The sequence below is a fragment of the Musca autumnalis genome, unplaced genomic scaffold, assembly GCF_047663935.1.
Source record: "Musca autumnalis isolate F117 unplaced genomic scaffold, ASM4766393v1 scaffold_3, whole genome shotgun sequence".
NCBI lineage: Eukaryota > Metazoa > Arthropoda > Insecta > Diptera > Muscidae > Musca > Musca autumnalis.
Genome location: NW_027411866.1, coordinates 125187938 through 125260026, shown reverse-complemented (window position 1 = coordinate 125260026; position 72089 = coordinate 125187938). Strand labels below are relative to the sequence as shown.

At 35.1% G+C, this 72089-nt stretch overlaps 1 long non-coding RNA gene across 1 annotated transcript; it reads right to left on the bottom strand.

Annotated features, from left to right (window-relative positions):
* Positions 1-21439: 21439 nt before the first annotated feature.
* On the bottom strand, positions 21440-47634 carry LOC141400044 (uncharacterized). Its single transcript, XR_012412065.1, has 3 exons — positions 47452-47634; positions 22505-22685; positions 21440-22350 (listed from the first exon to the last, which is right to left on the bottom strand). It is a non-coding gene; the product is annotated as an uncharacterized lncRNA (long non-coding RNA).
* Positions 47635-72089: the final 24455 nt, after the last annotated feature.

Sequence of the window (72089 nt, the reverse complement as noted above, 5' to 3'; positions counted from 1 at the left end):
ATATTTCTAATAGACATCAGCTGAGAGTTTGTTAGTTCTGCGTACCTATCCCCGTTTGTTCTCCTCGGGTTTCTATAAGGATTTTGGAAGATTCTGTCGAAAGAGATTTCTAAAAATATCTTCATATGGTTGGATAAGGAACATCTGAAGTATACTTTCCAGTTGCTGATGACGGAGTCATCTAGATGGGTGAAAGTTAGATCAATGACCTCCTCTCTATTTCTGATTTTAAATGTTGGATCACTACCCTTGTTACATCTTCGCAAATTTTATGACAAAATAAAATGGAATATTGACTCACATCTGCTGTTGGTGTACCCCATTATTATTACAACCCTATTGAAAATGGTGGGCACTTGCGTCGCATCCCAGGACAGCGTTACACACAGCCTTCAATACGTCCAGCATATTCCGGACACCCATGGCCTTTCCCGCTATAACCGCGCACATGTCTCCATTTCTGTATTTAGATAGAAAGATTAAATATAAGCTCTTCATACATACTACTCGATCCCTGCCCTATAGGAATTTAGATGGCTGCACCATTCCTAGTTTAGTTGAGCCAAAACTACTCTGGTTTGTCTTGGTGGAGCGTCAACTCCACAGCTACGATAGATGGGGCATGTTCTTCGAGGACTGCATTCAGACTATGGTTGTTTGTGGCATCTGCGACTGCATCTGTGTGAATACTAATTAAACCTGCTTGTTGATCTAGGGGTTCTCCCTTTTAACGTTGGACATCTCTTCTTGGTCATGAAGATCCCCGCTGACATGCCTCCATGTTGTCTCTAAATGTAAATGGATCAATGAAGACATGAGGAAGCACCCTTTGGTAGTTCTCAGGGCTGCATTCTGAAAGGTTTGAATATTGACTTGATGACCTTGTTCCTACATCTGAGCTTATCGCTGATAACTGACGTATGCGTTGACGACGTGAACATGCAGTCGAATGTGACTCCGGTCGGGAATTCATTCATGACAGTCAACTCAGTGTTCACCTCTACAGTACATGTGATGAATTGAGTGGTCGTATATTTAGTGACGGCTGGCTATTTCCATATTCCTCGCGTAGAAAATGGTGGTAAGATGAGTCAAATAGGAGTTCAGCCTTTCACAGAAGACATTAGGGAAGGTAACTGACTTCACGATTGCACAATCATCCGCATACGTTGCGATTTCAATGCCGTCTGGCGGGGTGGAATATCGGGGAGGAAGAGGTTAAACAGTTCCGGAGATATCACCGCACCAAGGGAAACTCTCTGTTTCACTCTACGGGGCTTGGACTTCTTATTCCAGAATTCCACGTACGAATGGCGTCCACACATATTATTGATTATCCAACGTTTCAAACTTAGCCGGAGGGTTGTCTGCTCAATGTCCTCAAACAGGAGTGCTTGACAGTATCAAAGGCTTTTAATAAGTCGAGCGCCACCATCACTGTTCTGTCGCACGGCTTGCTCTTGTTGAGTATGTGACTAATATGCGTGGAGATGGCGTGCAGTGTTGTGCTGCTTACGGAATCAATGATGATGAAGGGTCTTTGCTACGGGCGACAAAAGCGAAATCGCCCTGCACGAATCACCTTCCTGGCATCCTTGCCTGGCTTCAGTAGCGGGGCCACGCTGTCCCTTTTACAGACTTCGATAATGATGTGTATGGCTAGCGACACGTTGAGAACTTTAGTGGGATACTACACTCCCAGCGCATCCAGCTGTTTTAGCATTACCACGGAGATTCCATCAGGGCCCAATGTTTTGACATTCGCAACATCATCCATTGTAAATTGTGGTGGTTCATCCTCGGCTGAAAGATATCTAATGAGACGTCGTACTCTTCTCTTCGCCCTGTCACTCTCGGGAGATTCAATCAGGGCCCAATGTTTTCGAGGATTTAGTGCTCCCGCTGACATTCGCAACATCATCCATTGTAAATTGTGGTGGTTCAACCACGGCTGAAAGATATCTAATGAGACGTGGTACTCTTCTCTTCGCCATGTCACTCTCAGGATGCTCGACAAATTGTCGATTGAAATAACTTGCGCACCTCTTTGGATCAGTCAGCGTAACGTCGCCAAACGTGACTGAGGTCCTATCTTCCTTGTTTCCAGGGTTCGAGAGTGACTTAACCGTTGCCCACAATACGCTTTTTCCGGTTTCAATGCTGATGTAACCAAGTGTCAGCACTCTGACTCTGGGTCACTGGGATTGACTTGATGAAGCTCATCGCTTACATTTGCTAAATCAGTCGCCTCGGCTGAGAAGTTTGACTCGCTTTGGGTATTCGACCAGCAAGTATATGGCGAGCGGATGCAGCCGTGATTATGTCCTGGAACAACCTTTCTGCTATTCGAACATCAGAAGCGTTGTCCGAATGTATTGAGCGGTGATTAATGAACTCTCTGAAACTCGACCAATTAGTTTCCTCATGATTGATGAAAGTGCGGCGTTCAGAGGTGATGATGGAGACAATTATGGGGAGATGGTCTGACCCAAGAGATACGAAGGTTTACCAGGTTTGTCAGTACAGGTGACACAATGTTATGTCTGGCGAACTTGACATTCTCCGCTGATTCTGATAGGAGAGTCCTCATTGACGGCACAAAACATAGAGATATCATACTGCGCAACCAGCACTATACCCCTCTGGTGGTTTCCTAGCACCGAATGCCAAAACTCATGATGTTGTTGGGCCTTTAATGTTTAACCTATAACCTGGACTATAGCTATTTATCGGTGGTATGTATACGTTCAGAAACTCTACCTCTGCAGGGCCACACCTGGCTGCAACCAGGCCTGACTGAGCCAGTCTCAAGCGAGATACGTCTGTATTGAACAGACTGCTGCAATAGGAAAACTATTCCTAACTATAACAATGCTGTAAGCTGCAGTTGTTGTTGAACATGATTTATTGCACCGTGATTTTCTTCCGACTCATGAAATCCACTATTTCCTCGATCTTACCTCGGAGTCCAATGTAATTAAATTGCACACAGAATGCATTTTCAGGGTTTGGAACAGCAACGGGGGGAGATTAGAGCTGTGTGTGTGCGGCTGCTGTCGGGCGGAATGCGGGGGAGTCGCGTATTCTAATGACGACGACTCACTGGGGGCTGTGCTCACGTAGCATGCAGCTACATAGGCCCTGTAATAGTTCCTCGCATGGACGGCATCCTCGTCATCTATTGCTTCTCACCGAAGTTTGAGTGTGGTGGATGTGACAAACTAAGCACATATAAATTGGTCCTGGGATTTCCTCCGTCCCGGACAAAAGGAATCCGGAACAGGCGTTCCGGGATATATTGATCTCAACACAGAAAAACGATACAAGTACAAACATGTGTACATTGAGGTTGCAGCCGCTGGCCAGAACACGGGTGCTGTGTGGTTCCGGGTCAATCCGGAATCGAAGAACGCGCCGCCGTGACATTGCTACGTTGACGGGGAATATCGACGTACATATATGCATACTCTGATCGGTAGAATCGAGATACAATGATTGAGTTGGCTAGGCCATGCCATAAGAATGAGTAAAAATAAACCCACTAGAAAGGCGTAAAGTTATGGGCCGCATGGCGGTACACGCAGAACAGAAAGGCCAAGGCTTCGATGGAGTAATCAAGTGGAAGACGAAATAAAATCACAATATTCAAAATTCGAAAATTACAACAAATCGAGCACATGATTTTAATGACAATATTTTTTACCATGTGCAGCAGCGATTGTTATGTACTGGGAGAATTTATCCTCGCAGGTTTAACTTTAGCAAAATGATGCCATTGAAATATATTTATCAATATAAATAGCCTTGTAATCAATTTAGTGAAATAATGTAGGTTACCTTTGACATAATACACCCTTTGTTATTGTGTTGATAATGAAGTTTTATATCAAAAAATACATGTACAGTAGCCCAAGAGACTGTGTCTCATTGTACAACCAAACAGTAATCCTTAGATTTATTCCCAATTGGAAGCTGAGTCAAAAACTATGTACGTATATTTCAAATTTTTCAACTCCATGAAAAAAACGTCAGATTTTGGTTATTCTTGTTAATGCAACGTGTCCGGGCAACTGACACATGTTTCACTAATTAAACAAACGGTATTAGTGACAATTTACAATCACAACAATTCCTGGCGTTTGGTTGTTGGCAGGCTGCAACATATAGCGCGTGCCATTCATTGCTTAGTGCTCAGCAGGCAATTTCGATTTTCGAAACAGATACCAGCAAGCGAACAGCTCGCAATGGGCCCACGCTTTTGCCATTTGTTATAGAAACGTTGGTTTTCTCTAACATGAAACGTAAATCAAAAACATACATTCGTACGTATACGTACATATACGTATGTACGTGCAGAGAGACAGACACTCTAATGTGAAAAATTGGTGAAAACGGGCGTAGAATATACATAGCACTGCGAAAAACCAGTAGTAGCTGCTGGTACACAACAAATCACAATCAATACTGCAAATTACGTACACATGCGCATTGTGACAATGACAAAGCAGGAAAAAAACAGATAGACAGTCAAAGCCTAAAATAGTCAGTCAGTTAACGTAAACGCTAACAACATTGACATGAAAAATCTCTGTATACTTCGACGAGAATAAGAGCGAACAGTGGCGGAATTTATTTCCCTGTTTTTATTTTCTAAAATATACCATCAAAAGTCATGATTATCCAAGTCAAAATTCGTGAAAAATGAAGGGACGAAAATGTTCACAAGGGACGTTGCAAAATGGTTCAGAAATCGAGTTTCCTGTTGTTATCGTCACAGATTGTTAATTTCAATATGGGATTCGGTAGTAAGCATATCGAATCTAAGCAAACCAACAAATGAGGTAAAATAGTGGAAGGTGTGGGTGGACCGTGCTCCTAAAGACGAGAATTTTTCTCAATTTTGGAAAATACGTAATTTTTTAACATTACTGCATTAAGAAGTAGCTATTTATCCTAAACTATAATAGATATTGTGTTCATTGTTTTTTGTTAGTTAGGTAAATTTACTTTTTGCAGAATGATGTTTAGCCCATATAACCTTTTTACACAAATTGAAAATTTTTAAATATATGAGTTTGTATATGAACGATATGAGTTTTATTAAAAACCAAGGAGTATTTTTTTATTTTTGAACAAATTTTAATTTGTTTGGAAAATAATTTATGAAAAAAAAAATTAAAAAAGAACTTACAAAATATTTGTTTTTATACCCTCCACCATAGTATGGAGGGTATATTAAGTTTGTCATTCCGTTTGTAACACATCGAACTAATCATTTGCGACCCTATAAAGTATATATATTCTTCATCAGGATAAAATTCTAAGACGATCTAGCCATGTCCGTCTGTTGTAATCACTCTAGCGTCCGCAATAATTGAGATAGAGTGCTGAAATTTTGCAGCCGAGGGTCTTTTTTCCATAGGCAGGTCAATTTCGAAGATGGGCTATATCGGTCCACTCTTTGCTATAGCCCCCATATAACGGTACCTCCGGATTTGAGGTATTTTGACGTTCTTCGCCACATTTGCGGACCAAATTAGCTATAATTTGGCACATAGGGTTCCTAGTGATAAACAAACTTATATCCCAAAGGAAATGGGCATAGGCCCATGTTTTGGTATAGCCCCCATATATCGGTACCTCCCGATTTTCGGTATTTTGAGAATTTTAGCTACAATTTTTAACCGAACTAGTTGTAATTTGCCATTTGAGGTTCTCAGTGGTCGCATAAAATCTCCACCAAACATCGTCAACATAGGTCCATGTTTTTTTTTCGGTATTTTGAGAATTTTAGCAACAATTTGTGACCGAACAATCTGCAATTTGACATTTGAGGTTCTCAGTGGTCATGAAACATCTCCACCAAACATCGTCAACATAGGTCCATGTTTTGGTATGGCTCCCTTATAACCGTACTTCCCGATTTTCGGTATTTTGAGCATTTTAGTTACAATTTTGAACCGAATTAGCTGTAATTTGACATTTGAGGTTCTCAGTGGTCATGAAACATCGTCAACATAGGTCCATGTTTTGGTATAGCCCCCATATATCGGTACCTCCCGATTTTCGGTATTTTGAGAATTTTAGCTACAACTTTTTAACCGAACTAGCTGTAATTTGCCATTTAAGGTTCTCAGTGGTCATGAAACATCTCCACTAAACATCGTCAACATAGGTCCATGTTTTGGTATAGCCCCCATATAACCGTACCTCCCGATTTTCGGTATTTTGAAAATTTTAGCTGCAAATTTTAACCGAACTATCTGTAATTTGACATTTAAAGTTCTCAGTGGTCATAAAACATCTCAAAAAGAACATCGTCCACATAGGTCCATGTTTTGGTATAGCCCCCATATAACGGTATCTCCCGATGTTCGGTATTTTGAGAATTTTAACTTCAATTTTTAACCGAACTAGCTGTAATGATCGGTATTTTGAGAATTTTAGCTACAATTTTGTCTATTCAAAAATAATCGTCAATATAGATCCATGTTTTGGAATATCCCCCATATAACAGTACCTCCCGATTTTCGGTATTTTGAGAATTTTAGCTGCAATTTTTAACCGAACTAGCTGTAATTTGACATTTAAAGTTCTCAGTGGTCATAAAACATCTCAAAAGGAACATCGTCCACATTGGTCCATGTTTGGTATAACCCCCATATAACGGTCTCTCCCGATTTTCGGTATTTTGAGAATTTTAGCTGCAATTTTTGACCGTACTAGCTGTAATGATCGGTATTTTGAGAATTTTAGCTACAATTTTGTCTATTTAAAAATAATCGTCAATATAGAGCCATGTTTTGGTATATCCCCCATATAACAGTCCCTCCCGATTTTCGGGAATTTTCAGTGGTCACGAAATTTCTTCACTAAAATTCGTCAACATGGGTCCATTTTTGAGGGTCTACATTGTTTTGATGAAACTACCCTCAATTTGACTCTTGAAGTTCCCTGCAGCTATAAAGATAGGTTGACTCTTTGATATAGCTCCGTTGGTGGTACCTTTCACCTAGCTGAACAAATTTTTTTATATTAGATTAGATAACACTATTCAACAAAATGGAGGTGAAAGTCAGGGGCACGGAAAATTCCTCTTGGAGAAAAAAGACCTTGGTGAGTATATTATGAACCCCGAAGGACAGATCCGCGGTGAGTCGAACTTCCGCGATATGGCGTGATGAAATTTTTGTTAGAGACCCTGCGGGCCATCAGGAATTAGCGTTATATCTTTGTTCACTGTTTCTTAAGTGCTCTACAAAAACAACAAACAAAGATATAATGCTAATTCATGATGGCTTACAGGGTCTCTTGCAAAAACTTCATCACGCCATAACGCGGAAGTTCGACTCACGGCGCATCTGTCCTTCGGGGTTTTTCTGTCACCAAGGGCTTTCATCTCCAAAGGAATTATCTCTGCCCCAACATTTGTGTTCACAGTGTAATTTAAGCAATAGTGGGAGGCAGTAGGATTCTATCCATTGTCGAAAAGTTGTTCCACCTTAAATTGTGAATGGGCCCTAATTATACCATTTTATTTAAGACTATTTTATGGTGGAGGGTATAAAAAGTTCGGCCCGGCCGAACTTAACGACTTTTTACTTGTTATTTTTTTTGTATTTTTATGGTTTGTTTATTGGTGTTTGACATTTTTTTTAAATATATAGAATGATACAATAATACAAACATTAACATATTTCGACGAAAAATTAATTTTTCAAATCATTTTTAATGCTACCTGTCGAACAAAAAAAAAATTAAAATATTTCTATCCCTTCAAAAGTTACAGGGTTTTGACCTGGAAAAAAAAGATTGTGAACCATGGTGCATCGTATGAATGACGAGCTGTATCGACTATAAAACGACATTAGTATAGTTAAACGTATAGAGATACTACGTTGGCAAGGTCATGTCTTAAGAATGAGCGATGTTGAACCAGCTAGAAGGGCGTATATACGGGCTTCCTGGCGGTCGACGCAGAACTGGACAGCCAAAGCTTCGATGGAGTCAGTTATCGAGTGATAGATGAAATCACAAACACGATATTCCAAATTAAAAAAAAAAATGGACTGCAAACAGATACAAATGAAAATCTTTTCATAGTTCGCCTTATAGGTAACTGTTATGTATAGGCCTAACTAAGTAATGGTTTTATTTTTCTGCACAAGAAGAGAACAAACGTAAGCAACCTCAAATACAAACAAAATGAGCCACTCTGTTTTTGTCTTCGCAAGAGGTGTGTAAAACAAGACCTGAGCACCCAGCATCAGACGCCGTGCAGGACGATATATTTAATTTTTATTACCTCCAACAACACATAAACCCATTATTATAAGTCTTCTTTTGTTATAGTTAGGATTTACCGAAAAGATTTATGGCGTTCCGGTTAACTTAAAGTTAAAAGTGATGATTGAATTTCAAGGAGGAGCTTCAAGTCATTAACTTTCAATGTGAAATTATATTTTTAATGCTTCCTAATTAGTTTATTTTGCATTTTCAAATCCATGAGATAGTAAAAAAACACATGTAATAATGGCACATAGACTATTACACACTTATTGTCAGTTTTTTTTTTTTTTGTAAAAATTATTCCAGAGACTATTTAAGATCTCATTTATTTGAGAACTAAACAAGTAAGAACCCTCCACCACGAGTTGTATTGAAGTAAAATGGAACAATAAGTTTCCTTTCGTTTATGAAGAAGACCAAATACCAAATTTCAACAATTTCGGTAAAACAATGTGGCTAACCTTACCGTTCTATGGGGGCTATATCAAAACGTCAATCTAAAAACCAATTTCTGGCGGAAAGTTTTTAGACTCAAAAAAGAAAATGTGCCTAAACCTTCAAAATAAAGAAAATCGAGAGGTACGCCTTTATCTAGGAAGACGTGGACCTTTACTGATAATTCTCTTCTGGAATATTTTATAACCTCATGGAAGACTAAATAACAAATTTCAGTCTTTAGGTGGGATATTGACGTCACAACCTCCAGACTTACGAAAATCGGGAGGTACTGTTCTATGGGGGCTTCATCGAATCGTGGACCTATACCGGCGAATTTCAGTCTGAAAGGCTTTTACCTCCAAAGTAGACTAAATACCAAATTTCAGCCATTGCGGTGGGTTATTGCGGCCACAACCTTCAAAATACCGAAAACCGAGAGGTACCGTTCTATGGGGGCTTTACGAAAGCGTGGACCTCTACCGCCAAATTTGGGGGAGAAAGTTGAATACCCCCATCAAAGACTAAATACCAAATTTCAGGCATTGCGGTGGGTTATTGTGGCCACAACATTCAAACTATTGAAAATCGGGAAGTACCGTTCTACGGGGACTATACGAAAGCGTGGAACACCACCGATAAATTTGGGGGATAAAGTTGAATACCCCGATCAAAGAGTAAATACCAAATTTCAGCCATTGCGGTGGGCTATTGCGGCCACAACCTTCAAAATACCGAAAATCTAGAGGTACCGTTCTATGGGGGCTATACGAAAGCGTGGAACTCTACCGCCAAATTTAGGGGAGAAAGTTGATTACCCCCATCAAAGACTAAATACCAAATTTCAGGCATTGCGGTGGGTTATTGTGGCCACAACCTTCAAACCATGGAAAATCGGGAAGTACCGTTCCATGGAGGCTATATGAAGGCGTGGATCTACACGAACAAATTTAGTGAGGAAATTTGAATACCCGCAACGAAGACAACATGCCCAATGTCAACAATTTCGGAGGAGTATTGAGGCCACAGACTTAATAAAGCCGAAAATAGGCAGGTACCGTTCTAAGGGGGATATATGGAGGCGAGTACCTATACCGACAAATTGCATATGGAAATTGTTATACCCAAAATGAAGATTAAATAACAAATTTCAACCAATTCGCTGGAATATTGTGGCCACAACCTTCGAAATTCCTGAAATCGAGAGGTACCGTTCTATGGCGGCTTTATGAAGGCGAGGACCTATACCGACAAATTTCTGGGGTAAAGTTTTGTACACCCAACGAAGACTATTTTCCAAATTTCAGCCATTTTGGTGGGATAATGGGCTAAAACCTTCAAAATACCTAACATCGGGTGGTACCGTTCTATGAGGGCTATATCAAAACGTAAACAGATATAGCCCATTTACAATACCAAACATCCTAGGAGTAATAGAAACTTCTTTAACAAATTACATATATATCTTGATTTCAACAGACGGACGGTCGGAAGACAGACATTGAGACATGAGGATTATTTTCGTAGAGCACTTCGACCTTCTAACTCGCTTCCTTCTATGTCCTTTTCGTCCTTTATTTTAAGAGCAGCTATAAAGGTACCACAGAAAGACGTTTTTCAGCTTCGAAATGTTCTGCAAAAATTTCGTTCAAAAAATTTTAGTTACGGCTCTCATTGAAAACATATCGATTTTGTCGCGAACCGTCCTGTCCTTGGGGTTCTTAATATACTCACCAAGGTCTTTCTTTCCCAAGAGGAATTTTCCGTGCCCCAGACTTTCACCTCCATTTTGTTGCACAGTGTTTTTCTCCTAATACTTCCCCACTGTTTCAAATTTACAATAAAAAGTCACTTAAGTCCCAATTTACATTGGGCGAGTTTACTTGCGGCAATTGTCATTTTGTAGGAGAGAGAGGTGAGGCATATGGTAACCCTGCCTCTCAGCACCATCTCTCACCTACAAACTGACAATTGCCGCAAGTAAACTCGCCTAATGTAAATTGGGACTAACTGTTATTTTTCTACAAAAAGTTTGTCCAAATTACTTACAACTTGCAACACACGCACATGACAATGTCAATAACACCAAAAGAAAAGCTAAGCTAGAAACACTACTGTCACCTACATCGGTATGTATGTGTAAGTTTGTACTGAATGAAAGTTTGTCTGTTACGTGTTTGTTTGTGCAACCGTACCACAGTAAAATGTGGCGCTTATTCGCACAAAAGCATACTAGCTCCATTTTTTTTTTTTGTCGTTTACATTTTACCTCACCTATGTCCATTTCTATAGAACAGGAACCCACTTGTTTCAACTGTCATGTTTTCTGTCCGAACGCTAGAGTACCACACATAGATAGGATATACGCACGTTCATGTAGTACGTTGGCGTGGAAGAATGAAAATGATCAATGACTTTTCTTGGTCATCGTTTAGCATGAACGAATTGGCAAGCGAACCAACCAACAATCATGTCTAAGACACAAAACGGTAGACACTGAGAAACGATCGATAGCCAAAATATGTAGCCAAAGTTAAATCGACTTTCCTCATTTGGAGCATCTTTACGATGGCAAGTGGTAACCGCTACTTTGTCCATGATCTTCTTAACACAAATTTACATGGGAAAGATAAACTAAACTCACCGTATGTGTGGTAGAACTGTGGTTTTATTGAGTTTCTTTAAAAATTGGGTATTTCATTTATATTCGTTTTGTACTCGATGTAAGAATCAAAACTTTTTCTGAGGGAAACCCCAGAGCAGAGGAGACCATGAAGATAGGGTTTTATAATTTGATATAGACGTTTCTTTTATTCCTAGGATGTTTGGTATTGAAAATGGACTATATGGCTCCCATAGACCTGTACCTCCCAAATTTCGGTATTTTGAAGGTCGTGAAGGTCCCACCGAAATGCCTGAAATTTGGTGCTTAGTATTTGTTGGTGGTATTAAACTTTCTGTCAGAAATGTATAGCTACCATCCCTGCAAACATTTGGAAGACTGTTAAACGATTTTTTGATCAGATTATTCTTCTGCGCTTCTTTCCGGCGATCTTTTAGCGAATTTTTATATAAAATTCACCCACGCGAGTAATTTGCCATTTGTAGACGTTTCTCTACAATTATTTTTTTTATTATCGATCGCTACAACGAATCTTCTGCTATGCATCTCGGCGATCTTTCCGCGACTTTGTATTATGTTTCACTTGTTGTTAGTGCAATTTGAGATGGTGATCGGATGATGTTTAGAGGGTTAAATGGACCACAACTTTTGTGTGAAAATTTTTAATATACCGGTAATATCTTTATTCCTGGACCACACATTCCGCCCACATAAATAATATTTTGAAGGACAACTCTTGCCCTTTCAATTAATGCCAATTATGTTGATTTATGTGGTCAGATAACAGAGTTACAGCCTAATATATCCAGTGTTTTGCTTGTAATGTAATCAAAAGCATACTAGAGGTCGCAATTATAGATCAATCAATAGTCACGAAATTTTGCACGAGGTAGGGGTCTAGGTCGAAGAAGATGCCTACAATTTTTGATGATGATCTGATATTATTTAGCGGGTGCAATGGACCATTACTTTTGTATGCTAAATAAAAACATTTTATTTTTGGTCCATATTTGAAGCCCTGGAGGCCATATACCGGCAAAGTCGCCTATATATGAAAAATTAACTACCGACCTTTCCTCTGATGAAAATTGCAATAATATGTGTGCTTGGTAACGGACCTACTACCTAAGATATAATGAGTTTTGTGAAGAGAACCACATCTTCCTCCCATGCTACAAATTGTCTCTATTATGACAGACAAATTCCCAGCTCTTACAAATTGCGTGGAACCCTATCATATTACCTGTCCAATTGTCCAAAATTTAAAGATGTAGCAGAAATTGCTAAACAACGCCAATTTTCAAATTTATGAATATTTCTTAAAATGTACTGTATATAATTGTTCCACAAACATCCCAGTAGGGACAAGTTAGCCTTCTCTCATATTAATGAGAGCACCCCGATTAATATCAGCTCAATGATATGTAGACAGCGGAATTTAATGCAACACCTATTTTTGTAAAATTTGCATATTTTTGGCTTCTAATTAAATTCCAATCGAAATATATCACATATGCAAAAATATGCGAAATGTATAAATTATGCATATGCAAATATTATTTTTGCATAAGGAAAATTTCTGCATTTCACATATTTTCGTATGCTACATATATTTCAATAATATCTTCTAAAATGTTTATGTGCAAATTTTTCTGTTTGAAATTCACTTCAGACAAGTCAATAAAATAGAGAAATCTGTAACCAGAGCCACAATCTTCAAAATGTCGAAAATGGGGAGCTTTCGTTGTATGGGAGCTATATGAACGCCTAGATCTATACCGACAAATTTCAGATGGAAAGTTTAATACCCCCAATGAAGACTTAATACCAAATTTTAACCAATTCAGAGGGATATTGAGACCATAACCTTCAAAGTACAGAAAATCGGTAGGTTCCGGTTATGGGAGCTATATGAAGACGTGGACATACAACGACAAAATTCAGGTGGAACGTTTTTTTACCTCCAACGAAGACTGAATACAAAATGTCAACCATTTCAGTTTGATATTGAGGCCACAACCTTCAAAATACCAGATGTCGGGAGGTACGGTTCTATGGGAGCTATATGAAGACCTGGACCTATACCGGTACAATTGTTTGCACACCCGCCTTGCAGGCTGAAGGTCGGGCGTTCGATTCCCGGCCAGCAAACATCAAATTTCCAACGATGGCAAAATACGCCTCAGTAAAGTTGGCGACATTTTCTGAGTATTTCAACCATGTACAACTTCTCTACAGGTGGTGTTTTAAGACATGCCTTTCGGACTCGGCGATAAACAGTAGGCCCCATACTATTGCTTAATGTGATAAGGTTGCAGACTCCAAAAATTTATTTCTTACAATGAGCTTATTTGTCCAAAAGAAACTATGCTTTGCTGAAAGCTAACTCGCAGGGTTGTGGTGTAGAGTATCGTATTGTCGGCCCTGTCCGACTATAGCCTTTGCTTACTTGTTTTTTCTTTATATTTTCTTCTTCTTAAGATCTTCCTTATGATTCGTCAGCATATCTTGGTCGCGATTCGCATTGCATCAACACTCACTTTAGGTTGGTGATACGCGGATAATTTTTAGGCGATATCGCCTGCGCCAAATTAATCGTCCAGGAGAATCGCGAATTATACTTAGGCGATAGAAAATGTTTGTAGGGATAGGATAGGGTCCCCCGATTTTCGGTAGTTTGAAGATTTTAGTAGCAATAGCGAACCGAAATGGCTAACATTTTGTATTTAGTTTTTTTTTTTTTTTTGGATACAAAATTGTCCTCAAGAAATTCGTCAAGACAAGTCCACGTTTTGATATATGTAGCTCCCATAGAACGGTACGGCCCGATTTTCGCTGTTTGAAAGCTTTTAGCCTCACTTTCACGCCCAAAATTGCTGAAATTTTGAATTTAGTCTCAGGTCAGTACACGCAGAAAAATCTATGTTAGAAATATGTTTGGATCCAAACAAATATTTGTTTGGGACTGATTGCAAACAAATACATGTTTGGATCCAAACATAATTTGTTGTGTCCAAATATTAATATGTTCACTTGCTCACTTGTTTCATCTTGTCTTTTGTGAGAAATCATCCTTGTCTTTTATTGAAGGACCTGTTGGACTCCGTCGGATATCCTACCGATTACACTGTGACGCCAAATGGAAATCAAGGTTTAGGGTGAAAAATTCTTTTTGGGAATGAAAGCCAGTAATTAAGTAACTCAAAGGAAAAGTAATTAAGTAACTCAAAGGAAATGTTCCGCCGAGAATTTTATATAGGTTCCAAAAATTGAAATTGTCACGTTTTCATTGTCCTTTAGCAGTTTTACCTGTTCCGGATGGTTATTATGATTATGATTTTTTACATCCTCATATCCATGTATCATATGTCACGCACGGCAACCCCTACTTAAAATCCATGTATGGCATCCCTAGCACCCTTCGCCCTTTTCTAATGTTCGATGCTGTAAGCGAAGGAGAGAAGAAGAAGTTAGTCTGTAAAAGTCCGTCGAGAGATTCGGTAACCATCGCACACAAGATGCTCAAGCACCACGGTCGTCGTTAAATAAACTATTTACTTTTGTGTTTTTAATATTCTTAATTTGTTTTTTTAATATTCAATAAATATTATTTCTTTTTAAACTGTAACAAAAGTCTTTTCGTGAGGAAGGCCTACAAACATTCGACATCCAGACTGTCTTTGACATTTATTTTCAGAAGTGGCATAGTCTTGCATGACGTATTTTTTTTTTGCAAGAAAAGAATTCGCCTCGTAAAGAAATCATTATGTGTTCGTATGTGTGTTGTATGTAAAAAAAAACTCCTCGTGTGTGCTGTGCGAAAAGAAAGAAAACGAAAAAGAGATCTAGAACATTCGGACGTTACAAAAAGTAAATGATCATCACCATACAGAAGAAGTTGGTGACGAATGTGTTTATGATGGTTAGACGTTTCAAACCAGCGAGAACATCATAGGTTTGATCAAACAGACTCGACGATGCATGTTATGTGTTATATGTTGTTAGTGTAAATGTTTTTTTTGTATCGACGTCAACGCAACAACGACGGTTATGTTGCAGTTTTTTGTGCAAAAAATAATAAGCTCGGTAAATAAGAAATAGAAAGACGAAATAAGAAAAAGACGTAAAAAAAATTCTGTGACGAGGGCAGAATAAAAATTATAAGAAATACGACATAAACGAAAGTGAAAATGATTAAAATAAACGATTTAAGAGTTGAACAATTAAAAGACCTTTTAAAAGAACGAGAATTACCGCATACGGGATTAAAAGCTGAATTGGCTCAACGTTTAACCGAAGCAGTAAAAAGTGACGAAATATTTCTTTCTGCTGGAAGTTCGGAATATAATTCTGCAACATCTGACGTAATGGCTGACGATAGTGCCAAGATGTTGCAAAATCAAATGGAAATGTTAACAAATATGATGAAACAATTAATTTCAGTTGTTCAAACGAATGTGACAAATCAAAGTAATGTAAATAAGAATGAGTGTCAATCGACACAATCGTTGAATAATGTTGTTCAAGTTCAAAACAGTACGGTCGAAAACTCTAATGACAATATTCGTGATGTTGCCTCTTTATTACCGGAATTTAACCCATTAGCTGATACCTCACTAAACGCGAAACAGTTTATAAATCGCATAGAAATGTTAAAAGCAGCCTATAAGTGGTCAGATAAGACAATATTATTTGTGGTACAACAAAAGCTGTTAGGTTCGGCTAAACTGTGGATTGACTCACAGGAAATCTTTGTGTCGTGGGAACAGTTTAAGAACAAATTTTTGATAGATTTTCCTTGTGATGAAAATGCGGCAAGTGTGCATATTAAACTATCAAATTCGTATAGGCTTGCAAACGAAACTCCACAAGAATATTTTTATAAAATGATGGCTATCGGAAACAGAGGAAGTCTGCGGGAAGAAGACATAGCTCATCATATAATTAACGGTATAAACGACAACGATTTGAGAAAAGTGATTTCTAAGAACTACCAAAAATTAAATGATTTGTTGCGAGACATAAATATGTACTGTGAATATAATGGTGTTAAAAACGAACACACATACAATCGGAATAGAAACACAGATGTAAACGCGAAATTCAAAAACGAACATAGAAACACAACGAATTACCAAAGTAATAAGGAAAACAAACCGAAAATAGAAAAACCGAGTGCTCGTGATATTGAATGTTATAACTGTCGTCAGAAAGGGCACATTTCAATCAAATGTCCCGAAGCCCAAAGAAAAGAGAGATGTGTTCATTGCAACAAAACAAATCATAAGAGCGAAAATTGTTATAGAAAACGACAAAACGAAGCAAAATTGAATGTGAATAAAATAACGGACAAAAACCAAAATGAGAACGTTGTTAAAATAATTAAAGTCAACGGTAAAGAACATTCTTCGTTTATTGATTCGGGTAGTCCAATAACTTTGATTCGTGCATCTCTGATTGAAAATATGGACAATGTAGAAAAGTGCTTTAGGCCTTTAACCGGTTTTGCGGGAGGAAAATATGTGTGTACCGCGAAAGTAAATACATCACTAGATATCGATGGTCGCGTTCTAAATTCGGATCTTTTTGTTGTAAAAGATGAACTCTTACCCGAAGATATTTTGCTCGGACGAGATATATTGTGCCGCGAAGGAAATAAATTCGTAATTAAAGGTGATGAATGCTGGTTGGAAGCCGATGATAAAATCAACATAAGTGATGAGGTAAAGCCAGACGAATTATCAGAGCTGAAAACGATAATCTCCAGTAACCGTAAGTGTTTTGCTTTCAATATTTCCGAATTGGGTAGATGTACCATAGCAAAGATGACGATACAGCTAAAAACGGACGAGCCAATAAATCTGAAACCATATCGTATACCCTTCGCAAAACGAGCTATTGTATCTGACATTGTAAACGATTTGTTAAAATGCGAAATTATTCGACCATCAAATTCTCCGTACGCCTCTCCAGTTGTTTTGGTGGAGAAAAAGAATGGCGAAAGTAGACTATGCGTGGACTACCGGCTTTTAAATAGTAATACAGTAAAGAAGCCATATCCTATGCCCATTTTGGAAGAACAATTTGCTCAGCTAGCCGGAAATAAGATATTCACTACACTCGATATGAAAATGGGTTATCATCAACTGGAAATTGACGAATCTTCGAAAAAGTATACCGCATTTGTAACGACGGACGGTCACTACGAATACAATCGCATGCCATTTGGATTGGTTAATGCTCCAGCGTGTTTCCAAAGGATGATTGACCAGATTAAAAAGGAAATGAATAGAGGGGAAATGTTAGCGTATTTAGACGATCTTATACTTCCAAGTAAAACGATAGCTGAAAATCTGAAATTAGTCGACAAATTTTTGAAGATATTGGGAAAATATGGATTGACATTGCGACTCGATAAATGTAGTTTCCTGCAGAGAGAAATAAATTACCTAGGGCACATCGTAAATGGTGACGGCATTAGGCCAGGAGAACAAAAGATAAGAGCCATCAAAAATTTTAAAGAGCCTACTAATGTGACCGAAGTAAGACGATTCCTGGGACTTACAGGATTTTTCCGTAAATTTGTACCGGATTATTCAATGATTTCGAAACCTCTCACATTATTGGCGCATAAAGCTGAAAGGAACAAATTTAGATGGGAAAAATCACAACGAACGGCGTTTGAAACCTTGAAGGAAAAGTTGATTAACGCGCCAGTGTTGGTATTATATGATCCGAATGCAACTCATGAATTACATACAGACGCAAGTTCAATAGGCTTAGCCGGAATCTTACTTCAATCAACGGATGATAAGCAGTTTCAACCCGTCTTCTATTTTAGTCGACATTGTACGGAAGATGAACAACTATATCATAGTTATGAACTCGAAGTGTTAGCAGTCGTTGAATCGTTAGAGCGTTTTAGAGTATATTTGCTAGGAAAACATTTCCGACTTGTAACAGATTGTTCAGCAGTAGCAAAAGTACGCGAAAAGAAGGAGCTGAAATCAAGAATTGCGAGATGGTGGATGAAACTATTGGAATTTGATTTTGAAGCCGTACATCGGAAAGGCAGCCGTTTAGCTCATGTAGATGCTTTAAGCAGGTCACCAGATGAACCATCGAAGGACGTGGAACCAGCCGGATTTGTTTTTATGGTCGACGAAGACGTTAATGATTGGGTTTTGACAATGCAATTGCAAGATACGAGAATAAATCATATCATGGCCGTTTTAGCAGGAAAATTGACATCGCCGGAAAAGAATCAGTTGCGGGCCGACTATGAAATATGTAATCATCGATTGTATCGTAAAGTGGGTACAGAATTGCGGTTCGTTGTCCCAAAAGCAGTAAGATGGAGAATAGTTAAATATTTCCATGACGAATTAGGACATTTTGCAACCGAGAAGACGATCCAGCGTATTCAAAAGCTATTTTGGTTCCCTAAAATGAGGAAGTACGTAAAGGAATATATACAGTCATGCATAACCTGTTGTTATAACCGTAATCAAGGAGGAAAACCGGAAGGACGTATGCATTTTGAGCCGCCAGAGCCGATACCGTTTTATACGATCCACATAGACCACTTAGGACCTTTCGTACGTTCTAAAAGAGGAAATACTCATATTTTGGCAATATCAGACGCGTTTTCTAAATTTTTAATTGTAAAGGCCGTTAAAAGTACAAAAACCGCTCCCGTGATAAACGTTTTAAATGAGATGACTGGATATTTTGGAACTCCTAAGAAAATTATAAGCGATAGAGGGACAGCGTTCACCTCAAAAGTTTTTGAAGGTTATTGCAGCGAACATAATATTCAACATATAAAAAATGCTGTACGTACTCCACGCGCAAACGGCCAAGTGGAAAGGGCAAACGCTATTATACTGAATTACCTGAGAACGACAACAGATGATCCGAAAAATTGGGACACTAAATTAAACGAATTTCAATGGATATCAAATTCCCAATCAAACTCAACAACCGGTTTTACCCCGAACGAATTAGTCTTCAACTTTGAAATAAACGACGTAGTCCAAAATCATTTAGTTAATGCTATTCAAAACGACGTAGATAAAAATGATGACGAAGTATCACCCGAAGAAAAACGAATTATCGCTCAGGAGAACATTGCAAAGCAACGAGAGAAATGGAAAGTCCGATTTGATAGTAAACACTCTACTCCACGTAAATATGCCGAAAATGATATTGTAGTAATCCAAAATGAACCAGGAGCCACAGGCGAATCACGAAAACTTGAACCAAAGTATAAAGGACCGTATATAATATCAAAAGTACTACCGAATGATCGATACTTAATTGAAGATATACCTGGACTCCTGACGACGACGAGAAAGTTTTGTTCTGTCTACGCCTCCGAAAAACTCAAGCCTTGGTGTAGATTGTATCCAGAAATTGATGCTACAGACAGCGACGACGAAACTCAAATCGAGGACGATTTGCTGTCAGGATTGGCCGAGTTGTCACGCACGGCAACCCCTACTTAAAATCCATGTATGGCATCCCTAGCACCCTTCGCCCTTTTCTAATGTTCGATGCTGTAAGCGAAGGAGAGAAGAAGAAGTTAGTCTGTAAAAGTCCGTCGAGAGATTCGGTAACCATCGCACACAAGATGCTCAAGCACCACGGTCGTCGTTAAATAAACTATTTACTTTTGTGTTTTTAATATTCTTAATTTGTTTTTTTAATATTCAATAAATATTATTTCTTTTTAAACTGTAACAAAAGTCTTTTCGTGAGGAAGGCCTACAAACATTCGACATCCAGACTGTCTTTGACACATATTTTGAAGAGCTTTTACATAAGATTAGATAAAGTGTTTTTCTAAGATGATTACATAAAAATCTAGTAAGGGCATCAAAATCTAGAAAATCGTCGATCGAGTTTATTTTTCAATTTTTTTTGCCCGCTTTTTGATCAGAAACGTCAGTTTTTATACCCTCCACCATAGTATATTAAGTTTGTCATTCCGTTTGTAACTTCTCGATCAGCGTGCAATTCTACATCGATATAGCCATGTCCGTCCGTCTGTGGAAATCACTCTAGCGTCCGAACGGATTGGCGTAGGTGGATGAAATTTTGGAAAAATCTATTATTTGTACGTAGGACTTTTGGTATTGAAAGCGGGCTATGAATGTATTAGTCCCATTTGACAACAGAATCGGTTGTAACTTTGTATTTTGTGTTTCCAGAGGCTAAGAAATATTTCTACCATAAAATGTTTATATAGGTCCATGTTTTGATATAGCCCCCATAGGACGATATCTCCCGATTTTCGGTATTTTGAATATTTTGGCCTCATTATCACACCGAGATGGCTGAAATTTGGTATTTAGTCCTCGTTGGGGGTATAGAACTTTCCCCCAGAAATTTGTAGGTATAGGTCCACGCCATCATATAGCCCCCACAGAACGGTTCCTTCCGATTTTCGGTATTTTGAAGCTTGTGGCCACATTAATCCACCGAAATGGCTGAAATTTGTGGTGGAGGGTATAAAAAGTTCGGCCCGACCGAACTTAACGCTTTTCCTACTTGTTTTTAACTAAAAATTTAAATTTTGACTTTTTCCGTCCATCATTTGAGTAAAATCTAAAACTTATTACAAAATTGATCGATATGGGACTAGATTTGTATGACCTTGATAAGCCCACAAAATATATCACAAACGTTTTATTAGTTTTCGAGCTGGAGTTGGCACCACAAAACGTTTTAATAAAAGCAGGTTTTCCTATACGGCGAAAGTTTTGAATATTCATTCAAAAAAGAAACCAGTATTTATTGCTTTATGAATTAGTTTAATACAATGTAAAAATCTGAACATTGGAAACAATTTTTGAACACTATTCATAAATTGAATGCATTTGTTTTTTCTGTGTACTTATTTAGTATTCTAACAGCTATACCTAACTCTCAGCGCGACGTACAAAAATATACGCTCGACGTATTTCGGTAGTTCTCATAAGAATACATGTGTTCTACTTTTTTCTCCACACATGGGCCTAAAGGGGAGAATAATACTTACACTGAAAGACTTGTATCGGTTATGGAAACAAATGAGAATACACTTAAGAATTTTATTTTCTTTTTGACAATTTATTTATCTTCTTTTTGCAAGTTTTTAGTTTGAAGTAAAATTTGAACATCATTTTAGTAGACTTAACAACAGCCAAATCTCTTAGGTGCACGTCAAATAAATCCTCATAAAGTCCATATCTACATTAGGCAATTTTCGTTGCGGCAATTGTCATATTGATGGAGAGAGAGAGAGCTGAGAAATATGGCACATATGGCATAGGAGGTAACCCGGCAATATCGTTTAATGGCACATCGGTAACTTATTGAGCAGTGTTTTGTGTGTGAATACTTTTCTTAGATTTATAAAAATGCCTACTGATTCAGCCTTGTTGAGATTAAATTATGCTACATTAGTTATGGAAAGAAATTGTAATCATCTACACTGCCTGTGTAACAAGGTCTTGCAAAGGTCGTGGAATTTTGTGTTTTGCCAAATTCTTCTACAGCTGCATGTACACTGTTTAGCATTTTGCATAAAGATTTCTTTCTAATATTCAGTTTGATTTCTTCACAAAGTAACTGAATGTACGCCTTACCTCCATCACCAACTTGAAAGCTAACAGTACCTTCACCTGTACAATACGAAATAAAATTAATATCGGGAAATACGTCGTCCTCTTCTGAATCAGGAACCAGGCATCTCGGTGCATAATCATTCATATCTCCACGACAAGCCTGTACAACTAACCACTTAAGTTTCCTATCCAACTGCTCTATTTTGAATAGAGGATACAGTAATAACCTTTTGACGTCATTTACTTCATTACATTCAAGGACTCCATTAGGGCTATTCGCTGTATCCCGTTCGGAGCTGAGTTTAATTTGACCATCCGCTGTGCCATGACAAAGACAGAAAACAGTAACAAATCTCGCTTCATTAAATTTTTCCAACCATTCTGGGTTTTCAACTGTCGAAAAGATATCGTAAAAAGATAGAAATGCATAGTAAAAATAAAATTAAAAAACAGGTTTTCGCCAATCAAGATCGTAATGTTATGGATGGAGGATACATAAGTGAACCCATCATAGATCAAAATGTCTATTAATTTAGCGACTACTTACATTCTTTGTACATTTTTTCTATTGTGGGACGGTCTTTATTAATCAACGGTACGAACTCAACTTCGAAATGTTCTGAAAAGGCACCGTTTATTGCTCTGATATCTTCTTCTAAACCATCTCGATTTTTATCAAAGCCAACGATAATGATAATACATTTTTTATATGACATTGCTGCTGTTACCTGAAAAAAATTGTAGAAATAATATATATCATACAACAACAAAATATCGCTAGTCTGAAGAAGGTATAACACCATTGAGACATCGATGTACCCTCAAATAAGTAAAATCTTATTGAGAATATATAAACCAATATTGATCATTTCCTTAGGGGAGCTCTTCTACCCATTCAGAATCCGAAATACCAAGTTACAGTTACTACAGTGAACTAATCCTTTAAAATTCACATCTTTAAAAGACTTCACACCTGGACCTATTCTCACAAATTTCAAGGGGAAAGTTTAATATCCCCATTGAAGATAAAAAAAAACAAGTTTCAGCCATTTCGGTGGGATATTGAGGCCCCAACCTTCAAAATATCGAAAATCGGGAGGTACTATGGGGGCTATGAGGGTTATATCTACACGTGGATCTATACTGACAAATTTCAGACCGAAATTTTTATACCCCCAACGAAGACTAAATACCAAATTTCAGCCATTTAGTTGGTATATTGAGGCCACAACCTTCAAAATACCAATATCGGGAGGTACCGTTCTTTGGGGCTATATGAAGACTTGGTGCACTACCGAAAAATTTAAGGTGAAAAGTTTTATACCGCCAATTAAGATTAAATACCAAATTTCAGCTGTTTCGGTGAAATATTCACTGCATATTGAGGCAACAATCTTCAAAATACCGTAAATTGGGAGGTGCCGTTCTATGAGGGATATTTCAACACGTGGACCTAAACTGTTTAATATCAGGTGGAGAGTTTTATACCCACAAGGACAAATTTCTAACTTGCTCACCCTCTTCGGATCAGTCAGCGTAACGTCTGCAAAAGTGAATGAGGTCCTATCTTTCTTTTTTCTAGGGTCAAGAGTGACTTAAATGTTACCCACAATTCACCTATTCCGGCTCCAATGTTGCAACTCTTCAGATGATTTAACCACTTGTTCCGATCATGCTCACCGACCAAACAAGCAGTATCAGCTTCCTGACTATGGGGTTGGCTCGACGAAGCTCAGCGCGCTCATTTGCTAATCCCGTCGCCTCTGCCGGGAAGTTTGGTCTCACTTCGGCTATTCGACTAGCAGGTATATGGCGAGCGGCTGTAGCAGTGATGATGTCTCGAAACGTCCGTTCTGTTAACCGAACATCAGAAGGGTTGGCCATATCTCTGAAGCAGTGATTAGTTAACTCTCTGAAACCAGGCCAATTAGCTTTCCCACGATTGATGATTGTGCGGCGTTCAGAGGTGATGAAGTCGGACTATGGAGACAATTATGGGGCGCAGTAAAGATCCACCCATGGCGCAATATGCAAGGTGGAACACTAAGGCCAGCTGTTTTCACCCAATTTGTCAAATTCATCGTTATCGTGAATTATTATAATTTTGAGAACTTGAAGAACTTTTAATCAAACTAATCTTCTTGTTGTTGTTTCTGTTTCACCACGTATATTGCATTATGATCTGATACAAGAGAAACATGGGGTTGCCAGATGACATCAATTTTCAGACCAAGTGACACGATGGTTATATCTGGCGAACTTTACACTCCCCGCTAATTCTGGTAAGGGCGCCCTCATTAACAGTGCAAAACGTAGAGCTATCTATCTGCTCGGTCAGCGCTATAGCCTGGAGAACAGCTATTTATTGGCTGGAAGTATACGTTCAGCAACGCTACCTCGGCAGTTCCACACCTGACTGCTAGGCCCAAACATTCCATGTATGGGTAATTAGGACCAGGCTCAAGCGAGATATGTCTGTATGGAACAGACTGGTGCAATAGGAAAGCTAATCCCCCCACATCCACTTCTGGTGCGATCCTTCCTCAGTACGTTGTAAGCTGCAGTTGTTGTTTAGCTTGGTTTAAAAAACCGGTACCTCCCGATTTTGGGTATTTTTAAGGTTTTAGCTAAATTTTGGCATTTATATTTCGTTGTGGCTTCAAAACAGAAAATGTTCAGTAAAGATCCACCCTTTGCTATTAAGTCTTCTTGGGTGGGTAAAGATCGGCGGCTTCATATGAGACGCTCAGCACCAAAACGGCCTAACCCACATATTAAAAAAACAAAGTGACTATAAAGATCTATCCGGAACCCTTTAAAAATATTAAAAACTCTCCATTGCATTGTGTAACACTAGGCTATATTACCTGCTAGAGCTATGCAATATGGAGTTTTTTAGTATTTCTCTCAAAAGGTTCGTGTTAGATCTTCATAGTCACTTTGATTTTAACATGAAGTTTAGGCCGTTTTGGCGCTGAGCGGCTCATATCACTCCCATATAATGGTACCCCCCGATTTTCGGAATTATGAAAGCTTTAGCCACCGAAATGAAAAGTTTGATGTTTGGTCTTCGCTAGGGGTACATACGCGTATAAGTGTACCACCATATTATGTTTTTTTGGAGATTTTAGTCAAATTTTTCTACCGAATAGGTTCTTAATTGGAATTCTGTGTTCTCAGAAAATAGATAACTTACTCGCAAAAAAGCATCCATATGTTTGTAATTTTTTTTTAATATGATAATTTTTATGAAAACAGAGCTATAAATTTATTTTTTATATTTCTTTATATTATTTGCTCTGTTCCAGAACTGCAAGCATCTAGTCATTTCTCTAATTTGTTTTCGATTACTTAAAGGAAGATTTGTTGTCGTATTAAAACAAGAGCATTAATTTATTGGATAGAGAATATTTAAGAATACATATTTAACATAAAACCAAAATATATTTTAATTTGTTCTATCATTTAAGGGTAGATGGGCTTTAGAGCCAAGACAAAATTCATATTCGAACACCTTAAGGCACTATATTTTTTCTGTGTTTGAAGGATTTTTCTAGTCATTTTTTTATTTTTTTTAAATTTTCTATAACAAATGTGCTACTTTTCAGATAAAAATCATTATTGTGGAGTTTTTGGAAAAGATAATAACCACATTTCATTACTTACCTAAAAAATCACTACTACTCCGACAACATTACGACTTTAATTTATTTTTAACTAGCAAAATGCCCGCTACTTCGTATGCGGAAAATGAAGAATATACAAATAAACAATACTTAATATGAAAAAAAAAATTATGTATCAACACCTATTTTAAATGATTTTTAATTTAATTTAATATTGTTCGTACACCTTTAGTTCCAATTTCTAAAAAAGAAAACCTTGTCGCATACAACGGTGCGGGTAGTTGTATCCACTTTTTCCAACCGAAGTAGTTGTAATTTCGGAATTTGTGATATCAAAATGTATTTCCGCATTTCCAACAACAGCTCAATACCTTGGCTCTCAGTGACCTCCATACCTAATTTCGCATATAAAAAATCTCATTATCTAAAAACTAACACTGAACCTAAACAAAAATGCAAAATTCCAGCTATATCACTTTATGCAACAACAAAACGGTACCAAATTTAGTACTAATAATAGGTAATAGTTTCAAAACTTACATCCCTATTTAAAAAACTACAGTATGCAAAGTTCATATTCGTACAAACTTCAAAAATGAATAAAATCGTTATTAATTCCATATTTTATATGCAAATATGATACAATTGATGGGGATTACTACAACGAAAAAAGATTTAAAAATAAGAAAATAACTTTTTAATTTATTCCGTCATTTAGGTATAGATGGCGCCTGTGTGGGTGGCAAAGTTCGTATTCGTACACCTAGAAGCACTATATATTTGTGGTATTTAAGGATTTTTAAAGCAAAATACCACCAATTTTTGTTGTTCTCTTCTTTTAGAATGCCTCTGCTGTAGAAAAATGTAAAAATACCGATAACTTAATTAAACATTTTGCATTAATAAAAAGTCGGACGAACATCCGAAATACTTAAGAAAGATGTCATAGAAACGATTAATTATGACAATTTTTTCTCGAATTTTCAACGGAAATAGCTAGCAGGAGTCCTTCTGCAATAAATTCAAGGTCTTATATGAAAATAAATGTTGTCAGCGTTCGGAAATGCAACCAAACGTAATCCGGGTTAAGGCAACGCAAAGACATGTTTTGGTTTCTACGTCGTAAAAATCGCAATTTCTGTCTTATATTTGGCGGAAAATGTATTGAAGTTTTAGACTAGGGTTTCGAAAATTATTTTATATCGAAAGCTGTGAGAAATTATGAGGAACAATTAAACTGTAGAAGTCTTTATACTGTCTCCGTTCGACTGAAATTTTACGCTTACTATCACGAGGGTTATGATTGATAAAATTGGAAAAACAATGATATGTATTTGTAGAAAATTATATTTCTTTACCAAACGCTCCTACATGAATGCAGAAATGTCAAAAGATTTAAGTAAATTTGCCAAGAAAGAACGTGGGGTAACCTATTGAAGAAATTCATTATTTTCGGGGAAATTTTCGCCTTTAACTATCTATTTTTTCTCGTAATTTCCGATATGTCTTGACATAACAAGATTTTCAAAACCCTATTCTTATACTTCAATACATTTTATACCAAATATAAAACAGAACAGAACGACATAGAAACCAAAAATGACTTTACGTTACCTTAGACGGGATTACATTTCGTTGCATTTACGAACGCTGACAACATTTATTTTCCTAGAAGACCTCAAATATTATTGCAAAAGGACTGCTATTAGCTGTTTTCGTCCAAAATTCAAGAATAAAATACCGTAGTTAATCGCATCTATCACATTTTTCTTAAGTATTTCGGATTTTCGTCCGACTTTTTATTCATGCAAAATATTTCATTAAATTATCATTATTTTTACATTTTTCTACAGCAAAGGCACTCTATAAGAAGAAAACAACAAAAATTGGTGGTATTTTGCTTTGAAAATCCTTAAATACCACAAATATATAGTGCTTCTAGGTGTACGAATACGAACTTTGCCACCCACACATGCGACATCTATACCTAAATGATGGAATAACTTAAAAATTTGTTTTGTTATTTTTAAATCCTTCTTTGTTATAGTAATCCCCATCAATAGCATCATATTTTCATATAAAATATGGAATTAATAACGATTTTATTCATTTTTGAGGTTTGTACGAATATGAACTTTGCATACTGTATATCGCAACAGCGATACCTATTTAATGATCCTTATCTCCATTCTATACCCCAACCGCTATCCTAATGCCGAATTTCACAATTTCAGTTCTACCTTTTATGGTACGTATATCCACAATGACATCCATATCTCAAACCTACACACCAACAGCAACTATAGTACCAAATTTCTGAATTCCGTATACAAAATTTAGTACCATTTAGTACTTTTCATACGAAAGTACAAATTTCAATGACTAACTCAATCCTCCACTCCGGTAGTAATCTTAGTTCTATATTTCAGGACTTTAGCTCGATGCGTTAACCAAATCCAAATTTTATCACGTTAAGTATAATTTAGTACTTTTGGTACACATAAGAACGAATTTCAAAGGTTACTTAAATCCTCCACTCCAACAGTAATCTTAATTCCAAGTTTCAGTACCATTTAGTACTTTTTTGTTACCTAATATTAGATATTTCCAATATCATTTCAGCCATCAACGATCCTCATACCAAATTTCAGAATTTGTACGCATTAAAAACTACTTATATGATCGTTCATCGTACCAAATTTAGTACTTTTCATACACGTGGGTATAACCTCAAAAAATTACTTTCTTATATCAACCATTTGTACCAACCGCGATTCTCATTTCCAGCTATATCAGTTCCCCCAAACTAAATTATAGTACTTTTCAAATACATAAGAACGAATTTCCGAAACCTCCTCCTAAAATTCCAAAACTTCCTGCTAACCGCTTTACACAATAACAAATTATATCAAATTCTATACCACTTACTACCTTTTATAGTATGCATTTCCAAAACCATCTCCATATCTTAACCCCACATACCAACAGTGACTCTAAAAACAAAGTTTAAAATTCCACCCGTGCCTACACCCGATACAACATTTAGACATCTTTAGTACTCTTCGTAAATATACAAATGTTACACACCAATACTCACCCTAACTCAAAAAATACAGATTCCATCTCCGTCCCCACACCCAACAACAAATTGAGTACCATTTAGTAATTTTCGTAAACTTATCGTACGTATTTTGGAAACCACATGTCTCAACCCTACACTGACAATTATACAAAATAACAACATTAATATTGATTTCACATTTCAGAATTCAAGCAGTATCTGTTCGTCCATTATCAAATTGTACGAAACATAGTTCCATTTAGTATTCTTCGTACCCATAAGTAAGATTTTCCAAAAGTACCTCAATTCTTCACTTTTACAGTAACTTTAATTCCAAATTTCAGAACTCCAGCTCTCTCCGTTCAACCATATCTAAATTGTACGAAATTTAATACTTATCATAACGATAAGTACGAATTTTACAAAACTCCCTCAATCCTACAACTCAACAGTAATCTTAATTCCAAATTTCATCATTTCATCCAAATCCAAAGTGTACCAAATTCAGTACCATTTAGTACTTTTTTACCCATAAGTATGAATTTCCAAAACTTCCTCAATCCTACAGTCCAACAGTAATCTTAATTCCAAATTTCAGGATTCCAGCTCTATCCGTTCACCCAAATCGAAATAGTATGAAATTAAGTACCATTTAAACCTTTCCGTACCCATAAGTACTAATTTCCAAAACTACTTTAATCCCACACTCCAACATTAATCTTAATTCCAAATTTCAGGATTCCAGCTCTATTCGTTCACCAAATACAAATTGTACCAAATTTAGTACCATTTTTTTCTTTCAGTACCCATAAGTACGAATTTCCAAAACTACCTCAATCCTATACTCCAACAGTAATGTTAATTCCAAATTTCAAGATTCCAGTTCTATCCGTTCACCCAAATACAAATTGTAACAAATTTAGTACTATTTTGTACTTTTCGTACCCATAATCACTAATTTCCAAATCTTCTTCAATCCCACACTCCAACTGTAAACTTATCTCCAAATTTCAGGTTTCCAGACCTATACGTTCAATCAATTCCAAATTGTACCAAATTTAGTACTTTTCGTACACATATGTACAAATTTCTTAACCTATCCCATATCTCAATCCTACACTGCAACAGTAATCTTAATCCCAAATTTCTGTTCACCAGCTATTTCCGTTAACTTAAATCCAAGTTATACTAAATACAGTACCAATTAGTACTTTTCGTTCACATCATTTACGAATCTCCAAACCTATCTCAATCCTACACTCCAACAGTAATCTTAATTCTATCCGTTCACCCAAATCAAAGTTGTACTAAATTTAGCACCATTTAGTACTTTTCGTAGACAAAGTACGAATTTCCAAAACTACCCCCATATCTCAATGCTATACTCCGTCTTAATTCCAAATTGCAGGTTTCCAGCTCTATCCTTTCACCCAAATCCAAATTGTACTAAATTTAGTATCATTTAGTACTTTTCGTACACTTGAGTACGAATTTCCTAAGCCACTTCCTTTTATAAACACCACTTCCCAATCTTCATTTACATACCAAATTCCAAATTTCCAGCTAAATCCCTTCAAAATATACAACTTGTTCTAAATTTTGTAACTTTTAGTACCCATAAGTACGAATTTCCAAAACAACATCAATCCTACACTTCAACAGTAATCTTAATTCCAAATGTCAGGATTCCAGCTCTATGCTTTCACCCAAATCGAAATTGTACGAAATTTAGTACCATTTAAAACTTTCCGTACCCATAAGTACTAATTTCTAAAACCACTTCAATCCTACACTCCAACAGTAATCTTAATGCCAAATTTCAGGATTCCAGCTCTATTCGTCCACCAAATACAAATTGTACCAAATTTAGTACTATTTAGTACTTTTCGTACCCATAATTACGAATTTCCAAATCTTCTTCAATCCCACACTCCAACTGTAACCTTAACTCCAAATTTCAGGTTTCCAGACCTATCCGTTCAATCAATTACAAATTCTACCAAATTTAGTACCATTTAGTACTCTTCGTACACATAAGTACAAATTTCCAAAACTACCCCATATCTCAATCCTACACTGCAACAGTAATCTTAATCCTAAATTTCAGGTTTCCAGCTATTTCCGTTAACCCAAATCCAAGTAGTACTAAATACAGTACCTTTTAGTACTTTTCGTTCACATAATTTACGAATTTCCAAACCTATCTCAATCCTACACGCCAACGGTAATCTTAATTCCAAATTTCAGTTTTCGAATTCTATCCGTTCACCCAAATCCAAGTTGTACTAAATTTAGTACCATTTAGTACTTTTCGTACACATAAGTACGAATTTCCAAAACTACCCCCATATCTCAATCCTATACTCCGTCAGTAATCTTAATTCCAAATTTCAGGTTTCCAGCTCTATCCTTTCACCCCAATCCAAATTGTACTAAATTTAGTACCATTTAGTACTTTTCGTACACATGAGTACGAATATCCTAAACCATTTTCTTTTATAACACCACTTCCCAACCTTCATTTACATACCAAATTCCAAGTTTCTAACTAAATCCGTTCATAATATACAACTGGTACTAAATTTTGTAACTTTTAGTACTTTTTGTACACTTAGTGGTGGAATTTCGAAAAACCCTTTGGTACATCTTTCTAACGCTCCATCAGTTATGCTCATTCCAAATTTCAGAATTCTAGCTTTTCCCGTTTGCCTAATACAAAGGGTACCATATTTAGTACCTTTTTGTACTTTTTGTACCCTTCTAGGTCGAATTTCCAAAAACCCAGCCTTATCTCACCCCTACACACCAACAGCAACCCACAGTCAAAATTTCAGCTTTCTAGCTTCAGCGGTTTCGTCTGGGCGATGATATGCCAGTCAGTCACTCACTCACTCACTCAGTCATCACTAAGCTCTTTTATATATATAGATAAGGACGACGTATTTTGTCATTGAACAACTAAGATTAGCTATTTTTAGCACTATCCATCCAAATTGGCCATTGCTGTTCATTTCTTGAACAATATTGCTTAGTTTTGTAAAAAATACTACCTTTTTTTATTCAATTCAATTCTTAAAAAATATCCAACGTTAAATTTACTAAATTTTAAGTTGCTGAGGCCTCGCAAGGATATTCAAGTACAAAAAGTCGCATTTTACATAGAAAAAAAATCCTTAAAAAAAATCAAAAATGCAGTGCCTTATACCCTAGACAGACAGCAGCGTTAATTTGCATTAACTACCTTAATTCATGCATTATCCACATTCCTAATGCACAAAATCAAACTGAATTTAAAAAGCATTTAGGTATTTCAATATGGCAATACCGTAAAAGAGAACCTATATGAGGGAAAGGTGCTCTGAGACCACTGTTGGGCAGAAATGCTCGGCCTCATACACAAAAGCATTGATGGGCAGAAATGCTCTCCCTCACACACAAAAGTGTAAAAAATACATGAGTCTCTCGCAATTTGCCCATCAGTGCACAAAAGTGTAAAAAATACATGAGTCTCTCGCAATTTGCCCACCATTGTCTGAGACACAAGAAAAACAAAATATTACAGTGCAAACATGGCACAATTACCAGGTAGATGCATCAGCCTACAACTACAACAATAACCAGTTCAGTACTGTGAAATGTTAAAAATGATTTCCAAAAATAAAGCAATTCATACAATTTCTTCAATAAAATTTTGTTAGGCAGTTATTAATAAATAGTTATATAGTTTAATAAATAGTTATATATAAATATTAAAAATTCAAAAATTTTCTTTTAAATTGTTGTTTTCTAATTTTCTGTTTCCAATTACAACAACTTTTTTGACAGCTCACAGTACATGGTTGTGTATGATTGTGCCCTGGGGCAAACAACAAAACGGCAATCAGCTGTTTCGTAAATGCAGAAACTGTCGTCTGTCAGGTTAAAATTAAATCAGAATTCGGCATTGTGCAGTGCATTGTTTTTCAATTAGTGAGTGGAGAGAGAAACTCTCTTTGCTTGCTCGGGAGTAAAGACGTGCCGAATTCTGAATTAAATACAGTTCTTAATGCAAATTAACGCTGCCGTCTGTCTAAGTCTTAGACTCTAAGTCAGCCATCGGCACACAACAAAAAGAATTTGAGCAAACATTGTTGTCAGTGAATGGTTTTTCAATTAGTGAGTGGAGAGAGAAACTCTTTTGCTTGCTCACGAGTAAAGAGCAGCAGAATGCTGGTCTCGGCCAACTGTTCTGAGGCAAAAATCGCTACAGCTACATAAGCACCATAGGTTTGTAGCGATGTTTACCTTGAAACAGTCGGCATTCCTGCTTAAACATTGTTTTTTTACGTTAAAAATCACCACATGTAGCGGGAAAAACACCAACTTGGCACCCCTGGGTCTAGGGTAGGGATGCACTAAACAATATATGCGACTGTAGTGGTAAGAGTACCAAATTTACTCTCCCATTGAGCACAAAATTTAAACATGTTATTTTTAATAGATTTTCGTTATTTGTTTGATATGGTCATATTAAAGATGTCATTTTAAAAAACAAACAATAAATTACAAGTGTTAATTCTAATCTACAAACACTATTTAAGTAAAATATAAAGAAAACAGTTCGTACGTCCGTGCTTGTGTACATTCGTTGATGTCTCACCAACGACTGAGCGAAGAGAATAAAAAAACAAACGAAATGAAATTTACGCTAGAGCAGGGCTGCTCATTTCTTCACGGTAGCGTAAATTGAGTGTAAGCTTCAGTCGTTGTTTGGCCTGCAACCATAGATGGGCAAAATGAAATTGAGAGTATGAGTGAGAGAGAGATTGAAAATGCACTGAAAGAAATTAAGTGCAAGCATTTTGTGGTCGCTGTTTTAATGATCTGTAAACATGTACATAATATTGTATGCTTTGTGCATTTAAAAATTAAATAAGAACATAATATTATTGTTTCAAACACATGTTTATATTGTATAGGAAAAATTAAAAAAAAAAATTAAACAATTATATTTTTTTTTCATCATAATATCATTTTTCCATAACATTATGCTTATTTAATTTATGATAATATGCGCAAAATGTTATTTTTTAAAACGTGTAACACTTTTTATAAAATAACAAAAATTTATTATGTTGTTATATACATTTTTAACAACATAATTAATTTCCTGAAAAATAATTGTAGATTTCGTTGTGTGTACACAAGAAAATCTCGCGCACACCCCATACGTGTGTTCATTCTTGGGCTTCTCAGCAGCAACTGATTCGAAGAGCGTAAGAATGCGAGAGGGTTGACAATCAACGCTAGCGTATATGAAAGCCCACCATTGCCTGCAACGGAAAACACATTTTCAATGTGAGCATCCCTGCGCTAGAGTACTGTTTTGTGCATCCCTAGTTAACAATCAACGCTGACGTGTGTGAAAGCCAGCCAAGATCACTCATATACGTTAACGTGACTGCAACAACAACATATGTTCTCTTTATTCTCAATGTTTCGTTGTTTAGCAAAGGAAAGACTCGCTCAGAGAGACTAATGTACAACATATTTTGAGCACCACCGGTGAAAGCCCACCATTGCTCTAGGGCAGGGTCAGGCACCATACTTTTCTATTGCATACTTTACGGAGTGTCATTGTGTGAGTGCATGCTTTTTCAATTGGTTGAATTGTGTGTGTGGAGAGAGCAACAATAAATGAGCGCACACGGGCGGCTAATCGCCTGACGCTGCTCTAGGGCATTGGTGCTCACGACTTTACGCTACCGTAAATGCAAGATTCTCTTAAGTGTTGTTAACCCTACAAGTTGTAGGCTACAACACATCGAAGTTTTTGGTAATATTTGAATTAATTCATCTCAGATTTTTTTAGAATTACAATTATGTTTAGACCAATGTTGAGCAAAACCGATTTTAAGAGAATATAAGAGAATTTGACATTAGTCGTTTTTCACGGTTTTTCTAAATTGTTTTTTAATTGTGAAAACACAGTTTTAATCTAAAATCGTGGATGAAAGTATTTATTAAATAATAATTACAAAAAATACTTAAACGTCTGAGTTTTGTTGAATTAATAAAAGTAAGAGTATTTTACAGCCGCCACCAGTGGATGCCCGTGCACACCATTGGTTTAGACCAGCCAAGATCACCCATATACGCAACAACAACATATGTTCTCTTTATTCTCATCTGTCGTGGTTTAGCAAAGGAAAGACTCGCTCAGAGAGACTTATGCTCAAAATATTTTGAGCACCACCGGTTTAGACTTATCGTAAATACAATTGTGAGTAGCCCTGCTCTAGGGTATTAAGGTGTTCGAAAATGAAATTTGCGTCGACTCTGAGCGCCATCTGTCCTTAAATGATGGAACTAGTTAAAATATATATTTGTTTCATGTATGTTATTCTTAAATATTCTCTATCTAATAAATTAATGCTCTTGTTTCTGCCATAGCTGCTATAAATAACTATTTTACAAATTTTTGGCACATTGTAAGTGGACAAAACTAAAGCACCCCCAATTTAAATTTGACAAAAAAAAAAACAGTAAGAAAAGGATCAAAGTCGGGCGGGGCCGACTATATAGTACCCTACACCACTGTGAATATGTAAAATATATATGGGAGCTCAATCCAAATAAGAACAGATTTCGATATAATTTTTCACATTTATTTGTAGACCAAATTCCGTCACATAGTCCAAATTTCATCAACATTTTGCATATATAGCGTGTTTCGTGCATAAAATACCTCAAATCGGTCGAAAATAAATATGGGAGCTACATCCAAATCTGAACCGATTTCAATATAATTTGGCACAGTTATTTCTAGACTAACCACCGTCACACATTCCAAATTTCATTGAAATCGGACATATATAGCGTATTTCGTGCAGCAAATGCCTTAAATCGGGCGAAAATATATATGGGGGCTATATCCAAATCTGAACCGACTTTTACCAAAATAAATAACGTTCGTCCTTTGGTCAAAAAACTATCTTCCCCAATTTTCAGCGAATCGGACAATAAATGCGACCTGTACTTTGTTTAAAAAAAATACATTGACAGACTGACATGCGTAAATCGACTCCGAAAGTGATTCTCTGTAATAATACCCCTTTCCACAAGGTGGTGTAGGGTATAAATAGTGAAATCAATAGGTCTGTCTGGTTACGCTAAAACTTGTAACAATTTGTACCAATTTTTGCTGGAAATCGTCTGTTAACACAAGAAACCATCAAAAGAGAGCGAATCGAGAGAGATATTTTCACAGTTCTTTTAGTAAGAGATTGCAAATTCTCGCTGGACAAATTTCTTCTAGCATGCACTTGCAAACTCTTCTTCTTCCTGAAAACAGTCAGCTGTTTTTAATTGTTCGGTGAATTATGTTTGTGAAAATGAACAACAATTTTATTGTGGAAATAGCAAGTTTAATTGTACTGGTTTTTTTCGGAACAAAGTTGAAAAATTCCTTTTTTGGTCATTTATTTTAAACTAGCAAATGCCCGCTACTTCGTATGCGGAAAGGGAACAAAATATGTATAAACAATATTTAATACGGGAATGGTGAATACTGGAGATTCTGTTGTACTAAGACATATTTTTATTAACAATATTTTTTTCGATTGTAGTCAGAATTTACAAAAAAAAAAAAAATCTGAAGTATCGCATCCCTACACAACTACCATATTTTTTATTTCGAATTTCCAAAACTACGTATCATATTGCAAATTTCAGATTTGACTCCTGGTTTTAACCCTTCACTAACACAGCATTCCCTTCCAGTACGAATTTCCAAGCACTAAACTTTATCGCACGCCTTCACAACAACAATCACGCACATTTACAATGCACGGTTCTAGCTTTAGTGGTTTCGCCCAGAACCCGAATAGGTCCGTTAAATTTTCGGCATTCAAAATGGCCATAAAAATCCAAAATGAACATAAAAATCCACGTTTTCGCATATCCCCATATAACGGTACCTCTCGACTTAGTGTATTTTAAAAGAGTACTTCCTTATATTCAACATATATCCTAACCCCAATTCACTTTTCCAGCTTTATCTGTTCTCCTGAAACCCATTATAGTACTTTTTGTATAAATAAGTACGAATTTTCAAAACCTCCTCCGTACCTCCACCCTAAACACCAATTGCTAATCTAGTACCGAATTTCAAAATTCCAGTTCTACCCTTTACAAAGTCACAAATTGTACAAAATTCTCTACCATATAGCAAATACCAAAACGTACCAAATTTTGTACCATTTAGCACTTTTCGTACACGATTTTCCAAAATGTACTTTCATATCTCAGCTCTATCCGTTCACCAACCCCAATTTATAGCCAATGTAGTTCCATTTAGCACTTTTCCATAAGTATGAATTTACAAAATTACCTCAATTCTCACTCCAACAGTAATCTGTTCACGCAAATACAGCGTATTCCGTACCAGTTAGTACTGCTTCGTTCACATTAGTACCATTTTCCAAAGCTTCCTCCATATCTCAACTCTATATTCTAACAGTAATCTTAATTCCAAATTTCAGGATTCCAGCACTTCAAATCCAAGTCAGACTAAACTCACTACCATTTAGGACTTTTCGACCTTTGGTACATCTTTCTTACTCTTAATCAGTGACCCCCATTCCAAATTTCTGGATTCCGGCCCTATTCGTTAACCCATATCTAAGTTGTACTATATTTAGTACTTTTCGTATAAGTTTACTTCAAATTCCAAAAACCTTTCATTTTTACTCTTCAACAGTGATTATCATTCCAAATTTCAGGATTCCAGATCTATCCGTTCACCCAAATCCAAATTGTACTAAATTTAGTATCATTTAGCACTTTTCGTGCACTTATAGCTCGAATTTCTAAAAACCTTTCTTTTTTACTCTCCATCAGTGACCCTCATTACAAATTCCAGGATTCCAGCTCTATCCGTTCACCCAAATCCAAATTGTACTAAATTAAGTACCATTTATTACTTTTCGTACACTTATATCTAATTCCAAAAACCTTTCATTTTTTCTCTTCATTAGTGATCCTCATTCCAAATTTCAGGATTCCAGCTCTATCCGTTCACCCAAATCCAAATTGTACTAAATTTAGTACCATTTAGTACTTTTACCCTTATAGTTCGAATTTACAAAAACCTTTCATTGTTACTCTTCATCGGTAACCCCCATTCCAAATGTCTGTATTCCAGCTCAATCCGTTCACCCAAATCCAAATTGTACTAAATTTAGTACCATTTAGTAATTTTCGTACACATAAGTACGAATTTCTAAAATCACCCTCATGTCTAACTCCTACACTTCAACAGTAATCTTAATTCCAAATTTCAGGATTCCAGTTCTATCCGTTCACCCAAATATAATTTGTACTAAATTTAGTATCATTTAGTACTTTTCGTACACATTAGTACGACTTTCCAAAAACTTTTAATTACATCAACACCACTTCCCAACCTTGATTTCCATACCAAATTCCATGATTCTAGCTATATCCGTTCAAAATATACAATTGGTACTAAATTTTGTAAATTTTAGTACTTTTCGTACACTTAGAGGTCGTATTTCCAAAAACCCTTTGGTACAACTTTCTAGCTCTCCATCAGTTACCCTCATTCCAAATTTCAGAATTCTAGCTCTTCCCGTTTGCCTAATACAAAGGGTACCATATTTAGTACCTTTTAGTAATTTTCGTACACTTCTAGGTCGAATTTCCAAAAACCCAGCCTTATCTCACCCCTACACACCAACAGCAACCTACACCCAAAATTTCAACTTTCTAGCTTCAGCGGTTTCGTCTGGGCGGTGATGAATCAGTCAGTCAGTCAGTCAGTGAATAGATAAAAACAAAATTTTTGCTTCGTTTGGTTCCTTTATTGGCCGACAAATTGTTCTGTTTTGGCAAGCCAGACAGACCTAATATTAGCTGTGTCTTTTTACGTGATAATTTGTAATAATTATTACTAATGTTGCAGATTTTGACAGTTGTATAAAGGAAAAGTTGCTGAAAAAAATGTTTCGGCAACATTTAGTAAGTAAAAAGACACCCCTATTTTGTTTGTTTTTAATCGTCTTAAATCCTCGTATACAACCCTGTTTGTTGCAACATGTTGCTAGAAAAGGTTGCAAGTATTTCCACACAACTTTTGCTAAACATCAAATGCGATTTGCAAACAAAACAAGAAAAACGGAAAATAAAAGAAGGAAATCGAAAATAATTAAAATAAAAATTTTGTAGTATTTGTTTTAATTTTCGATATTTGTTTAGACATATGCAAACGTCTATAGTGGTTATGGCAAAATAATGCGATGTACTTTTTTGTTACGTAAACTTTTTTACGATGTACTTTTTTGTTATCTAAATGCCGAATGATTTGAATTGGATTTATTAAATCCAGTGGAGTATTTATGAATAGTCTAAATCAGGCATAAGATATTCTGCTTCTCCAAGGTATAAGCCTTAACGTGGAGGAAGAGCTTTGTACTTTCATAAACAAGAGGAAACTAATTGTTCCTATTTACTTCAACAAAGTTCGTGGTGGAGAATAAAAAAGTTCGACCTGGCCGAACTTAAAGCCGTTCTTAGTTGTTATACCCTGCACCATAATATGGAGGATATACAGTACGCAAAACGCATATTCAAACATCCTTCAAAAATGAGTAAAATCGTTATATATAGCAGATAATTAATTTATTGGATAGAGAATATTAAGGAACAATTTACATGAAAAAGAAAAATATATATTAACTAGTTCCATAATTTAAAGTAGATGGCGTTTATAGTCGATGCAAAATTCATCTTCGAGCACTGAAGGCACTACATTTTGAAGGATTTTTCTAGGTAAAGTGTGACTTTTTGTAATTGAATATCCTTGCGGAGGCCTCTGATGTTCAGAAACATAAAGTTTACATTATTTATAATTATTGATGTAGAGTAAATTTTAGAATAGTACTCTAAAATTATAATGAATTTTAAACCACTTAGCGACGGATACGTGTTCATTTTCACACGTATAAATGAGAAATATCCCACAATACGCGCACACTGCCGGTCGCTGCAGCAAATATTTGCCTAATGTGATCTTACCTTAAGATTATCATTTTAGGAATATTCATCCAAAATTTGCCATTACTGTTAATTTCTTGAACAGTATTGCTTAGTTTTGTAGAAAATTTGGTATATTTTTTAATCAGTTAAATTTTTAAAATATTTTCAACGTTAACTTTACTAAAAGGCAAAAGCGAATTTATTCACATTCTTTACAAAATGTTTGTATTAAAATTTCTTTGTTGCAGCATCATCTACCCTTTTTTATTGTCCTACGTGGAAGTGTTGCAACTTTTGGTACTTTTTCAGGCAAAAACAGGGTTGTATATCATGAGTACTGTGATTCCGATGTTGATTTCGCTGAAATCACGAAATGATTCATTCATTTTTGTAGGCGAAATCATTGTAAATTTTATCTGATCACGAAACGCCTCCGAAATCACGAAACGACTCCGAATGTAAACCAAGCATAAGTCCGAATTCACACGTTCAAACATGAATGGAAAAATTTTCTTCTCAATTTCTTTTAAAAATTCCTTGCAATTTAGACACGCAAATAATTTGCGTGTCAATTTTTCTACCCTTTTTATACTTTACTTTTATTTTGCACGTACTTCTGAGTAAAGAAAAGAAAACAACAGAATTTCCGACTACAGTACATATGTGTACTGTATACTTTCGATAGTCGGACTATCGTTTTGATCACTGTAATAAAGCATTGTTTATATCGGACTAATAGCCCGTTTAGACTATACCCATATACGATAATTAAGGGCATTATCTCGATTTAAGTGCTTAACCCTTTCGGCCCCGAACCTTTTTCCTCGCATTAGTAGTTACTTTAAGAACATAGAATTAAAGTATAAGTCAAAACTAAGACATAACATAAATTAGTGGGCGTTACCCCACCTATTTCGGAAGATACAGTACATTTTATCTAAAATTTATTTGCTCATTATTTTGTGCAATTATGTAAATATATATGTTATAATCGTATAGAAGTATACCTCTGACCTTACTTTTGAAGAATCAAAACTAAAGTTTAACATAAAGCTCATACATTTTAATTTAGAAACGATTTAAATAATGTGGACTGTACACATCGATTTTTGACATGCCGTGATTTTCCAGACTTCACACTGAATAATGCATCGTAGTTCTGTTGATCGGGATACAACTGGCACTTTTTTATAATTTTTGCATTCTTAGGACTACAATTAGCCAAAGCAATGTGTTCTTTGAGGAAAAAATTCTGTTAGTTTTAAATAAAACGACGTTAAAATCGAAGTTGCTTATAAGCAACGTTGGGGCCGAAAGGGTTAATCCACCCAAATCCACCCTGATTTACCATACAAAATTAAATCAACTCAAAACTTGGATTTGTTTTAAATCGAAATATGTTGATATACAACACTACTTTTTGCTCCTAAAAATCCAACTATTGCAGTCTGCACCTATATTGGCAACTATGTTCATGTGTCGTCTATTTACTAGGTTTATGACTTTATGACCTTTTTTCTCAAAATGATTTCCAGTAGCGAGAGTCAATGACCTTTTGCCTATTAATGCCAAAAATAACATTCATTCCATTTAATTATTAAAAAAGGTCACGCATAAACCACTTTGACAATGTTTTTTTTTTTGGAAAATCCTATGAAATGAAAAAAAATTTGCTCCAATTTTTTTCCTGTTGCACGAATAAATGACATTTTGCCTATTAATGACTAAAATAATTTTTATTCCACTTAAATATTGAAAAAGGTCCCGCACAAACCACTTTCAATTTATGTGATACATGGAATAAAGCTATATATGATATAATATGACGATAAAATTGGTGAGAAACAAAAGCTTATGTCATTCTGGATATGTCGTGTGGCTTCAACGATTGTTTTCAGTTATTTATGTGCTTAAAGTGGCTCCAAAATTTTTTCCAAAAAGCTCATATATAAAAACTTTAAAAGCTTTTTGTAAGTGAACTTTTTTCTATTGAATCACCTTGTAATTAAGATTTTATCTAATCTTATGCAAAAGCTCATCCAAATATGACATAGGGATATGAGGTTGTTTAGACTAGTCATTTTAAATCGACTCGATTTCTAAATCCAACTTTCAAATCCTAGTTGTTTAGACTAGTCTAAAATGATATAAGATGACAGTCAGCTGATCTTTGTTTACGTATACATACGCGAATTTTCAAAAAGAATTGCTTGAAAATTCAAAATGGAATGGAATACTGCCAAAAATAATCTGACAAATTGCTATTAAATATGTTGTTTAGAATTTATATTAAATTAAAGCAACAACCATTTTATTTTTATTTAATATTTTTTTCTATTTTTCCGCTTCTGTTTGTTTTTGTGTGTTTGTGTTTACAGTTATTTGAAAAATGTAAATAATAGGGTTATGACTTTTTTACAACCCCACATCCCTGTGTCATATTTTGATGAGTTTTTGCATAAGATTAGATAAAATCTTAATTACAAGGTGATTCAATAGAAAAAAGTTCACTTACAAAAAGCTTTTAAAGTTTTTATATATGAGCTTTTTGGAAAAAATTTTGGAGCCACTTTAAGCACATAAATAACTCAAAACAATCGTTAAATCCACAGGACATATCCAGAATGACATAAGCTTTAGTTTCTCACCAATTTTATCGTCATATTATTACATATATATCATCTTATATCATATATAGCTTTATTCCATGTATAACATAAATTGGAAGTGCTTTGTGCGGGACCTTTTTCAATATTTAAATGGAATAAAAATTATTTTAGTCATTAATAGGCAAAATGTCACTTATTCGTGCAACAGGAAAAAAATGTTGGAGCAAATTTTTAATAGGCAAAAGTTCATTCACTCTCGCTACAGGAAATCATTTTTGAGAAAAAAGGTCAAAAAGTCATAACCCTAGTAAATAAACGACACATGAACATAGTTGCCAATTTTCGTACAGACTGCAATAGTTGCATTTTTAGGAGCAAAAAGCAGTGTTGTATATCAAAATATTTCGATTTAACATTTGATTTAAAACAAATCCAAGTTTTGAGTTGATTTAATTTTGTATGGTAAATCGGGTGGATTTCGGTGGATTAAGCACTTAAATCGAGATAATGCCCTTAATCATCGTATAGGGGTATATAGTCCAAACGGGCTATTATGTCTTAAATGATTCGCGACAAATAACCGAAATAACTTGCTTTGGTTTCCGACGTTATAGCCCATTTAAATATGACTTCATTAGCCGGATTTAGCACATTATCAGGTTTTATTTGCTAAATCCAACCAAAATCTACCAGATTTCCCAAACAAAATTAAATCCTCCTATTGAGTGGATTTGTTTTAAATCTGGCATAAATCCTCGTATACAACTCTGTTTTTTGCAACATGTTGCTAGAAAATACAAAAAGTTGCAAGCTGGCGCAAGAAACAAGGTAGATGCAGCGGTGAATTGCTACACTAAAAAAATTATTTAAAATTTAAAATATTGTAAACAAGGCGGAAAAATTAAATTTCTTTTGATGTACAAAGTTGATTTTAATCAACCAAGACTAATATATACGATGTCTAAACGATAAAATAATTCGTTTATTTATTTTAGATGTGCAAACTCTTATTTGCTTTTTAGTTAGCATTAGTGGCATAATGTGCTAACATTTTCAGTATTAAACAATAAATTTGTAATTTGATGTATGTTTTTTTGAGACGAATTCAATTTACGAAAAATTCTTTTGACGTTTCGAATTCGATCAGATGGGATGATGCATCTACCTTGGTAATTGTGCTATGAACAAAAAACAGCTGACTGCCATTTAAACCCTCCAAAATGTGTATCTAAATGCAATGAGATTTGTACTGGATTTATTAAATCCAGTCGATGATTTATGGCTAGTCTAAATGAGCTATTAGTTTGCCAGCTCTAGTGTGTACCAGAGTACGGTTTGAATGGCGATTTCATTGCCTTTGAATGCATTCACAGAAACCATTGTCTATTACCGTCACCTCACATCATTTTAAAACAACACCACACTACACCATTCATCGCAACAGTGTACAGCGACACCCAACACACCTAAAAGGCAGTGTGAATGGTCAACATTGTTGATTGATTGAAACATAAGAGACTTTCTTGTCGATTATTTTATTACTCGTTTTTTCTTTTCTTTAATGCAATGGGAAATGATATGTAATTCATGTTTATTTAAAAAAATATATATATTTATAATATTGTTACTCCCAGCTTATTTGATGTAGGTACAATTTATTATGAAAAGTTGCAATATTTCGACTTACCGACAACCGTTAAAAATTCTAAACCCTTTTGAAATGAAAATCAAAAGATTCGTACTACCCCAAAAATCCTACTCACAGCTTAAATGATGCACCGCATAAACTAGGTACATAAAAGTGATTGGAAGGAAAGATTTGGTTAAATTTTGACCAAAAATGGGGTTGGGCACCATTTTAAGGTGAAATTATGATATAATTCATTCAGACCGAATTGATTTGTCCGCGACATTCCATCATGCGTTAGCGCAGCTTCGGTGACAAGAGGACATTTCGACGCCTCCAAACAATAGTATGCTAAGTCGACTTAGCATGTTTTCAAGTTCTTTACATTTTTATGTTTAACGTCCTTTAACTTAAATTCTGTCAAATTTTGGTAATGATCGGACAATCCGAACAGAAGTTATAAACAAATATTTACTTAGCATAGTACTGAAGGCCAAAGAAATTTCCAAACTTTTAGAGCTTGTCCTACAAAAATCGCTTTTCAGAATTAGCAAACTATTATTTGGAGGTGTCGAAAGTCCTTTACCTTAAATTCTGTCTAATTTTGGTAATGGTCGGTCAATCCGAACAGAAGTTATAAACAAATATTGACTTAGCATAGTACAGAAGTTCAAAAAAAATTTTCAAACTTTGAGAGCTTCTCCTGCAAAACTCTCTTTTTAGACTTAGCATACTATTATTTGGAGGTGTCGATTTTAAAATTTGGTAACATTATTATGAAAAACATCAATTGTTTTTGCATCTTCACTATTAGTTTCCTAGGCTTTTTGGGCGGTTGCGTATCTTTTGACCAGAGTCAGAGAAAAAAGTAAAAAATTGGATATTTTCAAAAGATTTTTGCTATTTTTACCATTAAGAACTGTTCATAGACATTTCGCATGTTCCAGAAAGTTGTTTATTGATGCCTTTCCTACATTATTGTGGTTGATTGTTTTCTTGAATTTTGAACGGTTTAATATCTATGAAGCAGAATCCTAGAAAAGAGGATAAAAATCGCATTTGTTTTGCCATTTTGACCATAAAGATACGTTTCTACAGAGTTCGTATATTCTAGAATGATGTTTATTGAGATCTGAGGTACATTTTTGTTGTTGGTTGTTTGCTTCAAATTTGATCGGTTTGATAGCTGTAGAACAAAACTTGAGAAAAATCTTAAAAGAAATTTGACCATGGCGATTTTGACCTTGCAGATGAAGTTTGATGGGTTATATGTGTTCACAATTTTTGTTCTTTAAGACAAGAGCTACAACTTAGCCTCTGAGACAAATTAAAATTTCCTAAAGGTTTGAAAGATATAGTCCTGACTAAATTACCCTTTTTACATCAAAGCCTCAAACACTTGGAGGCCTATAACCGCGAAAGTTGATGAGATAGAGAAAAACGGCGAGACACGTGTCTTCTCATTTTTGGTGTCCTTTCAAACTGCGGTGTCAGAATATGGTTAATAATTTTCGTGTTGCACAGTGTAATTTATGTAAAACAATTAAAAAAATTAACAAAATATTTTGGCAACGTTTGCCAACACTAATTTTTGATCTGTCTTATAGCCGGGGCTCTTATTTATCAGACTAAATCAAAACTTTTGATAAATGTTTGCGCCATTCGGAAAAATCACTGGTTTTTCTGAAGTAAAATTTAATTAATTTATGTAAAACAATTTTAAAAAATTACAAAAATATTTTGGCAAAGTTTGGCAACACTAATTTTTGGTCTGTCTTATAGCCGGGGCTCTTATTTATCAGACTAAATCAAAACTTTTGATAAATGTTTGCGCCATTCGGAAAAATCACTGGTTTTTCTGAAGTAAAATTTAATTAATTTATGTAAAACAATTTTAAAAAAATTACAAAATTATATATTTTTCCATGCATTGTCTACATTCTGTAGATATTTTTGATTTTTGAAGGTTTGTAAGGACTATGGTACAGGATAATTTGGATTTAATTCAATATGTGTTTTTAGAAATTATGGTGCATCTACAGATGGATGTCGAATGCTATTACTGATATACGCATACATTTTCTCAATACAACAAATAGGAAATTTAAAACTATTTTTTTTTTTGTAAGAGAATAAAAACCGCCATAATTTTGCGCGCATCGGCTAATTTTGTGAACGCAAACATATTTGAAACCGGAATTTTTTCCTTAACCTCCATACTACAAATCGTAGATGGGCTCGCAAAAAGTTTTGTATATTTTTTTTTCGAATGAAATAATAAAGGAAATTTGGTTTTTACCATATAAATCTGAACCGATTTCAATCAAAATTGTAACATTGTCTTCTAAGCTAGTTTTGTTGGTTTGTACCAATTTTCAGCTTGATCGGACCTATACTGCGCTTTTAGTGCATTATTTACCTCATATCCGATGCTAATATATATGGAAGCTATATCCAAATCTGGACCGATTTTCATTATTTTCTACAAAAATAGTCCTTGGACCAAAGATATGATTTGTGCAAAATATTATATCAATCGGATTATAAATGAAGTTTTTAGGAGTTTTAATCAACTTTTAACATACATTACTCCTATGTGCGTCGGTTTTTTGTGAAATATTTGAATTTTGCTATCGGTTATAACGTCGAATCATATGAAGAAGGAAATTGGCTCTTAATAATTTGTTGTATGTATATTTTTTCAAACTCAAACAACAACAAAATACGAAACTTATGCACAACATGTTCGAAAATGGCGGTCTCAAGTCAATTAAGCTTGAATGTTTGCCACCACATGTCACAAGTGTTTTACAACCCATGGACCAAGGTGGAATAAAATCGTTAAAATAGCATTGCGGATAAGCAAATATCCACTATCCTGTCAAGAATAGAAAAGGATCAAAGTACGAAATTAAATGTGTTGCATGCCGTGTTAGTGTTAGATGAATCATGGAAAAATGTAACGTCTTCTGTCATTGATACTTTTCTTCATCTTTCGGGATTGTTAATGGACCTTTAAACGTTTCTGAAGACATTTATCGTCGTTCTAATTTCTCCCAACACGTAGAAGATATTCATTAATTATTTGCCATCGATGACAAAGTTTTCACATCTGCCATATATAATGACGACGACATGATATTGGAAGTTTTAGATGGAGGCAATTCTAATGAACAGAGTGTGAAATGATGTGTCAGAGGCGTGTCTAGCTGTAGAAACTCTTCAAAAATTTTTTTACTCAGAAGATGTTACAAACAAAAATGTGGTTTGGAAACCCTTTTAAAATTCAGATCTGAGTTAAATTTAAATCTTATGTCGGAATTCAAAAGTACAAACTAAAATAACAGACTCTTAGAAATAGAACCATATCCTATTTAAAGGTGATCTGCTGAAGAATGAATTTAATATCGTTATTTTTTATTTTTTTTTGTCATTTATAGAATGAAAAAGTGAAAAATTGAATTGATTTTGTTTATTTACTTAATAAAACAACGTATTTATACCCAAATGTCGCTATACATAATATAATATTACCTCTTTTATAAATATCGATTTCGACTGTATATAACAGATTTATTTACAATCTGTTGCAGTTAAATTAAATCAATAACGTATTTCGACACATTCAATTTCTTTTTAATATTTTCTTTTGTTTGTTGTGTTCATCTGAACGAGCGCTGATAACTGTGTTACTTGGCCGACGATTATTCCGATACTGATGAAATCGTTCGACTTCGCTAATGATTGTAGATCAGTGTGAAGCATTGTGAGTGTCGTGAGTGTAAATTTACTCTCGATCACTAAAGGCCCCGGCACATACGGCGAGTTGAGCGTTGCGTAACAACAACCACATGAAAACTGCAAGAACAAACTTGGCATCACTTACACATTTTTCATGTGGTTGTTGTTTTCAACGCGCAACGTGTCACAAAACGGACCGTATGTGCCGAGGGCTTAAAGCGCTCGGCACATACGGTGCGTTGTGCGACGCGGTACAAGAACCACATGAAAAAAGTGTAAGTGATGCCAAGTTTTTTGAAAAACAACAATGTGGCTGACGCATTAAAGTTAAACTTTAACTTTTTTGGGACAACGGGTGTCCCAACGTGTCACTAAACGGACCGTATGTGCCCAGGGCTTAAGAACTCCACTTTAAGTCCACACGACTCAGCAAAATATTAAAACCTTCTGGTACAGCTAAATAATACACCAAGACCTCGCTTTGCGTCGTAGATACGTTCCAAAAGAACACGACTTAAAGTGAAACGACGCAAAGCGAGTTAAGATTTTCTGTGGAAAGCCATGTAAAGTTCGGAGATAGGTTTCAGGATGAAAAACACTTTTTTTTATGTCCACAACTTCAGGTAGAGAAATTACGTGAACAAATAGGAACCCTAATTGCTAAATTAAAGCTATTTTGGTCTAATTCGGCCAGAAAATGTAGCTAAAACAAAGTAATTGAAATCTGGCGGTATCGTTATATGAGGGATATAACAAAACGTTTACCTATGTTCTTCATTTTTGTTGGAGAAGTTTCTACATCACTGGGAACACTAAATACCAAATTATAGCTCATTCGGGCTGAAGATGTAGCTAAAATGGTCAAAATCAAACTACGCTACCGATGTAGCCCATCTTCGAACTTGATCTAAGCTCAGACCAAATACACATGTGTACAAAATTTCAGCCATCTATCTCAAATCATTCGGAAGATGGCGTGATTACAACAAAAGGACGGACTGTAAGACGAAAATGACTAAATAAGCTTATATGATCGCAAATTAATATTTCAATGTGTTTCAAACGGAAAAACAAACTTTATATACCGTCTATACTATGGTAGAGGGTATAAAAAAATTAGACACTCAAATTTAAAACAACGCAACATCGAAAATCAAACGACGCATGTTGAAAATAGGTACTATTAACTAAGGAACGACGCAACTTCGAAAACAACGCAAAGTGAAACGACGCAAAGCGAGGTCTTGGTGTATTCAATAAAACTATTAAAATTCACTGATTTATTTTCAATGGACCACTTATTCTTTTGCTTCTATTAAGCAGAACTGATATTCACCAAAACGGAATAAGATCTTTTTCTCTTTTGTTTTGATCACGGCCCAAAAGAAATCTGTACCTGTAACAGAGCTGTTAGAAAGACGACACAAGTACTGTACCATCCTGAGCTCACAATTAGGGTCATTATATACTGAAACTTATGACAATTCTATATGTATTTCAAGTGTAAAGTATTGTGGTGCAATTCTTTTGAAATAATCAGGATATAATGTCCTTAAACATTTTTTATTGTTAACCACAATTATCGGATATTGTTAAGCGTAATTATTGGTGTATATGATAACACTGTGCAACATTTTTAAGGTAATCTTGTGCAAACAATTCGAACTGAGGATTTTTTGAATGTACAGACCCAAACGACAGGAAACCCTAGTTGGGTTTTGTTGTGTCAGAGCCAGCTCGGATTTTATGGCCCCATCTAAACATGGTTAATTATTGAGTTTTTAAAGAAATTCGGGGCTATATCTCTGAAACCAATGCGAATCTTCTTCTGACCTCTGAAGCAAATTTGTAGATAAGGACAAGAATACAATATTTGGAGAAACACTGAACACGAAATACTACATTTATTGCCTCAAATTTCAAAATATATGCAAAAATACCACAATTTTTATACATTTCGCACCGTATCTCCAAAACCGTTATTTTTTTCTGAATATTTTCTTCTGGAAAAATATTCCCTGGAATGTAATACACAACTCTTCAGAAAATGTCATTGTTGTAAAATGCCTCTATCTCCCGAAATGCGAGAATAAACTTTTGGTGAGAACTGTGTTTGAAATACGTGTTGTAAAAGGTGTGATGCAAAATACCGCTGAAACAACATGAAGTAAGCATTTTAGAGTTTCAGAATATTCTAAAGAATTGTTGAGCATTGTTGGAAGGTTTTTGCAAAAGGTTACTTGGTTCAACTCCCAATAGTTTAGCCGATACTGGCCAGAATTTCAGCAATAATGTAAAATTTTCTATATTTTATAGATTTTGATGCCCTAGATGAAGTTTTTCTTATGTGGTTTCTTCAAAAGATAAGTTCTACTAGTTTAGGGCTACAATATTGCAAAAGACAACAAGGCCAAATTCCTATTCGTTTCTGAGATAAAGGCCTGATAAATGCAAAAAAGTGTAGATTTAGCCCGGTTTGGATGAGACCATAAAATCCGAACTGGATCTGACAGGACAAAACCCAACTAGGGCTTTTGTAGTCAAAATATGTACTTTCAAAAAATCCATACTAGAAGTTGTTTGCATTTTCAGTGTTGCATAGTGTAATGAACGTGTAGAACAAGAATGTTGCCAACACAAAGGACCATATTTTGACATTTTAAGTTTTTGTCAAAGCCTTGTAAATGTCAAAGGCAAATCTTCCGCTTTGTAATTTTTAATCGTTCTTTTCTCATTAAATTCTCATGAAGAAAACATCAACCATCAATAGGTGTGTACGATAACTTTCCCAGCAATAATTACTCAGTCAGTTCCAGCAACCTCTCTCAGTGAATTTTACTCTCTCAAGCTAGAAAAATTGCAGAAAGTTATCGAACAGCATTTTGCAAAAACTTGCAAGAAAGTCAGCTGTTTCCGAAAATGTATGAAATTTGTTTTTGTTTCTTTTGATATTTTAAACCAAACGGAACAAAAACATAAATATTAAAATTGCACTTTACTTATTTAATGCTTTAATCCAATCCACAACGCTTTAGAATCTAAAAAAATTTGCAATTGTGAAATTTTCTTGGTCGAAAATGTTAACATTTCGATTTGTTTACATTGAACATGTGATTAAAAGTCAGCTGATCAGACTTGCAAATTTTTGCGGGACGAATTTTCCCAGCAAAAATTTGCAAGTTCTCAGTCACAAAACTCTCCAAAAATCTCTCCAAACTCGCTCTCTTTTGCTGGATAATTTTGTTATCGAACAGCATTCAGCAAAAATTTGTACGAATTTGTACAAATTATTGGGTTATCGTACACACCTAATGTCTAAAACAGTGATGGACAAAAACACACATTTACAGATTATAACTTGCGCTAGTGTGAGTGGAAACGTAAACAATGCGTTAACCGAGCGAATGTTTTTACGGTGTACGTGTGTGTCGTATGCCCGCGGGCATAGGAAAGCTGTTGTTGGTGGCCATCACTGGTCTAAAATAAATCTTAAACATTGTAAGTCATACCAATAAGTGAAATTCAACTAAATATCTGCAAAAAATCCTCTAATTGTGCCTTAAATCAAACTCCTCTTATTGATAAGGGTGAGACATTGAAAACTAAAGTGGATGTGCAGTCTTTTCTTTTTCTCCGACCTCTCAGCTAAATAAAAATTAATGGATCAACGAAATGCCAGATTAATTTCTGTTTAGGTAGTCGAATGTTTAAAAAGGGAACCAAAAGCAAAACGGCATATGTATTTCGACACGTCATAATTACGTTAATTTTGGTACTTAATCGTACCTTTTGGCACCAAAATCAATTGCTTTAGCTAAATTACACTGTGCTACAGTGAAAATTTGTAGGGGTTCTGATGCATAAATTCGGTATTGTGAGAGTCCATGGAAGACGAAAATACCATGGGCGTAGCCATGGGTGCAACTGCCCCCCCCCCCCCCCCCCCTTGAGCCGTCAAAAAAGTTTGAAAAATTATAAAAAAAGCTGTTTATTAATTTAATAACGGCAAATGGACGACTAATATCTTTCGAATAAGCCATATTTTTTTAAAAGCGGTTATCAAATGTTTGGGTTATAGTCAATTTAAATTTAAAGTATATTTTTACTTTAGTGGGAATCGGTCGTGGAATTCTGCACATCTTTTTATACCCTACACCACACTGTGGTGAAAAATCGGTTCAGATTTGGATATAGCCCCAAATATATTTTACATATTCACAGTGGTGTCGGCCCGCCCGACTTTGATTCCTTTCCTTAAATTAAACAAAGGCTATAGGAGGGACGGTGCCGATTATGTGATACCCTATTCCAACACCCTGTGCATAAGCTTTTCAATGGTGAACATTTCTTTTTAGGGATATACCAAAGTTATCAATATCCACATGATTTGGAAATGTATACCGATGCTGTTCGTTGTGGTCCTGTTTAAAGCGATATTACGTTTTCGTGGACAAGTCCATGATTCCTGGCATACTGGTCCAAAAGTTATACTATGACTCATTGAAATGATTAGTGGTCCACTTCCAAAATAGACAAAATTCAGAAAAGACTCTAAATACATTCGATCTGTCCGTAGATGCAAGTTTCAACTCACAAGGCTGTCGGCAAAGACCAGAAAACTTCTCTGTCACAAATTATACATATTGGTACTTTCGTAACAGAAATATAACTTACTATATGTTATTTGAGAATATTTCATAGTGGAGGGTATAAAAAGTTCGGCCCGGCCGAACATAATGCTTTTTACAGTGTTTTATTTAACTTGCTTCGGTGTCAGTTAAGTTCAAATCTAGTAACACATTTTCGCAACTGTGTCGACCAATCAAACTACAATTAGGACAATACATGAATATGAACCCATATAGCGGTACCACCCGATTTAAGGTATTTTGAGGATTTTATCTTCATTTTTAGCCCGAATTGCCTGTAATTTGGCACTTAAGGTTCCCAATGGTACAGAAACTTCCCCAACAAAAATTGTGGACATAGGACCAGGTTTTGGTATTGCCCCCATATAGCGGAACCACCCAATGATAGGACATTTTAACGTTTTTATATACATTTGCGGCTGTAATTTGGTTATGAGGTTATCAGTGGTTAAAAAAATTTATTTACTACAATGTTAAAAATAAAAAATAAGTACAAAAAACGTTACAGTGTTTTATTTATAAATGCACTAATCTAGAAAATAATGTTTCTCCTAGCCTCAATAAGTAAATTCATTTTGGGATCTCTCAAATAAAATGCATTTAAATTAAATATGGTGACAATAAAGAACAAGCGTTTTATTTGAGAGATCCCATCATGAAAAAGAATTTACTTATTGAGGCTAAGAGAAACATTATTTTCTAGATTTTACTGAATAAAACACTAACTTATTTTTTTAATTATTTTGTTATTAACTTGTTATACCCTTCACTTTAATATAGAGGGTATAATTAAATTTGTCATTCGTTTGTAACACATCGAAATATTCATTGGAATATATTTTTGAAATATATTCTTGATCAGGGTAAAATTCTAAGTCGATATAACCATGTCCGTCCGTCGTTCGTCTGTTAGATAGAGCTTTGTAATTTGTTACTTAGTCTTCATGCAGGTATAAAACTTTTCGCCATAATTTTTTCGGTATAGGTCCACGCCTTCATATAGCCCTCATAAAACGGTACCTCCCGATTTGCGGTATCTTGAAGCTTGTGGCCTCAATATTCCACCGATATGGCTGAAATTTGGTATTAAGGCTTCAGTTGGGGTATAAAACTTTCCATATAAAATTTGTCGGTAAGGGTCTACGCCTTAATATAGCCTCCAAAGAACGGTACCTCCCGATATTCGTAATTCGGAAGGTTTTGATGTCAATATCCCACAGAAATGACTGAAATTTGTTATTTAGTCTTCCATGGGGAAAAAACATAAAAGAGAATTATCAGTATAGGTCCACGTCTTCCTACCCAGCAAAAATTCGGTTCCGTTAATCATTACAAAGTAATGTAAACAAGATTCATTTCGCATTACAAGAAATCCGAAAAGTAATGGGTTACTTCTTAAAAAAATTACTTGGCAAACCTACTTACTTTACTCCTCACTAAGTAATGAGGACGGTGGTGCAGGGTGTGTGTATCCGACTATAAATCCCAGGGTTGGGTGTTCAACGCTCGCCATCGGCACGCGAGTTTTTGTTAATTAAAAAATAACAGTTCGTGGTGCACATGTGCACTGCACATTTAAGTTCTTAAGCAACCCTTAATATTCGTGTGCGTGGCACAGTGTGTAGCGTCTTTGGCTAGAAATCAGAGGGGGTTCGTTGGTTCAATTCGGGCAGACAGCGAAATAAAATAAAGCAAAATAAAAGTAAGAAGTGCGATGAAATTAAAAACAAATTCTGTACATCAACTGTTCTAAAAATAGAGGTTTTTTCAGCTTACTTTTCAACTTCTTGTGCCACAGAATAACTACGTATTTTAGTGGTCATAAAATAACTAGAAACTTAGTGCGACATGCCCTTGTAAAAATAATGGGGAAGAAAGGGGAGTAGTTACAGCTGCCAAAAATCCCTTACAAAACCCATGATTTTGGGAGGACGTTTTTTTGCTGGGTATATACCCCATAGAAGTGTACCTCTTTATTTTCGGTATTTTTAGGTTTTAGCCACATTATCTTACCGAAATATCGGAAACTTTGGTATTTAGTCTTCTTTAAGTCTAATACCTTACCGCCAGAAATTTATCGGTATAGATCGACTTTTTGATTTAGCCCCATACAAATGTAACTCTCGAATTTCGGTATTTTGAAGGATAGCCACTTTATTTTAGAGAAATTTGCTGAAATTTGGTATTTATTCATCTTCGTAAACGAAAGGAAACTAATTGCTCCTTTTTACTTCAATACAACTCGTGGTGGAGGGTATAACAAGTTCGGCCCGGCCGAACTTGACTTCGCACAGTGGTTCAGAATCGTTTTTTTCCTGGTCAAAATTCTGTAACTTTTGAACAGATAGAGATATATTCATAATTTCAGACGAATTATAAGCGGTCAAGTCTGGTCTGGTAGTTGCAGAGAAATTCAAGGTCAAAGTTAAACTTTTGAGTTTTTTAACTATTTTTCATCAAAATATGAGTGTTTTTGTGGTTTTTATATCTTCCTATGTATTAAAGATGGTCAAACACCAACAAATAAACAAAATAATTACCAAAAAAACTAAAAAAAAAATGGAAAAAATTTCGACATTTTTTTTCAAAAATTTGTAAAAAAAATTCTACAAAAAAAAAAATTAAATTTTTTCAAAAAATAAAAAAATTCTCCTTGGGTTTTAATAAAACTTATATAACTCGTATAAAAACTCATATACTCAAAAAAGGTGTAATTTGTGTCAAAAAACTGTAATTCATATGGAAAAAATATAGAAAAACACATATTTTTACACATGTAATTTTAATAAATTGAAAAAAGTGTTAAACGGACGGAACGGGACGGGTACAAAAGTATATATGGGCTGCAAGAGGAGACTTTCGGACATCTTTCCGTGAAAACAGAACTTTGTTCCATGTTGTTCCACAAAAAAAGTCTACTAAATTTGGAATTTCATTTAGTACCCGAGGAAAAATAAAATAGATCATGTTGTGTAAACGCTGCGGTAATTTACTAAAACTATTTTTAAATGCCACAATCCTACCTACCTTACAAAAAAACAATGAACACAATAACTGTTATAGTTTCAGAGAAATAGCTTCGTCTTTCTCCAGAAATTTGCAAAAATGACTTATTTCCCAAAAATGGGGAAAATGCTCGTCTTTAGGGGCACGCCACGCCCACACCTTACAATATTTGGGCCTAATTTTTTGGTTTCCTTAGTTTCAATATGTTTACTAACGAATCCCATCTAGAAATTAAATAACTTTGACAAAACAAAATTTTGATTTTTGGCCAGGAAAATCGATTCCTGAACCATTGTGCGTCGTTCTTACTTGTTTTTCATAAAAATTGTCCCATGACTGCCTAACATCTGTTATGAGTTTTCATTTCTATTTTGACCCAGCTTAACCACTGTATATGTTTAACATTTTGAAGAACAATTACAGATGTTGGCACTGATGTCGCTTCTGTAAATATTTGGTGATGTTGCATGCAACAACTTGGCAATTGCACATTTTACAGACAAACAAACAACCCGACGTTAATTAGTAAGTTGAAATAAACGCAAAAAGTATTAACTTTAGCGGACCAATAAGGATATACCGAACTTTAGGCAAAGTCGCCCTGCCACCCAATAAAATAATTTACTATTGTAATAAGTTGACAATAAGAAGGAGGAGGCGGCGGTGGTGGTAGTGCTGCTGTTGCTACTGATCTTCAGCAGCATACACTGTTGCAAAGATGTTGTTGTGTACTGCTAGCGTAGATGTTTGCCACTAAACAATTGGCATGTGAACAATATGTCATGGCGACTGCTTTGGCCACTGTTGTACCGGTTGTTCGAAAATGACTTTAACATCGTCCTTTGAAGCGAGCCGACTTAAAATGTTGCCCTGAGACAAAAGGGAGAGATGGGAGAACATAGAGCTTTTCGTTGCAGAGATCATGTGTATTTTTTGGGTTGGCTGCCCGCTCTCATCTCTTTATGTTTCTAGTTTTCCATAGGTTTCTCTTCTCTTTTTGTAGTTGCTGCTATACGCGCAATTAATTTGTATCGGTGTTCAATTAATTGTACCTATGTCGGCCGCTATTTTCGATTTATTCTTTTGATCAATTCTTTATTTAACAGCCAGCCATCGAATCAACCGATTCTATTGATTTTGAGATTAAACATAACTATTTGTTCTTCAAGCAGTTGTACTTGTTCTGACTTCACTGATTACGATCATGTTATGGTTGGTTGGTTGGATGATATTCAAAAAGGATGTTCTACGATTACGAACTTTTGACTGGCGGCGTTCTTGTAATGGGTGGTCTGTCGCCGATTTTAAACAAGAGATAAGCATGCTTACATATGTGTTTTGTTTCCTTTTTTAAAATGATTGTATTACAAAAATTGTAGTCATTGTGACAATTAAGAAAAGATGATTGGATTTTTATTTTTGGCCAGGTTTACAATCAATTTGTATACATTTTCCCACGAATAGTTGTGCAAGAAGCATGTATAATAAATTACGTCCTCGGCAGATTCACACTGTTGCTCACGTTTACGATTACAGTGAATTTTCAACTTATGAGTATTAGTAAAAAGATATTATTATATTTTTATACCCTCAGCATTTATGCTAACGAGGGTATATACACTTTCATACGGGCAAAATGTGCCTCATCGAAATAATGGTTTTAGACCCCAAGTATGTTTGGACGAAATGCGTTTCAGACCGTCCGTCTGTCTGTCTGGCTGGCTGGTGCGCACGATAACTCTCGAACGGATGAGCAGATTTGATCCAAAATTTGGCTTTCGTAATATTTTGTCTCCGTACGGAGTTGTTTTTGTTCACTTTTTTTTCCTATCGGACGCCTCCCCAGGTGGTGGATAGGGGAATGCTCGTCAGTGATTGCTCACTGAAGGGTACCACAAAAATAAAATATGCGGGGCGAACCAAAAAAAGGGGAAAGAGGCAGTGTCTGTTCCCACATTGGGCGACTGCAAACAGCGCCTGTACTCCAGTGGAGGGGCTGAATACGGAGACGGTAAACTCCAAACCCTTTAGAAGGCAACGGGAAACCACTAAAGTAATATCCCATGAAAACCATACAATGAAAACCGGGCAAACGAGGGTGCTAAGAATCCCCGGAGGTAAAACAAAACTAAACATCGGAACATGGAATGTTCAAAGTCTTTACGAGCTTGGAAAATTGGAAACGGTCAAAATAGACATTGAAATAGCAAAAATTCCCACAAAGCTGAATTTTGGTGGAGAGCTAGGGTTTGCCATTAGAAGCAACGTCCTAAAAGTCCCAATCGATCCCATGTGTGCAAAAAAAATATTCGGGGTCAAAGATCAAAATTTAAGGGTTTTTAGGTTTTCGGATTTATTTTTTGAAAACGGTTGATCTATTCAAAAACTGACTAACGTAAATATTGTAGACAGAAAAATTATCTACAAGTTTGACCCTTATAATTTTTTTCTTAGAAGGAACCATTCTTGAGTTATAGCTGTTCTAAAAAACACATGATTTTTATGCACTTATAAGGGAAATATGCACATATTCAGACGAACCGGCTAAAATAAGCGAAGTAATCGGGTCTGTCCCCCAAAAAGTATATATTTTCTTGAAGAGCGAAATTATAGCTATCTTCTAAAAAAAATTCCAACAAAATCGGAGTGTGTTTAGTAGAGTTATTCAATGTTAAAGTCATTTTATGCAAAAAATATCCCATTTAACCCACATGTATGATCGAAAGCTCAACGGGAACGACCCCAACGAAAACTCTCCGATTTTTTTCAAGTTTTGTCCGAAGGTAGGGTTTGTTGCACTGATTACGGAAATGTATAATTTTCAACGGTTACGGATCCGGTTCGCCGGTTATTAGACCCGAAAGGCCAAATTGAAAAACCGGGATAGACCCGAACCGATCCTGCAAAGTGGATACCGTTTGAAAGCTTACGGATGTATCTAACACATAGTGTCGTTACTTTAACCGGTTCGCCTCATAATGTACTTACGCGGCTAATTTTTTTATTTGACCTTTAGATCAAGATATCTCGAAAATGGTAAGTCTGTTTTAAGAATCATAAAGACCAATCTTGTAGACAATTATTGAATCTACAACTTTTACTTTAGCGGGCTTTTTTATTACCGTTTTTGAGAAAAATTAAAAAGAGCTGAATAAAGCCTCCAAAAATGACCTTTGACCCCGAATAACTTGTTTTGCACACATGGCATCGATGGGGACTTTTAGGACGTTGCTTCTAATGACCAACCCTAGCTCTCCACCAAAATTCAGCTTTGTGGGATCTTTTGCTATTTCCCCCTTATACGCATGTCTCAGCTCAGAGTTCTTCTCTGAAAATACAAATGTTTATCACTCAGGCAATGTTGACGGAATTCACAGAAAGGGCGTTGCTATCTTAGTTTCGGATAGGGTGATAATGATCAAAATATCGGGAAAACCGGTTAACTTGAACGTAATACAAGTGTATGCACGCACATGTGATGGCGACAATCACGAGGTAGAACAATTTTACAGTGATGTGGAAAAAGTGTTCATAATGACGAAACCCCATGATATCACAATTATATATATATATATATATATATATATATATATATATATATATATATATAGAAACAACAACGAAAGAGGAGAAAGGCTAATTAAATTTTGCCAAGAACACAAGTTTAAAATTAGTAACACTATGTTCAATCTCCATCCGAGACGATTATATACTTGGAAGTCGCCACAAGACAGCAATAATAATATACAGTCGAAATCGCTTATAACGTCGCTTTGTCGCTATAACCGATATGTCGTTATAAGCGATATTCTTCCTGTGTGAGTAGATGCTCCACATATCCCGGTGCTGACGTTCCATCAGATCACACCCTCCTACTTTGTAAAATTGGTATAAAATTGGCTATCACCCGCAGGAGAAACCCCCGGAAGAAAATAGATTTCGAAAGGCTTAGCGACCCCTTTAACAAAAAAACAATGAAACATCAAATAAACGCCAAACTATCCTTCGTTGGGGACAACAATGAACAGCAATGGAATAGTTTAAAAGAATCCAGCAACAAGGTGTCGAAAGATGTATTAGGTACAACTACAACTAGACGGAAGAAGAACAACTGGATAACAGAAGAAATACGTGCCCTTCGAGAAGAACGGAGCAAATACAGAAATATTAACTATGAAAAATATTGGGAATTGAATCAAGAAATTAAAAAATGCAAATAAACAAACAAGTAAGAACGGCGTTAAGTTCGGCCGGGCCGAACTTGTTATACCCTCCACCACAAGTTGTATTGAAGTAAAATGGAATAATTAGTTTCCTTTCGTGTATGAAGAAGACTTAATACTAAATTTCAGCAATTTCGGTAAAACAATGTGAGGCACCATTCTATGGGGGCTATTTCAAAACGTCGATCTATACCGACAAATTTCTGACGGAAAGTTTTTAGGCTCAAAGAAGACTAAATACCAAATTTCCTATATTTCGGTAAAAGAATGTGGCTTAAACTTAAAAATACCGAAAATCAAGAAGTACGCTTCTATGGGGATATAGGAAGACGTGGACCTATACTGATAATACTCTTCTGGAATATTTTATAACTCTTGGAAGACGAAATAACGAATTTCAGCCATTTCGGTTGGATATTGACGCCACAATCTTTAGTATTACGAAAATCGGGAGGTACCGTTCTATGGGGGCTATATCGAAACGTGGACCTATACCGACGAATTTTAGTCAGAAATGGGCAATATGAAAGCGTAGACCTGTACAGACATATTTCTGGCGAAAAGTTTTATATCACATTGAAGACTAAATACCAAATTTCAACCATTTTGGTGGAATATTGAAGGCACAACCTTCAAAATACGAAAAATCGGGAGGTACCTTTCCAAGTTTGAGTACCTCCAACGAAGTCTAAATACCAAATTTCAGCCATTTCGGTGGAATATTGGGGCCACAACGTTCAAAATACCTAAAATCGGGAGGTACCTTTCTATGGGGGCTATATGAAGGCATGGACCGATACCGACAAAGTTCTGTGGGAAAGTTTTGTACCACCAACGTAGACTAAATTTCAAATTTCAGCCATTTCGGTGTGATAATGAAGCTAAAACTTTCAAAATACCGAAAATCGGGAGGTACCGTTCTATGGGGGCTATATGAAGGTGTGGACCGATACCGACAAAAGTATGGAGGAAAGTTTTATACCCCTAAAGAAGACTATGTACTAAATTTCAGCTATTTTGGTAGGATAATGAAGCTAAAACCTTAAAAATATCGAAAATAGGGAGGTACCGTTCTATGGGGGCTATATCAAAACGTGGACCGATATATCCCATTTTCAATACCAACCATCCTGCAAGTAATAAAAACTTCTGTACCAAATTTTGACTCTCTATCTTTAAAATTGCGAGCTGTATCTTGATTTCAACAGACAGACGGACGGACTGACGGACGGACGGACATGGTCAAATCGACATAGAATTTTATGCTGATCAATAATATATATACTTTATAGGGTCTCCGACGAATATTTCGATGTGTTACAAACGGAATGACAAATTTAATTATTCCCTCCATATGGTGGAGGGTATAATAAAAAATGCACAAATAAACAAAGAATGCCAGGAAATTGAAAGATTACAACTTCTCCATGACGATTTCAATCTCCACAAAAAAAATGAAAGAGGCATCCGGTATATATACAAAAAGAACGTCCGCGTTTATTTGCGATGATAATAATGTAGCTCACTACGAACGTGAAGATAAGAGTAAACTATGGGAAAGATATATCAGAAATTTATTTACTGACGAGAGTCGAACCCAGTTCCTAACCAATACACACCAAATCGGTATTCCAGGAAGACTAATTAATGAAGAAGAATTGGAATCGGCAATAAAATCTATGAAAGACAAAAAGGCACCGGGGCCAGATGATATACCTGTCGAAGTACTCAAATTAATAGAAGGAAATAATAAACAACTATTATTGGGGTTGTTTAACCAAATGTATATTACAGGGGAATATCCGCAAGATTGGCTCCAATCAACATTTATACCTATACCCAAGAAAAATAATTTTAATTATTTTAATGAGCCATGCCCTGAAAATATTTCTAAAAATAATACACAGAGGAATATACCCACTATGTGAGGCACACATGGGGCAGACGCAATTTGGATTCAAAGAAGGTATGGGAACGCGAGAAGCACTACTTGGACTTAACGTATTAATATAAAAATGTCGAGAAGTTCAAAAAGACGTATTTATTTGCTTCGTGGATTATGAGAAAGCATTTGATACGGTAAAACATGATAAACTGATGAATATCTTGACTTCTATTGGGCTAGACGAATGGGATATAAGATGCGTTAAAATTTTATACTGGAATCAAATAGCAAATATTAATGTAGATGGTGAATTAACAGACAATATTTAAATTTCAAAGGGTGTAAGACAAGGATGTGTTTTGTCTCCCCTTTTATTCAACATATATTCAGAACAAATATTCGTAGAATCCATTGCTAGAAAGAACATTTGTATTGCTATAAACAATACGCTAATTAATAACATCCGTTACGCCGACGATACTACGTTATTAGCAAGCAGTTTTGCGGGGCTACAACGATTATTAGATGTACTTGTGAAAACAAGCGAAATATATGGATTACGTATTAACATAAAAAAGACCAAATAAATGATTGTGAGCAGAAAGTCTGTGGAAACAACTGCACCTATATTAATAAGTAGACATCGGATTTTGCATATTTTTTAATAATAGAGATACGAAGATTCTGATTGGACCAAAATTCGTTTCAAAGAAATCTAAATTCAATGGCAGGGTCATATTTTGTATTTATTTTGCATATTTGCATATTTTGCATATGCAAAATATGCAAAAAATATGCAAAATATGCAAAAAATATGCAAAATATGCTAAAAATATGCAAAATATGCAAAAAATATGCAGAATATGCAAAAAATATGCAAAATATGCAAACAGTTTTTGGTCGAAAATCGTCATAAAAATCGTAAAATTGACAATTAAAGTTGGGAAAAATCATCGAAGTGTCCTAAATTAAAATTGTTGGCCATTTAACGTCGCTTTTTAGCAGATTATTATGCTATTGAGACCCCTTACCACAGTGTGGATATAAAAATATGGTTATATGTATATTGTAATACAATTTTTTATTATTTAGATTTTAAGATTGTTAAAGTTTGAGCACAATTGGAATATGTTAACACATGCCACTGGGTCCTCGTAGTTATGAAAATCTCGACTTTTTGGCTATTTGACGACTTCAGCTACCCATATCTATGAAACGGTTAAAATTATTTGCCCGTGTTATGCATTAATTTAAATACCATACTATTCTTAATATTTCTTGTCGAACAACAAAATACGTAAGTAATACTGAATTCAAGATAATAAAGCCAATGTCCCGAAAACGCCTTAGGGTGAAATGGAGTCTACTGTGAAAAAAACCCTTTTTACAGTGTTTAATTTAACTTGCTTTTGTGTCTGTTTAGTTCAAATCTAGTAACTTATTTTCCACACAGTTGTAGTTGACCAATCGAACTAAAACTTTGCACACTTTTCAGACTTGGATGACAATACATGAATATGAAACCAAAACCAATATGGGTTCATTTTTTCTTATAGCGGTACCACCCGATTTAAAGTATTTTAAGGATTCTGGTTAAATTTTTGGGCCGAATTGGCTATAACTTGGCATTTGTAGTTCCCAATGGTACAGAAACTTCCTCACTAAAAATGTTGGACTCAGGTCAAGGTTTTGGTATAGCCCCTATATAACGGTACAACACGATTTCAGGTATTTTAAAGTTTTTATCTACATTTTCGGCCTAAATTGGCTATAATTTTGTTATGAGGTTCCCACTGATCAAAAAAATTTAATGCTGAAAAGTTAAAAATAAAAAATAGTTAAGAAAATAAGTTACAGTGTTTTATTTAATACTAGAAAATATTTTTTAATGATTAAATCTCTCAAATAAAACGCTTGCATTTGAATTAAAAATTGTGGCAATATTAAACGGCCACCAGCTTTTATTTGAGAGAATCCATCATTAAAAGTTATGTTCTAGTTTTAAGTGCTTTTATAAATAAAATATTGTAACTTAATTTTTTAAATTATTTTTTATTTCTTCCCATATTATCAATTTTTGGAAATCAAAACAAATGTATTTTACATTGTGTTCATATTTAAATTTATTTAAGGGGCTGACATAATGTGATTTTGGAGACATCTGGGTAAAGATGACTACTTGGTGATGAACTCGACTCCTTGCTCTGCTATGTCGTTCACAACTTTCAAGTTGTTTAACATCCTTTACCCTTCCTGGTAATTGATGTTCTGCGGTCAAGTTACAGGATCTTTTTCAAGAAATTCGGAGTTAATGCTTAATCCCTGGTAGACTTTTTTGGAAATTTCGGCAGTTGTTTTATTGTTATACCCCGGTTACACCTAGCCGGATTAACCCAGTGGGTTTGGATTTCAAATGTCAATTCCATAGCGCAAACGTCAAATAAATCCTCTCGAAGTGGGTTAACACGGTAAAAAAAACTCTAGTGTAACCGTACTATTAGTTTGGTTTTTTCCATCTTCTTCTGCTTGCTTTGTTAAGATTTTTGTCGCATTTGGCTCTTTACGGTGGTTTGAACTATCAGATCAGGTCAACAAGTTCAGGACTAAGATACCACAGATGATATATCATTTTGTTATTTCCTTTATCTGATATTTGTTTCGTATTTCAATAAATATTCAATGCGGTTTAGGTATTTTTTTGGACCTAAAAAATATTTCTGAATTTCGCTTTCACTATTTGTTGTATTAAACTCAATCTATTGTCTCTAATCCTTTTCAACCTATTGATTATGTTTACCCAATCCATCCAATATTATATCTACATAACCATTATCTTGTTCATTAGAGGTTTTGTAAAGTCAATAACCCACACCCTCATTTATAACACTCAGTTTTTGTCATTTGGTACAAAATAAATAAACAATATAAGAAACGTTCTGGGCGCGTTAAACCGGGCTCGAAAGATGAAAACACAAAGTGCTTCTACGACCTCTTTTTTTTTGGGAAGTCAGCTGGGAAGTAGTTCTAAAACATTCTCGCCTACATCGAACTTGGATTTGTCAATCGCACACTATTCTTATAGAAATCGCCTGAATATGTTTGTTTGATGTCCGGATGTGCTGCCAAACTTGCAGTCAAAAATCCCTCTCAACAATACTTCTTATAAATCTGTACGCAGGTACAGAAGCTCTCGACTTAACATCTGCTCAAGCGGGTAAGACCCCATTATTCTAGGCATTCGTACACTGCTAAGTCTTGTTTCTCCCCTGAGCTACTGTCAGTTTCAGGAACGCTTAGGAGTTGTTCTTTACCCCCATACCAGATGATACCAGAACAGCAACCCGTTCTTTCTGCACTGTTTTGGGAATACCTGGTAATAGTTTTCCATGCCAGTGCACGCAAATAGTATTGTTTTGGGGTGTCTTCCTTGAAGTTGTTACTAGTATTTTTCACTGTTTATTCTCCGGAATAAGCGGATAAAGCTTATAAAGATCATATATGACAATTTCATGGTTAGGAGTTTTTTTTTTGAAGCTGCACTTGATTATTTTCGGGACAGATTCTTCAGATTCTACGAAGCGTTTAGCATCAAAAGAAAACCTATACCTCATTGAAAATCTATTGAAGTACGAAAACATAGACAGAAAAAGGAAATAAAAAATGATAAATCACCTGTTGTATCTTAGTCCTGAACTTGTTGGCTTGGCATGGTTGGATCCGACAGTGCAAAACACAGTAAAGAGTCAAATGGCGACAAAAATCTTAACAAAGCGAAGATGAAAACTTCTCCGGAAATATTCGACCCAAACGTACAAAAGAACAAATGTTCGAAATTCATAAAAAAGTCACATTAACTCCGAGTCGAGGTCACCACAGATTACAACCAATTAATTACAAAGGACGAACAACTAAAACAATGCGTTCTCCAAGTAGTCGTCTATACCCAGATAGGCTCCATTTTCGCCCTAAGGCGTACGTAGTCACGTTAATCGGGACACTGGCTTTCTATCTCGAATTCAGTAATACTTACGAATTTTGTTTTTGAATATAAAATAAACAGAATGACCTTTAATTTAATGCATAATACGGGCAAATAGCTTTAACCGTTCCACAGATATGGGTCGCCGAGAGAGAGACGAGATTTTCATAACTTCGAGGCTCCAGTAGCACGTGTTAACTTATTGCAATGGTGCTCAATTGGCAATCTTATTCTTAAATCTATCTAAAATCTAATGTAAGTAAAAAGTTTAGGCGGCACCCCCGCCTAAAAAAATTCGACATCGATTTCTTCCCTTTGAGTTAAAACCAGCCTAAAGCTACAAATTAAGACAAAGAAAATATTAAATTTACATAAAATGATTGATATTTTATCAAATTTTATATTTTTGCATAGTTTAACAATAAAAATAGTATTACAATACCATATACACTACACCACGCCGTCGTAAGAGGTATCAATAACACAACAATCTGCTAAAAAATCGACGTTAAATGGCCAACAGTCTTAATTTAGGACACTTTAAAGTTTTTATGATGATGTTTTCCAACTTTAATTGTAAATTTTACGACTTTTTTGACCATTTTCGACCAAAAACTGTTTGCATATTTTGCATATTTTTTGCATATTCTGCATATTTTTTGCATATTTTGCAAATTTTGCATATTTTTTTGCATATTTTGCATATTTTGCATATTTTTTTTGCATATTTTTTGGTATATTTTTTGCATATTTTTTGCATATATTTTGCATATTTTTTCCATATTTTTGATATGACCCCAAATATATTTTTGCATATTCTGCATATTTTTTGCATATTTTGCAAATTTTTTGCATATTTTGCATATTTTTTGCATATTTTGCATATTTTTTGCATATTTTGCATATTTTTTGGTATATTTTTTGCATATTTTTTGCATATATTTTGCATATTTTTTGCATATTTTTGATATGACCCCAAATATCGAAAAATTGACCCTCAAAACGCCTAGATCCAAAATTTGAGTCCAATCGGATGAGAAATAAAAAACATGCAAAAATCCGATGTCTATTAATAAGCAATACCGAAATAGAAAGAGTTAAAACGTTTAAATACCTGGGAGTCCAGATTAACGATCAGTGGAATATGTCAAAAAAAAAAATCAAGCGCAGAATTGAAATGGCACGAAATTTATTTTTTAAATATAAAAAAACGCTTACCAGTCACGATATAAGTCTAACAACAAAAATGCGCTTTGTTAAATGTTACATATATGTAATGGCCATATATGGCCAGTACTACTATACTCAGCCGAAACCTGGACGGTAAAAGTAACAGATCAGAAAAGATTAAATTAAAACCAGAAAAACTGCCTATTTGGGCCATTTAAAGAGGAATGAAAAATATAAGCTGCTCCAAGCCATTATACAGACCAATATAGAAGGAATAAGATCCAGTAACATTAAAGAATAGACGGGTGTGCAAAACGAACGAAATGCCGCCAGAAACCGAAGCCTTTCGATAATTGAATAGAACATATAATTTAATTGTACTATAATATTACCATTAAGTTAAGTTAAATTATGTAACACTAAATTATAATTGTATGATCCCTAACATCCGAACACGGATTGGCAAAAAAGAAGAAGAATATTTTGTCCAAACTTAATTTAAGTTCGAAGATGGGAAACATTTGACGTAAAAATGAAAATTCACCTTTCACAATAATCCGTAATACATCCGATATTGAAAATATAACTCCAGCAAATTAAAAAATAAAAGTTATATAGATCACATCCAGTTAAATAAAACTAATAAAATCGAAAATAAAAGTACTTTTTTGTAACAAATACAACACACACAAAAAATACAGAAATAAATATACCAGAAAGAGAAATAAACAACATTAATACAAATCTTTTGGTTGTTTTTTATATACCGGGCTAAATTGCCGTTAATAAATAAATTAAAATAAATAAATAAATATAAGTTTATACTAAAAATAAATAACAATAAATAAATCACAATATATAAATAAATATCAAATAATAAATAAATAAATATCAAAAAATAAACAATTTTTAGAGAAATAAATACCTAAATGAAATAAAAATAAACTATACGGAAGAAATAATAAACAATTTCATTTGAATTATCTTACTTAAACTTTTCATTCTGCATGGTATATCTAAACATAAGATCGCTAAGGAAAAACTTTCTCAAATTTTTAACAAATATTTATATCTAACATAATCGACAAACTACACCTAATTGTGTTATGTGAAATCAGCATAACAGAGGATGAAAATGCGTTTTACACAATTCATGGTTTTAACTCACTGTTTCTAAATAGAGAAGGTAGAGGAGGAGGAATTGTTTTATACATTAGAGATTCGCTGCAATACCAAAACATTACTACGAATGTGATTTCTGCTGAAGTGTTGAAAATCGAAATGCAAATGGAAAATAAGACAACTGTTACAATTCTCTCTATTTATCGCCCGCCAAACAAAAGTATTTCCCATTTTGGAAACGAATTAGAATGCATCCTAGGTGATATTAATAACAAAAACAAAATTGTGTTAGTTGGTGACATTAACCCAGCTAGCATTTGGAAGATTAATTTTTCAAAAATCACATTGCGGAGTCTTTTTAGAGTCCTTTTGGTGATCAAAAACTGATTAAGTCGCTTGTATGATCAGAAAGGGTCTCGAAAGTGACTCCCTGTAATGATTAACAAGAGTTAAATTTAAAATACAACAACAAATGCGTTGCAATCACAAATAAATCATTGAGGTGTTTAAAATGTGACTACTTTTTCGTTATTTATTGTCACATTTTGATCTTCATGAAGATTGAAAAAAGCTTATTCAAAAAAGGGTCATGCAGGTGTTTGAAAAGTGATTATAATTATGTATCTTCTGATCATATTTTGAACAGTTAGGTGATTAAAAACTGATTGTTTTGTTTTACTTTTGTTTGGTTGTAAATAATTCTCATATACACTTTCTATAAAACTTTGATATACATACATATATGTAACGTATAATATTAAGACTATAGAAAAGCACAACACATGTTCATCTGTTTATCAGATGGGATAAAAAATTGATACAAGCACACTCAGCTATTGTTACTACAGTGATATCTGATCATCATGCGATTTTCGGGAGTATAAACGAGGAGAAAGAAAATGTATCTCAAAAAAATTTACAAAATATCACAAAAACCAAAATTATTAACAGTAAAGTAAACAAAAAATCAATAATATTAAATAGCAAGACATAATCAATGCATCCAAAAACACCAATGAACTCTATAATAACATATATAATACATTCAACCGAATTTACGACAACTCAAAAACCGAACAAATCATATATAAAAAACGTAAACCATATCCTTTAGTCCGGTCAAAATAGACATGCGTATAAGGGGGAAATAGCAAATGCCACAAAGCTGAATTTTGGTGGAGAGCTAGGGTTGGCCATTAGAAGCAACGTCCTAAAAGTCCCCATCGATCCCATTTATTTATTTATTTATTTATTTATTTTATTGAGTGAAAGGCTACACAACAAGATAAAAATCTTATAATTACAGTGCAGGTTTATAAAAGTTATGAAATATCCTTCTTAACAAATAATAAGAACAATAGTATGAATGTAAAAGGCATAAAAACACAAATTAATTTTTATAAGACAATATTTTTAAGGAGGTACAGAATGAAAAAGTTTAATTTAATGGAGCAGTGTAATGTTTAACAAGTTTTTTCTTAAATGTGAACGCATTGCTGATTGTTTGTAGTTCATTTGGTAGAGCATTCCAAAGACGTATGGTATTAACGAAAAAGTGTTGCTCGGAAACGTGTCTTTGCTGTCTGACGGGAACTAAACGTTTGCCTCTTAGAGATCTGTTAAATTTTAATTTATCGTACAGATATTTGGGTTTCTTTTTCACTATAATTTTTTGGAGAAAAATTAAGGATCTGATATTAAGGAGAGTGCCGAAATTATAGCCATAGAGGGATTTTGCATATTGAGACACATGATCAATTCTTTTTAGCCCATATACGTATCGAATTATATTATTGAATGTTATATTTAATTTACGTCGACAAGATGAATCACAACCTGCAAAAAGTTCGCACCCGTAAATGAGACTTGGAACCAGGAAAGTTTTTGCAAGGAGTAATCGTATTTTAAATGGGGTAAAAGAGTGTGTGACCCACAAGGAACGCAATTTAGCATTTGTTTGACCTGCAAGCATATTTACGTGATTTGACCAAGTCAATGTATTGTTAAAAATAACACCAAGATTTTTTGCATTTGGGACAATGTTGATCTTTTCATTATTTATGAAAACATCAACATTTCTTACGCGAAAATTTTTGTTTTTATGGATAACTAAAAGTTTTGATTTTTGCGGATTCAACAACAATCCATTAGCCGTAGCCCACTTATAGAATCTGGATAGGTCTTCGTTAAGTTTAGTAACACAATCACTGATTTTATTAACTGGACAACTTATATAAAGTTGGACGTCATCAGCGTACATAATGACTTTGCTATTGACTAATTGATGTGGAAGATCATTTGCGTACAGCGAAAACAGGAGAGGTCCTAATATTGAGCCTTGAGGAACACCTTTGGGTAACGGCAACGGCTCCGATTTATCATTACCAACGTATACAGATTGCACCCAATTACTAAGATATGACTTAAGTAATCTTATAGCTGTTTGATTGAAATTGAAGAAACGTTTGAGCTTTATACACTAATTAAGATGATCAACCGAATCAAAGGCCTTGGAATGGTCTAAAAGTACAAGAAAATTGACCATATTATCATCTATCTCGCTCCTGATTGATTCTGTGATTTCGACCAATGCACTAACACAACTATTATCCGCACGAAAGCCCGTTTGTCTATCAGATAAGAGCATGTAATTGTTGAGGTAATCAAACATTTGCTTGTGTACAATTTTTTTCAAATACTTTAGACAGATAGCTAAGAATTGAGATGGGTCGAAATTCAGAATTTGATTTTGGGATGGGTATTACTTTGGCATGTTTCCAAATTGTAGGGAAAATGCTACAACTCAGAATGGAGTTGAAGAGGTGTGTGACATATGGAAGGATGTAATGAAGAATAATCCGCATAAATTTTGGGTCGATGTCATCAATACCCACAGCATTGGATTTCACTAAATTGAAACTATCAAAAACTTCTTGATTATTCACGCATCTAAATTCAAAACCGCTATCTGTAATAATGTTTGTTATAGATCCGATACCATAAAAAGATGTGTCAATTCCTGAGGTAGGAATATTGACAAAGGCTTTATTTAGTTCATCAATATCCCCGTAGTAGCTCGAAGTGGGCTTAGATTTCCCCACACCAATGTCGTTAATGACTTTCCACTTGCTTCTCGAGTCTATGGCAGCGTTAAATTTAAATGAATAATACTCCAGTTTTGCTGATTTTATAGCACTATTGACTCTTCTCCTTGCTGTACGAAACTCTTCCTGAAGTTCAGGAGTACGAAATCGCTTCCATCGAGAGTATGTAAAGTCTCTTTCTTTAATATATCTTTTGATTGTGGGATTAAACCATGGTTTAGTATTTGGAACACATTTTTTCTTTTTGATAGGCACCGTTGCGTTATATATAAATGAAATATTGTCTTGCAAAAAAACCGGTTTTTTGGTCAACAGATGTGAGATTGTAAATATGATTCCAATTAACTTCGTTGATCTTATTTTGTATATCAGTAAAGTTAAGGTTTCCGAAATCACGATAAAAAATATGTTGTACTTCTTTGTGTATACTGAAGTCATACGCAAGAAAAATGAGATCATGTTTAGAAAAACACGATGCGGAAATCTGGTCATTGAGTAAGACCTTGTTTTGATGGTTCACAAAGAATAGGTCTAATAGTGTGCTTGAGGTAGCTGAGAAATGGGTAGGGTTAGTACAGTTAGTTGCTGAAAGGCCTAAAGTAAACAATGTGTCCGTTAAAGTGGAGTCCACTAGGATGTTTGAATTAAAATCTCCTGTTATAATAACATCCTTATATCCCATAGTTATGCAATCAAGAACATTATAAACATTATCTACATGTATGGAATTATTAGGTCGGTAAATACAACCAATGAGTATTTTGTTAGTGTTAGAACAAATATCAACAAAGACATGTTCAATCTTATCTTCGGAATTAGATCTGCATTTAAACTTGGCTTTCAATTGAACTTTAGTAAATATGGCAACTCCTCCCCCTCGACTCACCCGGTCAGACCTAAACACTGTATATCCACTTATGTTAATGAGACTGTCAGGTATAGAAGAGTTTAGCCACGTTTCGGAAACACAAATTATATCAATATCAGATTCTTCGAATATGTATTTAAACTCATCAACTTTATTAACAAGACTTTGCGCGTTTATGTGACATACTTTCAGACCATTTCTTTGTTTAGACATAATTCTGACTAAATCTCTGGTCACATCTTTGGAATGTCTCTCTATGTTACCCATATGCAACATTTAAGAAAATTAATAAGGAAAGGAAAATAGGATCAGCAACACGCTCATTTAAAGAAGTTAGTGTGTGACATGGACATACAAATTTAAAGGGAAAAATATTATTATATATCAATTTAAAACAATTATTAAAAATGAATGAATAAAAAACT